Here is a 72,089-nt window from a genome sequence, read left to right on the forward strand (position 1 = left end):
CTTAAAAATTGCAGCTTTTGCAGCCGCTGTTAAACGAGGATTCAGAAAGGGAACAAATCCTCCATACATGTTCTGACGTGATTCGTCTGTGGACAAAATTATTCTTCATCTACACTGAATTTTTATTATTTGAGATTTTGTTGAAGGCATATCAAAATTAGGTGCCTCATCATTTGTGATTTATAAACAGACACCATTTTATTTCCAAATGTTTTTCTCATGTTATCTCTTTGACGGTCAGAAAGACATATGTTCGCTTTAAATTATGTCTCATTTACATCAGACGAAATTGTTACAATATTCTTTCACAAAAGTCCTCATCTCTTTTTCAAGCAACGTCACTATCTGATGTTTTTTGCATTTAAAACCATTGCAAATTTTTAAAGTTCAACCGTAAATTCTTCAGTATTATCTTTTGAATAGCTTTGAATTTTAGCTTCTTTGAAAGATCTAATTTATTGCCCAAGCTTTTAACAGTCAGAAATTTTACAGAACCTCTTATTTTGTATAATATTTCGAATACATCTTCAAACCGTTTTCTTTCTTATCATTATCCTCTGTAGTCGATCTCGTTTCTGGAATTTAAGATTCTTAAATCAAACTTAAAATGATAACATACTAAAAAACTACTTTAAATTAAAAGTTAATCAGCTACAAAAATTAAAATTAAGTACTAAATTAAATCGACTAAAACCAATAGTAAAAAGCTACCCAACACTTAGGAGTAAGCTTATATGAAAGTTCATAATGGTTATAAATTATTTGATCAAAAATGAGATTATACTTTAAATAACTGAAAAATATAATTTGAGTTTATTTTTGAAATTTTCTAGTAATGTTCCTATACCTTTGCAAGTTCAGCAAATGTTCCTTTCATTTTAACATTAAAATTGTTGTCCTGTTTCTCGTGGGTAACATCATCTTATGTCTCGTTCAAAACACTGCATCATAAAAAGTGATAATTTTTAGCTTAAATCTAGCAAAGAAAGAGGTTCTTCCCCCTTTTTTGTTCGTGCATCTTTTACTATATAACAGAAACGAAGAATCGTATCTTTCTCATAAAAGGGAAAGCGGGACTTTAGGGGGGGTGAAGTCTTCTAATTATTTGAGAATAGTTATCAAAATTGAGAATTAATGCAAAATTTGTCATGTTGTCATCTAAGCGCCTAACGATGCGCATGCCCAAAATTAGTGTCAAAATAGCCTTTCTACAATGCTTGTCTCCCTGTTTTTCTAATGAAGGTAAATTGGCACTTACCTTCAATTCGTCTGATCAGTCTTATTAAGTTGGTCGATCAGTTATTCCCATTTTGAAAGTTTAAATAGTTGGATTTATAAGATAATTTAAAATTTGGCTTACACTCTTATAACAAAATTTTATTTTCCGGCTTATAATTGGAAATATGTATGTCAATTACGCATTCAAAATCAAAGAAATTCTGCTGAGTAAGGCGCAAATTATTTCTTATCAGTTTTCCTTCCAAGAAACCTTCCTTTGGATTAAAACTTTAAGTTGATTTCATTCATCTGGGTAAGACTGGTTAATAACTCCTGCGAACCTTGCGGTATATGCAGGGATTAGTGGAACTACTCATTTATTTATTCAACCACCATCCGTCCCTGAATAAAAGATTTGCCGGCCTCGCCAGAAAATATCTTTACTGAAAAACAATATTACATAAACAAAATATTACAATGTTCTCGATTATCTTTAATAATACAAAAAAAAATCCAACTAGGACAATAATACAAAAACTTAAATACAAATTTAGTTACATAAACAAAATTTTACAATCATCTCGATTATTTTTAAGAATAGAAGAATAAATCCAATTAGGATAATAATACAAAAAACTTAGTTACAAATCTTTGTTGTAATTATATATTATTTACAATTTTCTTTTACATAATATTTTAAGAAGATTGTATTACTATTTTTAATCTATTTTACAAATAAAGTCTTTTCAATTCATTAACTTTACTGAGAACTTAAGAAGAAATCTTCTTCTGTTTCTGTAATAACTTTAATAATATCTTTTATTCCTTTTCTTGATTTTTCATTCATGCAGATTTTAACTACATCCGATTCGGATCTCAATTTTGCTACAAAACTAAACCATCTTTCCTTTAATAAAGCACAATTAAGTATATGTTCAACATCTGCTTCTTTAGATCCACATTGGCACATAATAGATTTAATATTAAATCTATTGTAATAAAACGGAACATGAGCATGATTTGTAAGAAATTGATTCAGATAACTATTTCCAAAACATCTTTTTGTTTTAATTTCTTTTATAAACTTACAAGTAAATCTGCCTTTCAATTTTTTATCCCATAATGATTGCCAAGCTTGTAAGACTTTAATTTTTAAAGAATTCTTAAACAAAACAAACGAAATTGGAAGAATGTTATCTATAACCTCTTTTTTAGAAGCCTGCTTTGCATGAAAATCTGCTAATTCATTCCCTGAATGACCAATATGTGCACGGATCCACTGAAAATAAATATTCCTTTTCTTAGAAACTTCCAAAAATAAGTTATACGTTTTAAAAACCAAATCCGTATAAATCTTAGAGGCAACAATAGCTTGAATTGCACTTTGGCTATCTGAATAAATATTCATTTCTTCTTGAGAATTCTTTCTCAAGATCCATTACAAGGACTTTAAAATAGCTTAAATTTCCGCTTGAAAAACTGAAGAATTATTACTTAAATGAAATTTTTGAACAGTACTTATTTCTTCACTTGAGAATGTAACAAAAGAGCATCCAATTTTTCTTGCTATCTTTGAACCATCAGTGAAGATTTCAAGGCCTTCACCTGAAGGAATTTTTTTATCCCATTCCAAATTTGAATATAATGCAGGATGCTTAACATTCTTTAAACTTAAAATTTCAACATTATTTATGTCTTCAGGAAAATCAAAATCAGTTTCAATTTCAAAACTTTTACCATTCTTTAAATTAAATATAGCACATTCTCTTTGTGTTATGATATAAATAGGCTCACAGCCACTTAATGTAAATAAACAAGCACTGGAAACAGTTCTAAAACATTTTGTAATGCATAGCAAGTCTTTGAATCTGTATCATCATATTGTTGATTCTCACATTATTTCTGTACCAAGCATGACATGCATACAAAATCTTTCTCTCAATTCCTCTTTTGTAGAAAATCTTCTTAATATCACTAGTAAGTCCTTTAATAGCATAAAGTTTATTCAAAATTGCAGCACATTGTAGTTTAATCATCTTTAAATGAGGCAAGAAAGAAAGTTGATCATCGATCAATACTCCAAGATATTTAATTTGCCTAACACACTTTAGCGAATGCCCATTAAGTCTTCCTCTAGGTAATGCAATCATTTTACCTTTCTTTGCAATACCCATCATTGCACATTTTCTATGATCAAATTCCAATTTAACTTTTTTGGACCATTCATTAATCAAGTCCAAAGTATGATCAATGTCTTGGTCGATTGTATGACGACCACTAGTAGAAACTATCACAATTATGTCATCTGCATAAGCTTGAATCACAACATTATCTTTAAAAAGTAATTCGAATAAAGAATCACAAAGTAGATTCCATAACAAAGGACCTGAGTTTGATCCTTGAGGACAACCTCCGCTGTACTTTCTTGAAATACGAATATTTCTTTCTTGAAAGATTACTAATCGATCACTTAGATAATTTGAAAACAATTTAAATAAATTCATTGGGCATTTAAATCTTTTTAATTGATGAAGTACATACGGCCACCATACATTATTAAAGGCCCTCCTGACATCAAGAGAAACCAATGCAGTATGAAAATTATTATTTTTATTTTCTTTTACTTCTGGGTAAGAAATACTTGGGCCTATCTGGTTATGCCTGGATATGCCACCTAGGTAAGAACACCTTGATATCTTGATATGCCTTGTACTATCACTAGTGTTGCATTATACTGTGGTCTTTCCTTAACCTTAAAACGTTCTCGTCTGAAAGAAGTCTCTTGCAGTTCTGAGATAGTGTGAAGACCTAGATTTTTGTGTTTGGTCATTTCTTTCATCTTTTAAATCTGAATATTTGTATTTTTCTTTCGTAGTAAATTTAAATTATTTCTTTTTTTCGTCGCAACGTACATGCATGTTTTTGTTTTAATATTCTTATTTCTGTTATCATAAGGACGCTTTCCTTTTGCTAAACTGTTGTATTTATTCTACTGCTTTTTGTGCATAATAGCTCTTTAGTTGTTTTGCATTATATTTCTTTATTGTACAGTTTGTTTTGCATTGTAGTCTTGTAAGGTTCTACTTGTACGGAAGTTTCAATGAATGTCTTGTCGACCCTACTAGAGTGACAAGCAAGTTATCGCTGTAGTCTGAATTGAGATGACAAAGCGTTACAAAAATAAAAATAATCTTTAAATTTGTAAAAGGAACCACTTATGCTACAGAATATAACTATTTTCAGGTATTTAAAACAACATAAAATGAAGTTAAATTCAAGTAACATAGTTTGAGATTACGCACAAAATAGCCAAGCTGAAGTAATTAACAGCGCATTTTTAACGTCAGCTAGCAAACTGTTTAAAGTTGGAGGAAACATTGGCAGAGCTAAGCGGTAGTATGTAAAGCGAGACTGCGAGAAGCTCTAACTCTAAAACAATACACAGAAGCTTATTTGCATTCTTGTGAGGACTACGGAAGGAAGAAGTTATAGTATAGTTTCAGATCCTAATATAATATCACTGAAGTAAACAAAGTAAATTTTTATTAATATCATTTGTTTAGTTTTCTTCTCGATAAATCATCAGTAACTGCCTTTTCCTCCCTGTATTACATTGAAGGCCGGTAATTTAAACTACTTCGACTTTATTTTGTCGTAAAAAAATTACTCTCCTGGAAAGCAGACCAAGATGTTAGATCTCTTAGTATATATCCACATAGCGTATAATATACTCTGCAGTTTATGAGAATATAATATGCATATTTTAAAATTTAACTTTTCATTTAAAGGCATATCAAGCAATACTGTACCACAAACCTTGCACTGTCACAGTATTGGATTGTTTATACTTCAAATCATTGTACTTGAAACAACTTAACCTGCAGCTTAAAGATCTTGCCGAGATTAAAACATTTTTTAATATATTTTATGCTTACACCTCTGAACAAACGTTTTACCTTAGATAAATCAGCATTTCGCTTAACTATAATTTTTTTGTATATTTTAAAAGGGAGATGTCAAAGGATTAATAAATACAAAAACTAATAGTTGGGATGAAGGGTTTCGATATCTTCTTTATACAGTACGAAATGTCAAGAAATTTTAAATATGCTGCTAAGACTTTGAGAGCAAATTTCCCCTTCCTCAATGTTTATTTATGTAATATCGGAATCTAACAGTGAACACTGAGTATATAAAATTACAGTTAAAATTTTATATAGCCTTTAAAATTCGAGTTAAAATTTAATGTAGACTTTATTGAAAAGGAAATTAAAAGCACATTTAAATTTATTCCATTACGAAATTCTAATTCAGAATAAATTTACTCCAGTTCAGAAAAATATAGCAAACACCGAGTTTGAAGTTCACTTAGGAAACAATCTAAATATAACCTTAAATTTAAGATATGAGCAGTAATAGAGTTATTTTCAACAGAAAAAGCCTCTAGTAAATAATTAATTAAATTGAAAATAAAAGAATTTAAATTTGTTTTAATTTGTGTTCCAGTTATAATCCATCCAATTTTAGTTAAAAATTGGTAAACTCACCCTCTCCGAATTTTAAGATGAATTACCATATTGAGAATGTCACATACGGAAAGTGAATATTTTTTTACTTAAAAATTTATGTTTGCAAATAATCCAGATTATCAAATGTTTTAAGTACACGCACTCATGCAATTATCTGCGTAACGTCAGTTCTGTGAAATCTCAGACTGTCTAATGCTTAGATTCGCTGGGTTTCCTCAAATCATATATTTTCTTCTTTAACACTCAAGATACGAAAAAAAAATATACAACTAATTGACAGAATAATTTGCTTATTTGCAGGAAAGTAACATTTGACAGAATGAGAAAGTTGTTAAATAGCAAGGAAGCAATTTTATTTGCTTAAAATTCAGGTTAATGTTTGAAAGTGCATTATTTTACTAAACAGCTGCACATATCTTAAAAAACGAAACTGTTGAAAATCTTGTAGCTTTAACATAAATTGCTAGTATTTATACATCTTAATCTTTGTCACTCATGAAACGAAAACTTTTACACAAAACAGGTAAATGGTTATTAAGGCACTATATGAAGTTATGCATTTAATAAAGTGAAATAACTCAGACAATATTCGGATATTTTGAGCAGAAGTCGGTCATTGAAAAATTAATAAAAGTCACTGATTTTTGGATAAGATCATTTATATGAACTGGGTATGACAACTGCAACGCATTCAGAAACACAGGAGCATTAAAAATTACTTTGGCTTATAAAACGTTTGAATTAACACTTTTGTTCAGTTCAAATACATTAATCATTATATTAATATTTTAACTGATGTTACCCTTTTATGCTTAACTATCACAGATTTGTTTTAAAATTTAGACTTTTATATTTTAAAGATGAGTCAATCATTGAAATGCAAAAATGATTAAAATAAAATAATACGTCAAAAGTCAAAATAAACATGATTAATCCAATACTCTGTGTATCTGCTTTCAGTGTTTATAATGGACTGCACACATCATAGCACTGCCTGATAAGATACCTGGATGGCTACGCGTGGACAGATTCAGTATTATCCATCGTAACGATACTGGTAGCTATTAATCCCGACAAATTGGTTAATGTTGATACAATCATATTCCGTATCTGCTCGCTGAGGACAAAATAGAGCAACCATGCAGGCTAGCGAAGAGTCTGTTAGTCAAAAAGAAAGTTTTCGATAGTTTGGTAACCTTTTGCTGTTGAATGATATCTTCAAAAGATTCCAAATAAAGGATAGGATTTCTGCTTCCAGGTATGGAATATGAAGAGTATGAAGAACATGAAGTCAGTGTGATACTAGTTCAAACCACACACTTGGGAGCCAATATGATATTCTTGTGGAAAAATCCCCTAAATGATTTATGTATCGCCGTTAGAGGGCGCTTCGCTTCTGAAAAAGAATGTTAGTTTTTTAGTTTGCGACGTAGTTAGTTAGCAGTGAACCTTCGATGCAATCCAAATTTTAAATAAAATGATTATTTTTGTAGATTGTTGAAGTATTTCACTTCATTTAGAATAAGAACCACCTTTCGCAATATGGCGCATCGGTGCCGAGAACCTTTGGCCAATTTAGAAATTTGTGTTTTTTAATTTTGGATATCATTTTATGCGAAGACAGCCAAGGTAAGCCTGTATTTTCTATTTTTATATAATATGGAAGATCTTATTGCTAAACTGAAATCGAAACGAAAGGTATTGAGGACCGGAGTGTCCAAGATATTAAAGAAAATTGAAACCGAACTGAATAAAGATGATAGTATTATAAATGTAAATGTATTAGAAGAAATTTTAGACCAGTTAAACGAAAAATCAAAATCCTTGAGCAATTTAGACGCTGAAATAGAACGAGAATTAAAAGTCGAAGAAGACGAATTTGAACTTGAAATCTCATTCGCTTTGGAATATGAAGAGAAAATTCAAGTGTGGCAGTTTAGAGGAAAGAAAAAGTTAAAAGAGTTGAATAAGTTGGAAAATTCGGACAATGCAAATAGAGACATTTCTAATGAAACCGTTACAGAATCCCAAAACGAAAGTAACAAATTCACTCGTCTTCCAAAATTAACGATCTCTAAATTTTATGGTGATTCTTCGGATTGGTTAGAATTCATAGGTCAGTTCGAAAATGCGATTGATAAAAATCCGAATTTATCAAAAATAGAAAAATTAATTTACTTAAAAAGCTTTCTTGGTGGCTCAGCCGCCAAAGCTATTTCTGGTTTCGCTCTCATCGAAAATAATTACGAAGCTGCTCTTGAACTGTTACGTTCCAGATTTGGTCAAAAGAACATCTTAATTAATTCGCATTTAGGACAACTCTTAAGTACTTCACCTGTTAGAAATCCTAATGATATAAACGGATTAAGAAAACTTCTAGATCACGCCGAAGTACAGATAAGAAATCTTGAAGCATTAAAAATAGACTCTGATACCTACGGAAATCTCTTAACGCCTTTAATTTTGAAATTACTTCCTAATGAATTCGTTCTTGATTATAGCCGAAAAATAAAAGACGAAAATTCGGATTTGAAAGGTCTCTTAGCCTTTTTGAGGAACGAAGTATTCAGTAGAGAACGCGCGGCTTCTGTTAATTATAATTCTAGAGAAAAATATTCACGATTGGAAAAGCATTTGCCCTTCAAACATAAACATTCTCCAGCCATAACGAGCAAGCCGTCTACAGTTGAGTTATTAGCGGCGTCATCCGAATCGCAGTGTCTGTTCTGCGGGAACACAAATCATAAATCTGCGGATTGCGAAATTTTAAGTGTAGAAAAGAAAAAAGAGATCTTAAAACGTGAATCGCGGTGTTTTTTATGTTTAGGTCGGTTTCACCGGATTCAAAATTGTAAACAAAAAATAAACTGTGCCTTCTGCTTTAATAAACACTCGAAAGCCATTTGTTATTCATTCCATCAGAAAAAAGATAATGAAAAACCTGAAAAGAAAACGTCGGATTCGAGCGTTATTTCCGCTGTTTCGTCATATAATTCCGATGAAAATAGATCTAATAAAATATTATTACAAACGGCTTCTGCATTGATCCGAAATAATGATAAATCTGAAAATGTCAGAATTCTTTTTGATAATGGCTCAATGAGATCTTTCATAACTAAAGATGTATCTACTAAAATGGAACTTCCGATTGTTAGAAAAGAATCACTTTCTGTTTATTCCTTTGGTGATAAAAGTGCGTTAGAAAAAACCTTTAATGTTGTTAGAGCAAAACTAGAAAATGTAAACGATCCTAATCTTAATATATATATTGAGCTTCTTGAAACCGAAAATATATCCAATACTGTTATCTCTCCTCCAGATTTGAACTTTGCTAAGAAAAATAAAATTTTACAAAATTTACAATTAGCAGATTGTTGTAGAAAAAGTGACAAAATTGATATTCTCATAGGGGTAGATTTCTACTATTCTATAATTACTGGTAAAATTAAAAGAATTTCAAGAAATGTAGTAGCCACAGAATCTTTATTTGGGTGGTGTTTGCAGGGTAAAGTAAATAATGATCATAGTGAATTATTAACTATGAAAGTAATTGTAAATGAAAACTTGATATCAGATCAGTTACAACAGTTTTGGAAGCTAGAAAACTTGGGTTTGGAAAGTGATACTCAAAACGACAAAACTGTTGATTTAGAAATTATGAAATCTTTCGAATCTGATATCAGGTATAACAACTGCAGATACCAAGTAAAATTACCTTGGAAACCGAATTCAAAACATTTAATGGAAGATAATAGGGATATAGCACTTGAAAGATTTAAGAAATTGAGTAACAAATTTAAAATTGATAACTCTTTGTTTGTTCAATACACAGAGGTTTTAAAGGATTACGAGTTAAAACATATTATTGAACCACTTCAAGAAGACAATCAAAATGATAAAACCCTATTTTATTTACCTCATAGAGCAGTCATCAGAAATGATAGAGCAACAAGCAAACTAAGAATAGTTTATGATGCTTCAGCCCATAAACCAAAAACACTCTCCCTAAATGACTGTTTATATACTGGTCCGAAACGATATCCTGATATTTTTGATTTATTGATAAAATTTAGACAAAATTCGATAGCCTTTACAGCGGACATTACACAAGCATTCTTACAGATAGAGTTAAATGAAGAAGACAGGGACGTTACACGATTCTTTTGGAAAGATGATCCCGGTGATAACAATGAAAGTTTGAAAATCTTTAGATTTACAAGAGTTTTGTTTGGAATAAAATCTAGTCCCTTTCTCCTAGCTGCTACTATTAAGCATCACCTTAAAAAATATTCCGAAATATATCCTGAAACACTAGAACTCTTAAACAACTACCTGTATGTTGATGACATTATTGGTGGTCACCAAAATTTAGAACAAGCCCTGAAAACAAGTTTAGAAATTGTGAACATTTTTAATGAAGCTAGCATGTCACTACATAAGTGGCATACTAATTCCAAAGAACTCAAAGATATTTGGCATCGCAAAGAATTTTCGATGCAAGAATCTCCTGAAGTTGTCCCGATCAAAGTGTTAGGAATTAACTGGGATACGGATAATGATAATTTTTATTTTGACACTCAGCACTTGACAAATTTAATTTCCTCGTCAATCAACTCAAAACGTTTTCTATTGCAAACCGCAGGCCGTATTTTTGATCCTGTCGGATTTTATGGCCCTTTCACTATAAGAATAAAGTGTCTGATTCAGGAAATCTGGTCTGCCAAAATTGATTGGGACGATGAACTGCCACCTGATCTTAGTTATAAATGGAAAGCCTGGTACGAAGAAATTGAAGAACTGAACCACCTCAGAATTCCCCGCTACTATTTAGAAGGAATATTAGATGCAGATGTGAAACAAATAGAACTCCATAGCTTTTCTGATGCTAGTTTGAAAGCTTATGGATACGTGGTATATCTGAGAATAGTTTTGAACAATGGAACTTATCAAACAGTTTTTGTTGCTTCCAAGAGTAGAGTTGCTCCTTTGAAATCCCTTACACTTCCTAGATTGGAGCTTTTAGGTGCACTTTTATCCGCTAGATTGAGTGATAAAATCGCAAAATGTTTAAAATACGAAGTAATTCCCTTCTACTGGACTGATTCTCAAATAACGTATTTTTGGATTCAGGGATCTCCCGAAAAATTTAAATCTTTCATCAAAAACAGAGTTTATGAAATTCAGAAACTAACTGAAAGCAATAATTGGCATTATTGCCGTGGGAAAGATAACCCCTCCGACCTCATATCACGAGGAACTACTGTTGCTAATTTAAGAAATTGTTCACTTTGGTGGTTTGGACCAGAATGGTTACAAAACAAACGTATAGACTGGCCAGTCCAACCGAAGTTTGACGTGGGAAACGATAAAAAACTAGAACTCCGTAGTAAAATATCTGTTTATGACATTGTTGTGAAAAGAGATGATCAACTATTGGATATAACAAAATTCAGTAATGTGCTGAAATATCTCAGAATTATGGCATGGGTTAGACGTTTCGTTGCTAAGGCAAGAAAACTGCCTGCTAATAGTGGAACACTAAGTGCTTTTGAAATTCAGGACACTGAAATTTTTTGTGTTCGTAAATCCCAGATGGATTTCTTCACACCTGAAATTAAGGCTCTTCATTCTAACAAGTCAATTTCTCCAAGCTCTGATATATTCAGCTTGGCACCGTTTCTTGATGAAAATAAAATTCTTCGAATTAAGGGAAGATTAGAAGAAACCGAATATACAGTTGACGAGAAGCATCCAGTTCTTCCTAAAGATTCCAAATTAACTGAATTAATTGTAAAAAGGGGAACATAATAACGTTCTGCATGCGGGAGTTGCAGCAACTTTAGCCAAACTAAGACAGAAATTTTGGATTCCTAAAGGCCGTCAGTTGGTGAAGAAAGTCTTAGGGAACTGTTTAATTTGTCGGAAATACGCAGTAAAACCAGCGAAACAAATGACAGTTCAGTTACCTAAAGATCGAATTGTTGAAACTTCACCTTTCTATGTTACAGGCGGGGATTTCACAGGTCCAGTTTACATCAGGTCTGGAAACGACATTCAGAAATCATACATCATATTGTTTACGTGCGCTGTTACACGAGCGTTACATCTAGAACTCATTTCCAACATGTCTGCAAACAAATTCATTTTGGCTCTCAGACGTTTCATTTCGAGAAGAGGAAACTGTCGCACCTTTTATTCAGATAACGCGAAAACTTTCAAATATGCTGCCAAAGATTTACAGTATTTTTACAGCATAATTAAAGGTACAGAGTTTCAAAATTTTCTAGCAAATGAAGGCTTGACTTGGAAATTTATCGTCGAGCTTGCTCCATGGTGGAGAGCTTTTTATGAACGCCTTATGAAAACCATAAAGGAACCGTTGAAAAAGATATTAGGCAGAGCTCAATTGAATTTTGAAGAATTTATGACTGTGTTGACAGAGGTCGAAAATATTGTGAATAGACGTACTTTGACCTACGTTTACAACGATTTACATGAACCTGAACCTCTTGCACCGGCTGATTTTCTATTTATCGGACATAAGGATGAATATCCATACAACTTTGCTGAGATCCTGAATAACTCTCCAGCAAGAAAGAGTCTAATAAAACGAAAAGAATATCAGACAACACTTATAAAACAGTTCTGGAAAAAATGGAAAAATCAGTATCTTCTTGAGTTGAGAAATGCTCACTTTTTCGGTACACCAGAAGCCAAGAAAAATCTTAAAATTGGTGATATAGTTTTACTTGAAGGAACAACTAAATCTAAGTTCCTCTGGGATTTAGGTCGAGTAATTCAAGTCTTCAAAGGACGTGATGGTCTTGTACGATCATGTGTGAAAAACTAAAAAAGGGGACCTTAAGAGACCTATACAATTGATATACCCCCTTGAACTATCAGACTGAAAATGAACTAAATTTGTAACCTTTTAATTTTACTTCTTGTATTTCATATTCACTAACATTAATTTTAGATAATTAGTTTAGTTATTACTAATAATTTACTGTTTGTAATTTGAATTAATATTTACGTATTGAGTAACATTTGAGTTGATGCAGTTAACTATATTTGTTTATTTTATAGAATTTCCTTTTGTAGTTTATATTTACATCAGTTGAATGTATTTGATATGTAAGTTGCTTTCATATATTTTATTATTTGTATGCTGAAATAGTGATAATTTTTGCAGGTGGGGAGTGTGGAAAAATCCCCTAAATGATTTATGTATCGCCGTTAGAGGGCGCTTCGCTTCTGAAAAAGAATGTTAGTTTTTTAGTTTGCGACGTAGTTAGTTAGCAGTGAACCTTCGATGCAATCCAAGTTGCTTTGTAAATAAAATGATTAGTTTTGTAGATTGTTGAAGTATTTCACTTTAGAATAAGAACCACCTTTCGCAATAATTCTACACAATACCTTCCTCTAGTACAGTGGAAAATTCGGCTGTGATAGTATAGGAGTTGTACAAAGACTCGTTGGACATAATTTTAACCACTCCGTGTTCCAGTGTCTTTGTTCTACTGGGCGATTTCAATGTCGCTAATACTTCTAGTGAAAGCTCAAAGAAATTCGCGAGCATCAGAAACCATATTATGAGACTTTAGCGCAGCAATTCTCGGCGAACAGTACCGATAGACTTCGTCTAGCATGTTTCTTTGTCCTCCGTTGCTTTAAAATCATGGCAGATTTTATGGCAATATTAATAACAGCTATGTGTATCAAGAATCTGCCTTCCCAGCCTGATATAGTAAGTCTTGTTCGAAAGTTTTCCTGTCGTTGCATGGAATTTTCTTCAATCATCTTTCTCCATGCATACAGTACTGTACTGAAAATTTTATTAATTCCTCCTCTTTCAAAATTAGCTAACAGTTTGTAATGGCTCATTTTGCATTGAGATATATTTCCTTATATTTGCAATCAAATATACAGAAGCGTTGCTTAGAATTTGACTTTTACAGCCTTCTTTTACATCCGCTTTACATTGACTTCTTATTTGCATAATCAGCTGAATTTATATGTATTTGCGAACAACTCACGAAACACTTGCCTACCGAATTTCTTGTCACTACAGTATTTCTTTCTTGGGATGCAATTTCACTGAACAGCATTGCATAAAGAATATTTGTTGTAAATTAATACATAAACAAAATAAAAGCAAAAAAACTAAGACATTGATTTTAAAGAAGAAATAAAAAAAACTAAGATACTAAGACATTGATTTTAAAGAAGAAATTAAAAAAACTAAGATACTAAGACATTGATTAGAACTAAGAAAGTAAACAAGGGAAGTAATTGTGCAAAAAATAAAACAATTATGCAAAACATTAATCTCCCTTGCCTTATATATATATATATATAATATATATTATGAGACTGTGGTTCTTTATTTTATTTTGAGTTATTTGTGATTCGTATTTTGTATTGCTGACTTGTTTTTCACATAAATGATTCACTATTTAATGTGGATTTAAAGAAAAATATTACCAGTTTTAAAATTTAGTGCAAATAGCTAAATTACTTATAACAAACTTTAATTATATAAACTTTAACAAAAGTTAAGAGTTCATACTTTAACAAAAGTTGAGGGTGTATTTAAGGAAGTATTAATACGAAATTAGGTTTTCTTTATTTAAATTTTTAAGGACTGAGGTTTATTTAAAACCGAACCATTTTATGGGATGTGGAAAAAAGGAGGATTCGTTAGTGTTAGCTTCTGGATTAGAAATTCAAGTGGATCCAAGTATGAAAATTATGGCAGTAAATGTTGAGACATACGACTCAAGTTGAGACATACGATGAAGCATTTGCTAAAGAAATATTTTTAACGATTGTTGAGGAGTGGAAACGAAAAGAAGAAACAGAAGAACAGAGAAGAAAAGAAGAGATTGAAGAACAGAGAAGTAAAGAAGATATAGAAGAAAAGCGGAAAAAAGAAGAATTAGAAGCACAGCAGAAAAAAGAGCAAATGGAATTTGAATTGAAGAAACTCGAAATTGAGTCTCGTACTCGAATAACACAAACTCCACCGAACACGGCAAAGAAATGCCTATAGCAGGTTTCAGCAAAAAATTAACTCCTTGTCAACAACGATGGTCAACCATTGAAAGATAAGCATTTTGCGTCATCGAAACCTTGAAAATATTTGACACCTGGATTTTCGGTGCAAAGAACAAATTGTGTCTGACCACAATCCCCTCAATGAATGAAATGAAGTGCCCCTCATTGTGCTAAACTGTCTCATTTGACATTAGCACTACAACGTTACAACATGACTGTGACATACCGCAAAGGCAGTTCATATGGGAATGCTGATGCTTTATCAAGATTATCAGTCAATTCGTAAGTAACATTAAACTATAAAGAAAACTTATTATCACAACACAAATTTAAAATACTTTTAATAGTATTAATTTAATATTGTAGTATTAACTTCTAATAGTGTGTTATATGATATAGATATGTATAAATTAACATTTATTTTTATGTTAGTATGTGTTCATTAAATCCTTTTTTTGGAGGAGCTGCAGATTTTGGAGCCCTCACTTATATTTATTTGATTGAATAAAAGCTGTGCTGCGGGGTTTTTTTTTTTTTTTTTTTTGGTAACTGGATTTTTAAGACTTTCTTTCTTTGAACTCTGAGCAGCATTGTCTGTAAGGTGACTAATGCGCTTCTTATGGAGGGATTTCTAAGGATCGTCAGTTATAAATAAAAGAAAAAGTTGTGATTTTCCGGAATGTCAACATCACAAAAAAGAACGATTGTGATTTAAAAATAGAGACAGGGCAGGTGCTATTAGAGAATGAAAGCAGAAGTGAGCACTGCTCAAAGTAATTGCAATAAATCTTCTATCGGTTAAATTCCTTTGTATATGTTACCGTGAAAGACCGAAATTGGAGAATGTCGACTTTCACTGGAGAATATCAACATTCACCAAATACGTAGGTGAAAGATCGAATATTGTACTACATTCTTGTATATTCGGACCCTCACCGATGTATGTCGACAATCACAGATATGCTCTAGTGAAAGTCGAAAAGAGAGGTCATAAAGTGCCATAATAGTTTAAGTTGTTGCAATAAATGAGATTTGAATCATATAATTTAGTAAGTTTTTTATTACTGTTATTTTATTTTCTCATTTAGAACGTACTGTATAATTAAGTAAGTCTTTAATTTCTATTATTTTCCTTTCTCATTTTGAATGTATTGTGTGTTTTAGGTTCTCATGTTCTTAAGTTCTTATTTCAAGTCTCAAGTACGTTTATTCGCTACTGAATTACGGAGAAGAAAATATAATATTGTTATATGTTCAACATTCATCATTAGTACATGGTGAATGTCGACATTGACCGGTGTAAGTCAGAAATAAGAGTATTTGGAAAATATTTCGGACATACACCAAAAGACTATGTGAATGTTGACATTCACCGGTGAAAGTTGATATTCTCCAGATTTCGGTGTTTCACCGTAACATATATATTAATAAAATACGTTGTTTGTTTTGTAAGAAAGTCCGAATTAAAGGCTGTTGTCATTTGGAGTATCTACGATCTCTTCGTTGGGCCATCATAAAGAAGAAATAAGACTATATCTGTTAGCCGTTGTCCACAACAAAGAAGAAAGTTCTACTCTGTATGAATGCCATTTTATTAAAATATTTCTTTGAATATGTCTCTCGGTATCATGTGTATTTTTGTGTAGTTTCCGTTTTTCCTCGTTAATCTAATGACTATTCTTAGTGAATAATAATACAATTAATGTCATCTAAGAAAATTTAGACTATAATTCTATATTTGTTTAAGGTGAGAGTTCAGGATTCACTACAGATTCACAAAGTTTTCCTCAAATTGTGAGTACAGAAAGAGATCATCAGCCGCCCAACTTGGATAGTGCTTCGCGACATTGACTGTCGTAACGACTGGGCGGCATGGAGGCATCCTAAATATGCGGCAAGCCAAAAGTTCTCTCGAGAAGTTTCTGGTAGAAGAAGTGGTGTGGGAGACCCTCGGACCCATTTTCCCAGGGTGCTGTCCATCAAAATTGGGGACAGAACTGAGCAAAGCCGTACTGTCACCTATGTGGCTCTCAATGGCAGGAGCAATTTTAGCGACAGGCGCGATCTTAACCCTTTCCCACGATAAATTTCGTGAGCTTGATCTGAGATAAGAGGCCTGAGCTGATGTTACTATGGATCGGGTGGGAAAAGCCACAAACAAACAACAAACAAACACAATTCATCAAAAGCCGTCTCTCACTAAACCATTAAACACAGCATTTTTTTACTTCTTTTGTAAAGGCTAACTCTTAAGAGCTAACCTATCTAAAAAAGGAACACCTGGAGCAGCAGATAAACTTACATAAACGAGTTATAATTTTTCTGTCGTTTTTCACTGCTTTCTGCAGTAGTTAAAATATTTACGTTACCCTCTCGATTGGTCTCATTCTCATTTTTCTTAAATTTTTTTCACAAAATAAAAAAGAAAGTTAATTTATTCTTTAACAGAAATCAAATTAAACCATCCATTAAATTATGTCGCTGTTTTCTTGGGAAAGTAATCTTAATTCCGTTAAAGTGCAATACTGTTTTAAGACGCTTTTGTTTCTTTCAATTTCTAATTCTATCAGAAACTTTTACAAAAGTCTGGACTTTGCTTGAGATTTGAATCCTGGACCTTTCTTCGTGGAGAGATGACGCTTATTGATTTAGTCATCCGAAACCATAAACAAACTTCTACTTAAGGATGAAACTGAAAACTGAACCTTGATGATGTGATCATTGACTCAAAACTCAATCTCGATGGTAAGAGTTTTATAAGCGTAATATGGTTGACTGAGCGCACATTTCTCATCGTGATTCTTTTAAGAAAAGCTGTAAAGCTAAGCGCAGGCATTGCATTAGAATACACGTTTTATTACGTATTGCAACAAAACACATTCTTCACAATTAACAAATTAACTCAAATAGAATTTCCACTGACGTTGTAAATCCATAAAAATTCATAAAAAAAGGAACAAAATTTTTTACTTTCCTATGTAATTCACAAAAGGAAGAAGGTGGCATTTTTCTGTTGCTTTCCAAATTCATAGCACGTTCGCAGATAAGTGTGAAGGAACAAAACTAAGGTTCTGAAGTTAACTGCTTTTGAACCCTGAAGCTACATATACTGCCGGCCTTGGATAATTCATTTATATCCTATTTCGCTTTTTAAGCTGATCGCAACGGATTTTGTTGAAAGATAAACTTGTGCGTTGACTGACTTGTAGCCAGTACGTAATCCATAAAACTGCGAAGGAAATGTTGATGATCTTCAGACTGATAAGCTTTAAATATATTGTCAGCGAAAATATTGACTGTTGTGTGCAAATGAAATTTCCCTAAATGTACACAGAACTTTTTCGATGAAGTGTGAATTTTACATTTAATTTTTATTTTATCGACTAGAAATCTTTCTCCAGATAATAGTTGATTTAGATGATAATGTGTGTTTAAAACTGACATTAACTAAAGTAACAAAAGTAATCAATAGTATTTAAAATTGGTACGATATATCTTTAAATTTGACAGTTTAAAATTCGTATAATGTCGTGCAAACTTTGAGGAATTTTCGACGTTCTACTCGGAATTTACTTAATCGTGCACTGTTTGATAGCACGTCATTCACTTGCAGCAATGAAATATATAAGTTACATTATTTGCATTCGTTAATACCGTATATTCTAACATATAACGCGCACTTTTCCAAAACAAATGATCGAAATTTACGGGTGCGTTATACGCTGGATATAAAAACGATAGATGTGAAAATAAGGAAAAGATTATCATACAAAAATTAGATTTCTACATGCACTTAAATACTGTTTCTTTAAGAGAAATGATATAGCTTATGAACTTAAAAATTTTCATTATTGGAATACATGAAGTCTTCGTCATATTCATCGTCATTCTTTATGCACATTATCAAATTCTCTTTCATCTTCACTGTCAATATTGCGCTGATCCATAAATAAATAATCATCTTCCGTTTCAGCTAGATTATTAGCTTACTACACTTTTTAAATAGATTATTAGCTTACTACACTTTTTAATTATGTCGGGATTAATTTTCATTTCATGCTTTTATGTTCTTGCTGCCATTCACACACTATTTCTAGATTGGCAAGATGCATTTGGCTTCTTTTTGTAAATGTTTTTTCACTTTCTAATATGTACTCCATTGACATGTGAAACTGTCCTTTGAAATTTTCTTTGAATTCTTTATTGATACATACATCTAAAGGCTGATTAAATGGCAGTAATCCTACACGAATAACAGCCATTGCCTGTACCACACTCTTTCAACAATTTCTTCGTATTATCCGTTTGATGGGATCTGAGCATGCACTAATATAAAACACTTTCTGCATTCCTTAAGGCAACAGGAAGCCTTCACCAAACATTTTTTATTCGCAAATTCACATTGTTTACGTCTATCCATCCTTTTTCATAAACGTGAACGGAAACATCATCCGGGATATTACATTTCGGCATTGTCTCTCTTTAAAAAATAACCATTGCTTTTAATTTTGCACTGTCCGCTAAGCAGAAAACATTACGGTGAGGTGACATGTTTTGTGACCTGTCGTTGTTATATGAACCGGTTTTGTTCCTTTCACATCAATTATTTTATTTTATTAAGTATTACTGGAGTTTCATCCAGATTTCCAATATGTGACAAAAGAATATGTTTTAAAATCATTATGGTCATTAAAATCATAATAATTAACGCAATTCTGGAAACTTATCAATATGTTGTCCAATTCTCTCGAAAGCCTCTACGAAACTTTTGTATTTTCTTGTAGAACTAAATTATTCCGTGCTATAAATCGACTACATCTACTCAAAGTTGCTGTGAAGTTTTCCCTTTCATTTGCATTCTTTTGCTCACTTTAAGGAAAATAAACGAACCTTGTTTCTTGATGCAATTGTCATTCTGGAAATTTTCTAAGACCCATTTCGTAATACGTAGGATAGGCCATTTTATTACCACTTTACGCAAAGCATACTTATTCTTTGGCCTATTAATTATTGTAATTTCATTTTCTTTTTACGAACGTATGGAGCTTTCCCATCAACACCAAAAATCCTTGCAGCGGCACAATCCTTTGTTTCGCAAACTGCAAGACTTTGCATTTGAAAGTAGAACTGTATCTAGTTTGTCTGGGAGGAGTCATATTTCCGAATGATATGTTTGGAATTGATTTTAAGAGAGTTTTTCTTGTAACTCGTAAGAAGAATAAGAATTTTATTTTGTTTGAGAATTGAACCCGAAATTAAACTGAAAGTCTTCAAATACTTTACCATTTTTAAAACTTATGGAGGCACTAATGAAAAGCTTTTTAATTAATTAGTATTAAATTAAAGAAAATTCTCATTGCTTCAGTTTTATTGCAAAAGCGAAAATTACTGTTTTATAAACCTTAGTAAAATTTCGATTAATTTAAAGCGGAAATTCTCTAGCACTAAAATTCACGATTAAAATAAGTATGCAATATAAGATTTAAAAAAGATTCAGTTTTCGAAACTGCTCATAGCACCAACGCGTAGTGTACGAGAAAGTTACAATTTAATAACACGGTAAAATATTTAGAAATTACTGTTAATATAACGTATAAAATGCTGAATAACTCTATTTGTTTCCATATTATTACATTCTGGAGGAAGCGTTTGCTGTTCACTACCTTTGTGTCTTTCAATGCTTATAGTATGGACAGTACGACTATAAGAAACACGCGCCAGATTTCTGTAGGAGATGCAAGAGATTGCTGACATCAATGGACAAGCCTCACATTGCAGGATGAATCTGTATTACTTCACGATTTATGGTATCTTTCAATTCTGACAAATCTCGTGAATTTTAAGTGTACACCTTACATTTCAATTAAACCCAGAACCGGGAATCCTTGGGAGGGAATTTGGGAATCATAGTGAACACGAAACTCATACTCCGATAGATTTCCGGTCCGAGGCTTAATTAAGAATTCCTTTAATTTTCCGTTAATTTAATAATTTTTATTTTTATCTAACTTAATTATCGAGCTAATATTTTACAATTTTAGTCCTTGAATTGTTGGACAGATCAGAAAATAATCTAGATGAAGCTTATTCCTGAAACAATTCCACAGGTAAAAAATATGGGGGCCGCCAGGGATATACCATGGGTCAACTGGTAGTGTCTTCCCACATTAATTTTTTAAATAATAAAAAAAAGGAAGCTTTATAAAAATTTACAAATAAAAGTTGAGGAAATGGGCAATTGAAGCTTTCATCTAGAGTTTACTTAAGGTATCATTATGGTATTATTATGGTACATCATGCAAACGCACCTTACACTCCACATCCAGTATTTGTTAAAAATAACGATTTAGGACATAAAAAGATTACAATATAGTCTCAATACAATTTAAAATATGCACATGAACAGAATGAGGTAAATTTAATAAGTACTGAGAACACAGTGTTATAATGAACTGTAATAATAATGCCAAAGAGATAGGTGTGGATGGGTTATTTCAGTTATAAAAGTTATTACAGTTTATAAAGTTCACAAGTGGAGTCCTTTTGTACACATTCATAGCATGTAAAATTTCAATAAATTTATGCAGTATGAGAACTTGGCAAAGATCTAGGCCGTATTAAAAGAGTCGTTTCATAATTTTTTGAAACTTCAGATACTGATGTTTATCTTTAATTAGAAATTTTTGGAATGCCAGGAATTTAGTTTGTGGGGATTTTATGCGAATATTCTCAGTTAAGGGGCATGAGAGAATGTAATGATCAGGAATTCCCTGTTCCTCACATGTCGGAGTCCGCCATATTTCTTGCGCAGAAATATGTGGGGAAGGGTCTATGTTTCGCCATTTTTCCAAAATTTGTCATAATTTTTTATCATTATATCTCTGAATTCTTACATGAAAATCTGTGGCTCATAAAGCATTCTCATTTTTACACGTTATATAAAAGCGGCCCTTCTTCTTCTTTTAAATTAGAAATGATTTTAAATTGTCTTATTAATAAAATAAATTTCTAGTTTTGTTCAAAAATCGTATTTGGTATATAGTTGCGGAAGAAGGTGTTCTTTTCTTCGCCTGTCATAGAAGCTTTCTTGGCAACGGTAGGATATTAATACTTCATTGCTATGCTGCGTACAAGAACTTCCCTTTCATCGGTAATAAAGATTTTCATAAGCCTTCTTGAGCAACGGATACACCTCGATATTTTATTAGAAAATCTATTCATTGTTGCTGTAAGTAATTAATCCTTATATGTCCAAGTATTCTAAAATTATTTTAACTCTGTCTAAATTATAAGAACTTATATAATAATCTCATTATTTTTAGGAGTAATTATTTTAGCTGCTTTAGACAATCTAAAGTAAACATCTGAAAACGATTCCTTTCGTATGCTTTTGAGAATTGCTAATATCTGCTTCATTCTTCATTTCAAAACATGTTAAAGTGCGCTGGAAACATAAACACAGTATTATTCATGTCTTTATGGACATATATGGAATTTTCCTCCACTCGGAATAGAAAGTACTTTTGCGAATAGTAAAAAAATTGACTTTCTTTATACATTACTGACTTTTTCATCATTTCTAAAAATTTAACATAAAAGCTCGACCGTAGAGGCGTCAGATAAAATATACTGCCTAGGGAAAAAAGACACGAAATCTATAATTTGAATTAATTTATTGTTAAATAACATACAGTTCACTTTACATGACAAGAAGTCTTATGACTGTACTTCCCATAATACTCTGAGAAAAATGTTAAGGCTGAAATGAGATGATTCCCCTATATCCTTTCAGTATCATCAGTATCACAGGCAAAGAGATCCTTCGAAGAAGTTGTGCAGAGATGAAGCTGAAATGGAAAAATATTTGTTTTAGAATATATACATTGAATAATAAAAACAACAGCTAATCTACAGATTCATGTTTAAAACTTATTTATACAACCTACAATACTGAATTAAGTTAATAAATAAGAACTGTACGAATAAGTAATGTGCGTACGAAGCAAAATGAATTTCCTGTAAACTTGCTATCCATGTACTATACAGAATTACCCTTTAGTGATAAAAGTTATGCTGAAATTAAGAAAAATAATTTTTCTGGTAAAATTAGTAAAAACTGGTTAACTATAAGATACGAGATGTGAAAATAAAAATATTCCACAATTAAAAAGAAAACTTAAAAATAGCCCATATTTTCATTTTTATATTAAAATTTGAAGAATAATTTTTAAAAATCGGCAAAAAGTTATAATCTAGAGTTGTCATTCTTTTTTACTTTCGCGAAATATTGTGGTGCGTTTACATATTGTGGTGCGTTTTTAACTTTCAGATAAATAAACTTTTGCTGCACAAACATTAAAAGACAGAAATGAAACTGTTATTGAGAAAAGATTTTGTATACTTAAGACACAACATAAAAATGATGAATGGAGTTCCACTTGCATATATGTTTGTGCATGTAAATAAATAAGGAATAAAATAAATAAATAAGGAATAAAATAAATAAATAAGGAATAAAATAAATAAATAAGGAATAAAATAAAATAAATCTTGATACACTAAAGGCTCTGCTTAATACAAGAGAAAGAAAACTAATGACAATGAAACGAATATATCAACAATCATGTTATGTATCAATGAAGAATCAATCTTCGAAAGATATATTTAAAAAAGTAGAAAAATGTTGGCTTTTTAAAAGGAAGTATATTGCCATCTTTTTTAACTTATGTTGCTTTTTGTGCATCTTTCAAAGTTCGTCTTTAGTCACAAACTTTATTGGTCGTTATATGAGCCATGGTAAGAGCAAACAATTTTATTTGATAGTGTTGCTGTTGTTAATAGTATGTTGAATGATTTGAACAAATTGTAGAGTAAATAGTTCTCAAATAGTCGTAGATATGTGGTTTCATTTTCATAAATGAATAACAAGAGTTAGTCCTTCATAACGATTAGGTATTAAGAGTTTAAATTTCCTGATTTTGACTAGTCATACTGTACTTGATGATTTTTACGCTTCTACTCTCTATGACGAAAGATTGAAAGTCGTGGAATTTCAACTACAGATTAAGACACGCTGATATAAGATAATGATAAAATCCAGTACAAGGTTATGATGTCTAATATCAGAAAAGATAAATGCTGTCAGTTTTAAAACTTTTCAACCAGTGGGTATATTTATGTTTATAGGATATAGCCTGACAATCCTAAAGTGGATAAAGCTCACTAAAATAAACATTTTTTGTATGGGAATGTATGAGCGAAAATGATGCGTTGAGGTATGAAAACAGTGAGACATGAACGGAAACAAATCATTTACTTGCAGCATTGCTGAAAAGTGCTTATGGAGCAATGTTTACAATAATTGCTCACAATTACGTCATCCCACAGTAATCATATTTGGCAGCATCGAAGGCCCTGTTGGTGCACAGTTTCAGAGACGCCAGGTACTTCCACAGTGCGAGCAAATAATTTAGTACTTTCTACAATGATTAGCACCATTTACAGTGCAATTAAATTACTTATGTTTCCCTTCAGGTTTTATTTCCTGTATTTATCCTTCAAATCGCTCATTAAGTTCCTATACAAGAGATGTTTGCTGTTGCTCTCACCATCCCTTAAAAGCTGTAATTATTCATTTTCTTATATACACAACTCATGCAGTTTTGCATCGATAAGTATTGTATATTTATTAAATATTGGTCATTTGAATGTTAGTTCATTTATTTATTAATTTAACTATGTAGATTTCTAGTACTTTATTTTGCATTACTTGGTATTTATCATATATATATACAGAGAGAGTGAGAGAGAGATAAATTCAAAGAACTAATTAAAATAGGTAATTTTTTGTACTGACAAAGCCTAATATTTGCGCTAAAGCTGCTAAGTAAGAAAATAAAAATTTATTTGTTGGAACAGATTTGGCCTATCTCCTAGGAAAAGAAGGAAAATTAGAAAACTTTATAAATTAATAAAAAAGTAAACGTAACAGCCTTGCGTAGAAAACATTGTATTAGTATGTTAGTAAATAATTAGATAATATTAAACAATGTTTAATTTATATATATATATATATATATGTAGCATTATTTAATATTTGGAAATAGTCAAATATTTGGAGTTATGAAGTATCGAGATATTTTCATCCAAGCTTCGCTCTTTAGTACATGCATATATATATATTATATATATGCTTGCATACGAAAAATAAGTGTTTAATGAATTAGGTAAAATAGTTTGATGAAAAACGCTTCCTATTAGTATCGACTCCATAAAAGACAATTTGACCGAATATCAGACAGTATAAAAAGTTACCAGTTTCGTATGTGTGTAAATAATTTTAGTGAAATATTGCGTAGTTATTTTTTGCATGATGTAACATTAAACGCTTGAAAGAGACGAAGCTCTGCAGCAAGTTACGATCACAAGTCTTTTTAACTTTGAGGTAATTGGCTATCTCACTAAATAGGCGAATTATTGCCAAGCTGGCGATTAACTTTCGTTGCCAAATTTAGCTAGATATTGCAAAACATCGATACAATGGGCGACCGTTTGGCAAAAGTTTAGTCTTGTCCCTGTATAATTGTAATTGAATAAATGTAATTGATTCTTATATGTAACTGTAACCGTATTTAACCCTCATATACTTTAAAGTAATTTCGAGAAAGATACTAGAGATTTCTCGGCGGTCGGGGGAAGACTATATAAGATCGCGGAGAGCATCAGTTTCTCAGGTCAGACTCAAGTACAGAGTATTGAGATATCTCCGTGTGAGCTTCGCAGTTTAGATGAGCGTTGCATTGCGTTATGCTTAATTCTCTTAGTAGTTAGCTAACATAACTAATGATTGTGTTCTCTGGTACTGTACAAAGTTGTGCGAGTATTTCAGAAATGTAAAGTGCTCCTTTTGGCAAAATAAATTTTATCAAGCTATCATTTCTTATGTGCGCAATTAATCCATTACGAACCCCTACGCACGCAACAATATAATTGAATGGGTTTTAAGGTACTCCACTCACCATGCAATCCATTGTCAAAATATTTCGAGGTACTAATCTAAAATTGATGGGGAAGATATTACATTTGTTAAAAGTTTGATTGATATTCTCCAGTTTCTCAGGGGTTCAATTATCAGGCCAAATGTTATAGTTATAAAGAATGGTAAACAGAAATTAATTTACTCGAGGTTTAATTTTCTAGTGTAGTAGTTTGTATTTATGACTTTTAGGTGCTATGTTTCGCGAGAGAGTGTTTTTCATAGCGAAATGAAACTGTTAATTTATTTTATAAATGCCGATAACTTCTGGTAAGCGTACTTCTAATAAGATTCATTTTTACTGCACGTTTGTTTATTCAGTCACAGATCATTTGTTTTTCAATTCAGAAATGTTTATTAGAAAAGCAATGCTTTCGTTGCTTACATTCTTTATTTCTTACAAATAAGCATAGGATACATTTGCGTATTTAAATAATACGTTTTATGCTTTCGTTGCTTACATTCTTTATTTCTTACAAATAAGCATAGGATACATTTGCGTATTTAAATAATACGTTTTATATAATACAATAACAATGTTAATTTCCTTAGTCTTCATTTAAAAACTCCGTCAAAAAATAGTGTTGCTAAAGAAAATTTAAATTTTAGTTACAATGTAAGTTTTAAAATAATAAGTTATAGCTAATCTACTAATTAGATATTAAAGTACTAATATGTATTATTTTTATTACTGGAATATAATCCTCTTTAGCTCACTAAAGGCAAATATTAAGTATAACGCAGCCTTTCTTACATATTTCGCTTAATGTGCTTGATACATAAAAAAAACAATAGTCCAACCATCATTTAAAAAACTGCAAATTTTGACCTTACACTTGAATCAAAGTGAGTACAGTTAAGAGTAACACTTCCTGCCGCAGATTCCAAGGTTCTGTAGAAAGAAAGCTAATTATACTCCTTGCTCAAGTAAAATTGAATAATAATACCTCTGTTTGCTATTACGATAAATTAAAAGCCAGTTTTCGTCTCACACACATTATTTTCATATTCTGCTGTTGTCACAGTTAATGGTGATGTATGTCAACAATGGTCGATAACTTGGGAGAAGAAATGGGGGAAATTGCTTTGTCAGCACCGCAAAGCATTCACAAAAATGCATCAGCTTCCGGATCGCTTGAGCGTCAAAGCGGAACAAAGAGCTAAAAAACTACAGCTAACAGCTTACAAGATTAAACTTCACGCTTGATAACAATAAGATTATAAGAAATTATGATTTGTGTAAATAATATGCATATCGATCTTGTTAATGTATGCAAATAAGTAGAAAATTAAGAAGTATTCAAAATTACTGATCAAATTAACATACTACGTGTATTTAAAAAGTGTAATAAACTTTGATGATTTTAAAATGATTTTAAAGCCGACTTGACACAAAACAGATTTGGGGAAAAATAAAAGAAGAAAGAAAAAACTTGAAAAGAGAAAATGTTTCAGCTTCATAGAAATTATTTGTGATATTTTATCTCGTTTTATGAACAATTTATTATTTAAGATTAACGGTTTAATGCATGATATGCATGAAATAAAATTATCCATACATTTTGCTTTTGACTTATTAAATTTAAGTAAACTTGAAATTAAACAAATGTCAGTTTCTGATAGAGGTTGTATATGGAAAAAAAACTCTGTGATTTTGAATAAGATTGACGTTATGATCTTTTTTTTAATAAAGCGCAATTATTTTATACCGTAAGCTGGACTAGAGATTCAATTGAAATTTCAGAGTTTGTAAATATCCTGTAAAATGTTTTGAATCTTTATAAATTTCGAACATCTCCAAATATTTATAATTGTATTTACAGTATTTTTCTTTTTATCTAGGGCAATATAAATTCATTACGTGCTATTTAACTCAAAATAATTTCCACTATTCATTGAAGTGAAGTTCTAATAGTATAAATTATTAGGTAGATTCCAGCTTGAAGACGTTCTGTTTGTTTATAATTTTTTGTTATAGAGAAAAATTTTGGGATTTACACAATTTCAAATATGGCATAAAATGTAAATATGTTTGATGAAAAAAATGTATTTACATTTTATTCCAACAATCTCAGAAAAATGAAAAATATATTACTATATTAGTAACATGGAAAAAATCTATGATTTTTAGACACTATAGTTTTTAAGGTCCACATCGTTACCAACTAGATTTTGTAAGGAAAAAGAGTGCATGTTTGATTTAACAAATGTAGTATACTTCAGAATAAGTAAAATCGTTTTAATCACTCACACTCTCTTAAAAATTAAATATTCACTATTTTTTTTTCAAATTAGTTGCAACATATTTGGAGGTTGATTCCACAATGTATATCAACTTTTACGGTAGTGCTTATCTAAATGTTTACAAATGGTGACCCAATTTTTAAAACAACTAACTTTGACGACCCATCTAACCATAATGAATGTGTGTGTGCGCGCATGGAGAAAGTTGTTTTGAATTTAATTATTTTAATTCTGCGATTTCGCAAATTTGTTATTGAAGATAATATGAGAGACTGTTGTGACCCATTAACCTGGCTTACGATCTAAGACTTTGACATGCCAGGGTGCGATATCTGGCATGAGCAAGATATCTAAAAATTTCAAGGTTGCTTTTTTCAGTTTTTCAGGAGCACACAAATAAAGTAAGGGCAATCAAATTACACCAGAGAAAATATAAGTTCAGGAAATTCCATATGCATGAGAAAGACTATTTTTGAAGTAAATTCATTTAAGTAAAATTAAAATTTTAATTAAATTATTTGGATTTTAAAGTTCTTAGTAAATATCATTTTCGTACAGTATATATATACCAATCTGCATCATAACTGTACTGATATATCAGACCCAGTCATCTGAATAAGAAAGATAAGATTCGAAAAGCTTTAAACATTGTACAAAATTTAAACTAATAAAAAACTGAATAATGCTTTTAAATATTCAGTTTATTTAAAAACTGTATCAGGAATGCAGTCTTAAGCTTGTTGCAAATGTAAATACTGATGTATCGCAAAAACATTAGACAAAATTTAAACTAATAAATAACTGAATAATGCTTTTAAATATTTATTTTATTTCAAAAGTATATCAGGAATTCAATCCTAAGCTTGTTGCAATTCATCACTGATGGGTCATAAAAGCATTTTTAAACGTTGTTTAGCTATTAAATGGAGAAACATAATAATTAATGGATATATGAGCCATAATACTGTAAAAATACATACAAATTTAAAATAAATGTACAGTCTCTTAAAAAGTTACTGGAAAAAGTGAAACTTTCTGATTTTAGCTTTTGCTCAAACTAGAAAACTACTATTTAAGTCGAATATCTAGAACATGAATGTTCCTTAGAGCATTTAACAACGAATGTTCGATATTTAAATTAAAATGGGGAAATCGTAGTTTATCGGAAACATCATCATTTTACTTTTGATTTGTTGAAAATTAATAGATGCAGATTTACACATTACTTTAGCTCGATTTAAAATAGTTTTATCTTTTTTAACTGAAAATTGAGCTAAATTGTTTATTGTAAAAGGCTAAATTGTTTAACTATTATAAATGATTCAAGCTGTTAAATAAGTGATAGCCCATGAGAGCTATATACTTGTTAATATCTATAATGAAAGCGTAATCTGCTAAAAAAGAACACACGATTATTTATAAAAAATTCTTGAATGCAGGAAAAGTCATTGGTTTGTTAAGCTAGGTAAATAAAATTCGTTTCAAAAATCTTTATTTCACAATTTGTTGCAGTTTTTGATAACTCTAAAAAATCGATTATACAGTGGTGGCCAAAATTGTGGACACTTTTGGAAACTTTTATGTTTTTGAACTTTGTAATCGTTTAGAAAATGTTACGTTTCGCAAAATGCAAACTTGTATATATTATTTTAAAGAGAATTTATTACTGAATTCAATACAAAACACAAAATTCAATTATTTGCAGTACAAAGAAAGTTATATGTACTTTATATAAATAAAAAACACAGTTATGAAGTGGTTTGTAATGTCTAGCTTTCCTGGCCAATCACTGTTCTTGTTCTGAGAACCAATCAAATGTTAGTGACTGCCAGTAGAAGCTGACATCATGTTTACACTTGAACCAATTCATTATTTTGCTTTGTTCTGTAGAAGGACGACCTGTTTCTAATACACTGCAATTACAAGTAGGAATTTTTGTAAAAATTTTTAATATTTAGTCAAGAAGCAATGATATCAAATAAAACAGTAGATTGGACACCTAGAAAGAGATGTAATATTATTGTGTTACGATAAAGTGGTCTTTCCTATGCTGAAATTGCAAGACAGGTGGGTGGTTCAGTGACTACATCTGGAGTCCGAAAGTTTTGTTTACGATATCAGGAGACAAATTCAATAAAAAAAAGAAGGAAAAGGCCGAAAAAGGTGCACGACATCTATTGATGACAGAAGAATAAAAAGACTATGTCTCCAAGATAAAAAAATGTCATCAGCGGCCATCAGAAGTGATCTGAATGATGCTGGTGTTTCTGTCAGTTCAAGAACAATCAGGAGAAGATTAACAGATGTTGGACTGAGAGGTAGAATTCCACGAAAAAAGCCTTATCTTAATTTTCAGCAACGAAAAAAAATACTGTCGGCAAAGGAACACATTAATTGGACAGATGATCAGTAGTCATAAGTTATATGGAGTGATGAAACTAAGATATCGTTATTCGGTAGTGATGGGCGAAAATATGCAAGACGTAGAATAGGAGAAGAGCTACATCCTGACTGCATTCAAGCAACTGTGAAGAACCCAGTTAGTGTTATGATTTGGTCATGCATGTCAGTAGATGGTATTGGTCGCCTTCATGTCATCGATGGGACACTGAATTCCAGAAAATACATTAATACTATTCTAGAACCAAAACTTCTACCTTCCATCAGAGATCTCTTTTCCAACAATGCTTCGTTTATTTTTCAGCAGGATTCTGCTCCTTGCCACACGGCCAAAATATCGGAAGAGTGGTTTCGTACAAAGAGCATTAAATTGTTGTCATGGCCAGGAAACAGTCCTGACCTCAATCCTATCGAAAATTTGTGGCACCGTTTGAAAACTCTCGTCCGAATGAGGCGCCCATCAAATAAAAGGGAACTAATTGAGGCTATAATTGTTTCCTGGCATCATGTAATAACGAAAGAAGAGTTTAAAACTCTTGTCAGCTCAATGTGAAGCTGTAATCAAAAATAAAGGATACCCTACTAAGTACTGATAACTCACTGCAATCATCACTATCTAATGTATATCGATAACTATTATCGTTTAACTTTTTTGCATTGCAAATAATTGAATTTTGTATTGAATTCAGTAATAAATTCTCTTTAAAATGATATATATAAGTTTGCATTTTGTGAAACGTAACGTTTTCTATAAGCATACAAAGTTCAAAAACATAAAAATTTCCAAATGTGTCCACAATTTTGGCCATCACTGTATATTGCTAAATGAAATTCTTCACAAAATCATGCATTTCGTGCTAAGACATTATACAGACAAAAATTAGAACATGAAGAATGTAAAAAATTTCAAAACTTAAGAACTATCCTTCCCCTCGCATATCCAAATAATCCGCTTAGATCAAAGTGCCTTTAAATAAAAACGCAAGCTTAAGTTCTAGTAAGCAACTCAGTGACAGTGGAAACATTTCTACTTTCACTGCGTAAGTAAAATATTTATAAATGATTTTTTTAAATTATATAATATGACTAGCTAATAACGACAGTTATAAATGTTTTTATTTTTTGTACATTTAAGAGAAATGATATTATGTAATGTAAGTGATGTAATACTGTATGTTTGGTTTTAAATTGACACTTTTCAGAGCCATCTGTAGCTTGATCTTAACAGCTGGAATGTTAGCAAATTTGGTAGGGAACTAATGACAGCATAGAAAAAAGAATTGGTTCCAAAAGTTGCCGATAAGGGAATATGTGACTTTATTCTAGTTTACAAAGCTCAGAATTAGACAAATGAATAACAAAATATTTCAGTGCAACATCGCTTTCATGCAGTAAATGAACTGCCCTAGAGGTTTACAGGATGATATTTCTGTGCGCGATAGCACTTTATTCAGTAATATTCTCAATGAAGGCATAGGCCTCTTACAAATGTGATCACTTTATTGTAGATTACACATTGCATCCTATATACAGTATTCTCAACGGCCGTGCCTAATATCACCAGGGCTGATCAGGACAGCCCGTGATGTGCTCTCCCTTAAGGTTGTCTAGGTCGAGACCCTACTAAGACCTTCAAAAAAATTCCGCAGGAAAAATAACTCATGGGATTCGATCCAGGGAGCGAGGCGGTGATGCAAGTGGAAAAAACGGACTTATGGATCTTTCTTATGTAAAATGATGGCGCAACAGCCTTTGTACTGAAAGATCAACGTGCGTCCATTTTATCCATCCTGCATAAAAATTATCTGATACAGCAGCTGTCTCATCTGAAGTTGAGGAATGATAAAATGAGTCTACACATCATTATATCTTTGCATGTTAAAAGCACAGGTTTGTGGTCCTGTTAGTGTAATTTTTCTCAAAAAAGAATAGTCTGCTGATGAAATCTGCTGTAAAGTTACACCATACAGTGACTTTTCGTAAATTCAGTGGGATTGTTCGTATGCCTAAATTTGAGAACTGTAAGGGTTAACAGTCCTATTCAGGCAAAACTTAGCCTCATCTTCCCATAGAATTCTTCACGGTCAAGCATCATTCACCTCTACCCGGCAAGAAATGTCAGAGAAAATGCCACATGTTAATTATTATTAACTATAAATTAGTCGCACAGCACTCTGAAACTACGAAATATATATGAAATGGAACATATTGTCCAAAGTAACGTGATTACTCTGAAGAATCGCTTTCGACTATCGGAAATATTTAATGTTACATATATATGCATATATTTAATAAAAGGGAGCTAAATGGTCTGTACTAATTATCTTGATTTCACTGCAAAATGTCATAAAAAACTAAGCGCTTAAAATTTTATAACAAAAATGAATACAAAATAAAGTTGGATGAAAATTTTTGTTACAATTCTAAGTTATATTTATTATATTTTAAAACTAAACGGTTACATAGTTTCGTATTCTTGTCTGACATGAACTCACGAGTTCTAGAAATACTGTAGAGTAATTATCTTCGTGTCTTTAACCAGTAGGCAAACAAAGCCAGATGAAGAGTGTAGCGCTATTATTCAATAACAAACAATTAACAGTCGACCCTACTTGGGTTTACATAAGCCAACACTTCTGGCTTAACTTAAACAGGTAATGTTCAACTTGTAAGAATTATGTTAATTTTATTATTAGCAGTTAAATTTTGAGTTAAACTTCCTTTACTACCGATTCTTAATTTCAACTTACTACTTCCGGCCAGAACGTAGTTTTAGAATCACGTCTGAATGCTAATGAGCAAGAGCGGTATATAACCTCGAAGTTCTGTCTTAGTGAGAGAGATATCAGATATTCTGACTGCACGCGTCTGCCTTTTTAGGCTACTCTCTCGTAAGCTTCACTTTCAACGGCAACTTAGAATTACACAGTGAGGAATCCTACAAACTTAAAATGTAATTAGACTAGCCTAACGGTTCACAAAATAGAGTAAAGGAGCAGGAAGGCTGTGGCTCGTAGAAACCCACAAGACAAGCCTTATGGCTAGAAGAATTCAACGCTACAGAATCAAATCGCTCATAAGTAACGGTAACAACGTAGGCTCAATCAGGAAGAACATGCTCTAAAATCAATTGTGAAAATTTCACTTAAATAGCACTTCTTTCTTAATTTGAATAAACGCGCGCTATCTAATTTACATTCTGGCATGAAAAGTATGGGTGAAAAGGAGAGGGATAGAAAAGTTGGTTTAACTCAAAATTAACTATTAGTCAAAATTAATAAATAAATCCTCACAGAATTTTATATTGCAAATTACGCTACAGTGAAGTACAAGCTAATAATGCAGAGCTGAATTTTTTCAGATGCAATGATTGGGCTATGATTCACCTATGAATCACCTGGGCTATGAATGAATTCACCTAATCAGATGCAATGATTCACCTATGAAACTATACGCAGAATAAAGCTACGTAAATTATTTTATGATATAAAAAGAAAAATGTGTACTTAACTCATATGCCCAAACGTACTACAATTTAAACTGGGAATATAGGTAGGAAAAATAATTTGATTCTACTGCATTTCCTGCATTGGACGTTATAATTTTCGAAATGAGCAAGTGAAAAATGCTTGTCTACTGCAGCGGAACAACAAACAAAATAAACTGTGTTACTTTCTATGTGTTTAAAGGGTATTATAATACCTTCAAAACGCCGATTCATTCCAAAGAAGCTATTAAGATGTTTCATTGAGCATGTAGTTAGGGTTTCAGTTTTCACAAATTAGGAAAATTGCATTTTAAAAGGTGCTGGTAACATGCACGGTTTAAGGTAATGTGTGGTTGATGACACATTTCAAAATAATCATACTGTAGCTCAAATCATGCATGAATTGCTACACTATTTAACCAGCTATAAATCATTACATCAAGCAGCTCACGTAACACAAGCATTAAGAAAATATGTCTGTTTGCGAAAGTAAAATTTTGATTTAAAAAATATTTTTAGAGTAAAAAATGTGTAACTCAATGAACTAATGTGAAACTCAGATTCTTGATTTTTTCTGAGTTAATCTTTAGCAAAGTAAAAATGTATAGCATACAGAACTCCCAATGGGACAGTGTACCTGCCATTTAGGACTATAAGATAATTAATTTAATTAGATTTTTTAGGTTTTAAACAGTTATTTACAGACTTCTGAAGGAAAAAATACATTTTATATAAATAGCACCATTGAAATAATCCTAAGTGGGAGAATATATTATAATACTAACAAGTTACTTAATGTGTGACAAGAATATTAAAAGTAGCCTAACATGAACAACCATCTTAGTACGTTTGAAAATGTTACGTTTTATAAATTGTACATGTTTTATAAATTGTACATCTTATGCACATGGATAACTTTACATCTAGTGATTTTTGATTACACTATCAATTTATTTCTGTATTCCTGATTTTCCAAGTATTCAAAACGTTCTTTTTGAATTAACAGCAGATTTTCATTCCTGACTCAATTTCAAAAATCTTTATAAATATGTTTCAAAATCTTTTCTTTTTACAACTGATATAAAATTTCACATTCGATTCCAAAAGAACTTTCATCAGTAACATAACGCGAGTTGAAAAATTATGTATAAGGATTTTATTAAGATAAACTTCGGAAAGAAAACTTTCTTAAATTTTTTTTTTACATAAAGTACTTTTGAATTATATCTGAGAAACATTTTACAAGTTGTTCTATGTTTTACAACTGTTCTATCGCACTATATTTTGCTTAATAATAAAGTTTTCATCAAGTTAGTTCGATGATGTTTAAAAGTCGTGTTAGAATTTCTTGAAAATCTTTTCCTTGGATATGAAGAAAACGGAAACAAAAGTTAGTATCTAAATGAAATTTTTCCCTCAAAGAGCATTCAATCATATGCAAACAAAAGTATCAAAATCGTAAAAAACAACCTTATATTTAGCGTAGGTATAATGAAACACTCAATCGATTTCGAGGGCAGCTAAAGGTCCCTCCTCATCAGGAGAAAGAAATACATAGAAAGAAGAAAATAGGAATCACAGAAACACGTGGTGCTTATCAGCACTGCACGTGGTTATAACTAGATTTTTAATCAGAGTTGCACTGGCCGCCTACTTTTACTGAGCCAGGCTGTCTGATCAAGCATAAAGAAATATTAGCGAAGTTAAAATAGGGAGCGAGGGGCAAATGCACATTACGCTCAAAATCTGAACTTCAAATAATGGAAAGCAACCACTGAACGGATTTTTATACCCTCTGGTAGTACCAAGTGCGAGGAGGTAACGCCATCTATCGGCAAAAATAATTGAATTAAGACAGTAGAATTTTAAAGGCATTAGGAAGGACTGGATTGGACTTCAAATCATTAACTAAACTTCATCCAAAAGGCTTCTTCCATAGGCGAATTGGATTTTCTTGAGGCTTTTCACATTCACAAAGATTTAGAAAGTTTAGTTAATGATTTGAAGTCCAATCCAGTCCTTCCTAATGCCTTTAAAATTCTACTGTCTTAATTCAATTATTTTTGCCGATAGATGGCGTTACCTCCTCGCACTTGGTACTACCAGAGGGTATAAAAATCCGTTCAGTGGTTGCTTTCCATTATTTGAAGTTCAGGTTTTGAGCGTAATGTGCATTTGCCCCTCGCTCCCTATTTTAACTTCGCTAATATTTCTTTATGCTTGATCAGACAGCCTGGCTCAGTAAAAGTAGGCGGCCAGTGCAACTCTGATTAAAAATCTAGTTATAACCACGTGCAGTGCTGATAAGCACCACGTGTTTCTGTGATTCCTATTTTCTTCTTTCTATGTATTTCTTTCTCCTGATGAGGAGGGACCTTTAGCTGCCCTCGAAATCGATTGAGTGTTTCATTATACCTACGCTAAATATAAGGTTGTTTTTTACGATTTTGATTGTCACATTAGCGTGTTTCTCTTCTAGTCTAAACAAAAGTATAATTTTTATAAAATTAAATTTTATTTTGTGTGAGAAGATAATGACCGATTTCAGGATTTCTCTTTTAGAATTTGTTTGTTTTCATATCTTTATTACCGATTTAAAGATAGAGATAGAGTTCACGTGTAACAATAAGTTTGCATTTTAAATAAGCGACGAATAAGAAATGCTTTTTTTATTTAGTTTTTAATTATTTGCTTTTATCTTTGACATTTTACGTTTTGCAGCTTTGATTATTCTTTTCTATTAAAAGGAATGAAATATAACGATGATTGAATAGTGGCTCAGGATAATTAAGCAGTGAATTGTAGCAATGCAATCTGGCTAAAATTATTAAGCATGTAAATAATTTTTCTTTTCGTTTTGGAAGCCCACCCAAAAAATTTTTCATTTCGGCAAAAAGTCTATCTTTCATTTCTACACTTGAAGCAATAAAATTCTTAAACTCAGTTAGGAAAAAATGTAAAATTTTATGCTTAAATAATTAGAGAAAAATAAAAATTGACACAATTTTTCAGCTGATTAAATGTTTAAGCAAAATATTACATAGGAAATTTAAAAACATCTGCATTTAACTTATTGCGAAGACAATTTTTAAAGAATATAATAAATATGCGAATTATGCGTATAAAATGCTAAACATTTATTTTTAAATAGCTGTAATTTCTTAAATCTATTTAAATAGTACATAAAATGTATTTAAATAAAGTATACACAAAATTTAACTACTCACTAACTTAATGATTATAATACTATTTCGAAATTAAATTTCCAAAGTAAAAAGAAAATTTTCTCATTTCCTTGCACGTAATTTAAATTTGAATGAATTCAAACAATTATTTAATACTCAAATTTAAGCTAGCTTATATTAAATTGAATATTGTGGAAGCTGAATATTTCATTCAAAAGGATAATGCTTAAAAACGTACTTACTTATCTCGAATTTTCTTTCATCCATGTGTTGATTCCATTATGACTCCAGCTGGATTCTGATTCGCTGTTCCAGGTTCGTTAGTAATGATTTTTGCTCGGAAACCTAAGTGATCAGCGATGTAGTGAACTATACGATGGATTCCATGCTCATCCACAAAACCATAGCTTCCAGTTACTCTTCCAGCTCCATTACTGCTTTCGTGCCTGTGCTGTTCGCCATGAGCATTCTTCATAGAATATCCGAAACTGTATGGTTGGGCCTCAAATGGCTATAAGATACGTAATTGGAATTCAAAATTGCATAGTTTTGTATTCATATTTAAATAGATGTTTATTTACGTTGAATATGCTATTTACGAGCAGAATTACCCTTGAAGTGGCTAAGGGTTTCTCGTAATCAAAATAATCTAAGACTCTTTTATTATCTTTCTTTCGTATATGTTAAAATTATATTCCGAAGATAGTTTTACAATGAAGTAAATCTGTATATTGTCACTTGTATTTATAATTATTCCTCGAAGGTAGTCGCAAATGATTTCATGGCTGAATGGTTCGAAACTTTCTTTGTAGAAATATGTATTTAATGCTGTTATTTTTATGATATACGTGAACTTGTATATCTCTGTATTGCTGTGTATACTGAAATAAGTTTCTACTACTAGTGATTTTTTTTACTTTAAAAATTAAAATTTTATGCAATTCGAAGTAACCTACTTAAAAGCTTACTACCATTCTAGAATTATAAATTCATAAAACAACAACTGACAAATTCTGTTTCTTAACAAGTTAGTGTTATTTAAAAACGTTTCAAGTTGAGATTATATAAAAGAACAGGATCTTTTTATGCCATTCAAATAGTGTCTTCATTCACATTTAATTTTACCCATGGTCGTTTCAGTGAGCTATTTTGTACGCTTGTTTACAAGGATCCCAACACTGAGTTTCTTTCAAGCAAAAGATTATAGAGTGCTTTTGAAAACATTGCAGGAATAACTACCAACACGAAGGAGCTTAAAATAGCCTTTGATGAATATAATTTTTGTATGTCACACACAACACTATTCTTATGCGTTTTGGATTGAAGCTATTACAACTTCATAAATTTTGTAAATATTAGTTGTGTGAAATTATGATTGCCCTTAAATGTGGCTTATTTTAAAATATGCATGCAGTTTTAAAATGACATTAATATTCGCCTGCTTACCCCTTCGAACTGCTCTGCTTCTTCAAATCCATATTCCGCTGAAGCCAGTGCAGCTAATGAGGCGAGAAGCAACACCTGAAAAGAAACAGAAATTGAAGAGTTTCATGAAATTGGACATGTTGTTTGTACGTAACACATTGTATCATTGAAAAAAGGCAAAATTTGTTTTATACTGTGTTAACAAATAAATATTAATTTGACAGTGTTTTATTTACCTGAGAGAAGTGTTCACTATGGTAATCACCGTTCTGCTTATACACTGACAGAAGTATAATGCAGCAAACAATATTATTTTTATATTCTGTTGAAAGATTCTTCCTTGACCTAAATGTACTCCTGCCGTCTATTCTCTTAGGCAGAATGTGTTTGAAATTTCAGTTCGGAAATCATCCATTACAGAATTTCTCAAGTGTGAAACTGATGGCACTGGAGGACATGAAGTTACATATTTACTGCAAGTGATAGGTAACAGTAATAATCGCTTCAAGTATGGCGAATATAGAGGGTTTCCGATCATTTGAGTGCTAAGATCTTCGTTAACTAGTTAGCTAAATAAGTCACTGTACGCTAATGGAATCTGATGTAAAATGCCTTACATCAACCGATTACTCGCCGCAGGGGCAACAGCTATTTTACTAACAACCTTTTAAATTAACATTTCAATATCTTCGTACAGTATTCCCTCTACGATTGATATTAAAAGCCAAAAGCCTTCTAAGGTTTATCCTAAGTTTTAAACAGTTATATTTAATTAAAGCTACTTTCCTATCCCTCTTAATTTCAGTTTACAATTTCCTGTCAGAATGTGTGTTTAGAATCGCGGTTAATGCAAATGAGTAAGAGCGGTATTTAAGTCGAAGTTCCACTGACTTCGTTAGAGAGCCAGAGATTCTGGCTAGGGCGCGTTTGCCTTGTGGCTACACTCTCTTTAAGCTATTGCTACGCTAGTCCGTATTTCAGACCCTTGGTAGCTTCGCCAGTTTAGTTGATATTTAGGGGCCAACTACTTAAAATTTTGATAGCTTCGGCTATATCCTTTTAGTTAAGCATTAGTTAAGTTTTATTTTTATTATTTAAGTTCAAGCCCAAATGGAGGCTTTGTTGTACGCTCTGAGAATGGAGCCAACTGTTTAGTCCTCATTTTGAGAAATAAAGGTAATTGACCCTTCTTAAGTTTACGTCTCTGTTCTTGAACTAAAGGGATTATTAGCTTACCAGTTCACGAGGTTCCTGCACACTTAATTGTTACAAAAAAGTTGGAACTCCACAGCCGTTTACGAAAAGGTTTGGCTTTACACATAGGTGACATAGGCAGCCACCTAGAGTGCAAATTTACGGAGGGCATCAGCAATTTCCTCTAATGAGCGACAATATTTTTGTAGATCAATAACGATAAAATTTTGTATTGCATCGTTACGCTTGCTTCCAAAACCGAATGCTGAAACTATTTATTTTCTTTATAAATTAATTGTTTCTCGCATTTTATCTTTATACATTTACCTATGTAAATTTAGCTTTAAAACGAGCGTGTTATTCGCTTCACTTGGGATTGTTTTTAATTTGAAGATGAAATTATCATTTTTCCATCTAGAAATCGTATCTGTGCTTTTAGTTTTAATTTGCATCTATGCTATTACAGTTATTTTGCTTTGTAGTTTAACCGCATTCAAAACGACTAGTTTCCATGAACGCGTCAATCTCCTTGGGCAGATAACCTTAATGTGCTTTGCTATCACATAATAAATTAAATCATGTCCTAAAACACTGCGACAAAAGGCATACCCCTTCAGTTATAAACGTTCCGACGAAGCTTTATTTGTTCCAGTAAAACAATTTCCCCAAATACCTTCAATCCAGTTATAGATTAGGAATTTTCTTCTTCGGTGAAGCAACTATTTGAGCAGCTCAATGTAATGAACGTATACTATACACTCACTTCTTAACGGTCTTGAAAAATGAACAGATGCTTATTGGTGGAAAATCTTGCCTTATGGTTTAATACAAACGACAATTCAAGGTACAATAAGTAGCAGTCGGTCTGATATTTACACTATAGGAGTGAGCGCGCTCTTTACATTCACATGTACATTTGTTTCAACGATTACAGTAATAGTTAAAGTACAGAGGAGTTTTTACAAACTGAAATTGATAAAAACGTAATTGGCAGTCATGTTTAAATTAAGAAAACCTGAATTTATTGCATTTCTGTCGAAATAAAACAATATTGCTTAAAATATTACAGTACAATAATATCATCGAAGACTTCAGCTTACGAATAGGACGTAGACTTCATTTGTAACAAGTAAAAAATGTTGAGAGTTTTTCATTAATTAACTAAAGGTATATTTTAGTTTGAGATACTAATGTGTTTAATTGGTGCATAGTGTTAACACACTGCTTGCCTAAAGCATCGAAGAGGCTGCAGAAGGGCTGCTCAGGCTCATGAAGTATAAACTTTACTCTCGTGATGATTCACGATTACCTAGGACTACTCAGTACCTCGGCACTGGACAGAAACATTTTTAAAGACTTCTTACAGTTAATGTTTAGTCAAATGAACTTTTAGTTTGTTCTGTTCTTAACTTTAATCCAAAATCACTATGGATTACTGAAAACATGCATGAGATCCACTCCTTTCGTAACGTCACGTCGTAACGTAATTGTGTATGCAATTAAGAAAGAGAGCTGTGCTATTTTTAAACAGTTTTATTACTGATATATCATTGCTGTTTTTTGAATAAACTTTAGCATACAAATATTTCGGAACCTATTTACGTTTATCATTACCTAGTGATATGCCAACATTTTAGACGTAGAACACTATACACATTGACTGAGTAACCTTTATAGAGCAGAAACTAAGAAACAGAGTGGTTAAATTCGTTGAATACTGTCAACACGGATTCGAACGTAGAGGAACGGGCTAGGTGCATAGTTGGCTTTTGTGGTTTTATCCATGTGTAACGTGAACATGCTGGAGTTTCCTTAGAAAGATCTTCTCGAAGTCATCCCTTCTCCAAGGTCTCTTGTAAAATATATTTGCATATTTTAGTATATTGCATAAATGCTGATAATTAACGAAGAGTGAAAACTGATGAAATTTAACAAAACTGTACAAACGCAGTTATTTCAGTCTGTTACTGCTATATAATAGATTTGTTTCTTTCAGTTTTACAAAATATTAAGATCTTATTATCTGGGATGCGCATAATAGGCTATAATAGGCTAATGGAGATAGCGGAGCTCGATCTCTGGCGTGGAACAGCACAGCTTAACAACAAATTTACGACGTGGAACAACGTACGGAAAGATGGCTAGTAAGCGGGAATAATATCTGGTGATTTATATCATGACGGTCTGGTATTTTTCTTACTTTTATCTCTACATCTCTTCCCTTACGCAGATAGGCCTCACTCATGTTTTTTTTTATCTTAATCTAATAACCTAGCCAAGGAGTATGGTTTTCAGAGAACTCTTTTTTGGAAGGTGACGAATACAATTAAAACAAATTTCATTTATGCTTCTAAAAACGGAATATGGATTAGAAAGAAGTTCCTTGTTAGCCGAATTCCAAATGTAAAATATTAATGTTCTTCATGGGTAATTTCTAATCATATTACTTAATGTCTTATTCCATAACAAACATACACACCTGAACCCCTTTAGAGCGTCTTAATAAAGCGCCCCTATAAAGCGCCAATTTAAGAATGATTTATGCCGGACATCACTTGGTTTTTTTTTAAAAAACTAAAGCTGTTTCATTGTTTCGAAAACTATAAAAAAATATTTTTGTTTTAAAAAAATCAGTGAAGATTATATTTGGACAGATTTTCAAGCTCAGCATAGCCTTTGGAATAAAGACAGTAATCTGCATGAAAGAGAAGTAGTTCTATGCAAAATGTGAAACTAGGCGAAAACCCAACTTTGACTGGCTTACGTTATAAACAAACCTTCGTTCATTTCGAGAGAGGTTGACATATGTCCTCTCTCGAAATGACATATGTCTTAAGAAGCAAGAATGTTTGAAAACTACAATTTGTTTGTTTATATTCCGGCTGAAATCAAACAACCTATGCATTACATTATTACATTATTTTTACTGAAGCATTATAACAAAGGTTACTGCTTATTCAGAGCTACAAGACATTCTTCTTTCAGTGGATGTTTCAGTGGATTCTTCTTTCAGTGGATGCTTACCCAGCTCTGTACGGAGCATTTAAAATCCCACGCGATAAAGGACAAATGAATGATGACGTTGAAGACGCAGATAAAATAAGGAAAAGTATTTGTTTAAAAACACATCGAACCCAGGGAAACAATTAATTATAAGAAACCATTACGTATCAAGACGAATAGACTCTGAATACAAATAAAATTTTTGATTTCCATTTTATGAATGTAATAGATATCCGCATTAGAAATAACCATTCAAGAAAAACGAAATCAATCCTAGCGAAAACAAAGAAAGAAAGATTTATTATTCTTTATGACGTATGCAGGTTTTAGCATAATGTTTTCATAGCATAATTAGATTGCATTTTATGCAAGAAAAATCATGAAAATTGCATGCAGGCCAATCAAGAACATAACCCGAGGCAAATTATTAGTATTCTGGGGTTTCACATACTCTGCCATTAGTGGTCTTTTCTTAATACAGGTTTAAATGTTGGAATGCAAAATCGGCTAAATATATATCGCTCAAATGTCAAGTGATTATTCATAGAATTAAATTAAAATGCTTTTAATTCGTCATTTTAGAAACTTATAACTGCGTGACGAATTTTTGAAAAATGCATTTATCGAGCAATGAGAAACAGTAATAATTAATATGCCAGTAGTATTTAGAACAACAAGTTTCAAACTACTGCGTAAATTTGATTTGTGGTTTCCTATTTAAGGAATTAATCGCAGTTGAAAAGAAAATACGATCATCTTACATTAGGTTAAACTAAATAGAAATAAAACTTCAAAAAAAAAAAAAAACCTAATTTTTTCTTGACTGCGTATATTGTCAGTGCAGAAACATATAAATCAGATAAAAGTATCAAATTTTATCTTACAATTCTACAGTTGTAAATTTCTTATTTATTACAATTTTCTATTAAAAATGTCATAAATTAAGATAAAACGAAAAATTTAAGATATTCCTAATGATGAGAAAATCCTATAGCTTTGATTTTTCTCGAAGACTGAAGTGAAAGTTATTCTTACCTTGCACAGCATTTTTTTCCAATAAAATAATCCCCTTGCAGAAGTTGTTTTTCCTTTCGGTTCACCTATATTAAGAATATCTGAAAGGAAATTTCTCTTATATACAATAAGTGGAAAAACAAGGTGACCATGAATTTGAAAGATATATCGGAATAACACATTTTTCTGGTTCCCACCCTTTCTGCGAAATTGTAAATACATCTAAAAATGGGTTAAAGTCGATAAATTTCGACCTTACAGTCTGAAAATCATTATGAAATACCTTTTCGGAAATTTACTGAGAAAATATTTGAAATCAAGATGGTGTTACGGTTCGTTGAATAGTAGCAAGTGCAGCAATTTTTAACTCTCGAAAACATGTTTAATGGTAAAGTCATTCTTACTTTCCAAAACAACTGTTCAGATGGTCATATGTACGGCACTTCCAGGTAGAAACATAAAGGATGAATAGCAGTTGCCATTCACAGCTTAAAAAATAGGTGCGAAGTCATTTGTGATATGCAGTATCATTTGTAGTTATGCGGCTATTTGTTTAGTTAGAGCATATCGTGGAAAGTTTCAGAAAACAAATTGCGTTAGCCATTATGCACTGATAACTTGAACTTACAAGATTTGAATTGCTAGGAAATGTATCACACAGCTTTTATGTTTGTGTCCAAATTTAAGTAACAAATATATAAATAATGAAGTAAAGTGTAGTATTGAATGTATGATGATTACAGTAAGATATAAATTACAGTTTTAAGTAATATTTGAACAAATTGTTTGAATTGTTTTTCCAATATCTAGTTAAATAATATAATAATGATAAGCAGATACAAAGTTTTTTCCAGTCATAAAATAAAAACAGAAAGTTATTCCAGCCGTGGAAAGAAAAAGAATTAGAATAAAAATCGCAGAGCTACTATAATGAACTAATGTGTTTTCTATGATTCTTATGCATACCCCATACGAGTCTCTATTAATCACATGATGAGAAATGTCTCTGAAGGGCAGTTCCAGTTTCTCAGTAAGTATAAGTTCGAGTTATTGAGCCAAAAAAATGTGGAATAGTTTTATATCTTCTATAATTATACGTGGTAGGTTTGTTGGTAAAAAATTGGAGTGTGTTTGTGGGATAATGACAGCGGATGATATAACCTGAAACTAACTGCACATTAGTCAGAATTTTTTGTTGAGATTAGACATTGTCATCCATTATGAAGTAATTCTACTCTCATCATTTTAGCTCTCATCTTCGTATCGGGGAGCAGTTCAACCTGGCAATACTCATCTGGCAATAAAATATTGGGAATATGGATATTGATGCGAGTCAGAAATATCACTTCCCTGGTATTAGAAATTCATTAATTTGGTATCTTGTCACTTGCCCTCTTCGCTTGAAGCAGAATTTAAATTCTTTCGTTAATAAACGCAACATATCAGAAAATTCTAATTTCATTATTCAGTTCAAATTCCAAATTACTTTTATCGTGAATGACTAAGAAAGTGTATATAAGTGACTAAGGAAGATATAAGATATATATCTTCATGTCGATTACTGGTAATCATATTTGTATTAAGACTGGAAAAGTTAATTTATAGCGAGTGAAAAGCGTTAATGTTCCATTGGTTTGCTTACATATACATCTAAAGGTTTACCTTAGAAATTATACACATAGATTGGCATTTTCGCTTGAAATTGCTTAAATACTAGCACGCAAACTCAAGCTCAAGTTAAAAATCTAACATAAACTTTACCAGCCAAGACTTGTACAATAATTCAACTAAAAATAGAAGTAAACATTCTTTTTGATGCATTTTTGATGTGCTAAGCTGTGATTACAACTACAAAAATCATCACAAATCTGCAACGCACTTTGGAACGGCAATGGAAACTAGCTAACCTTCAGATATTTACAGAGCTTCTAATACTTATAAAGTTGCATTAAGCCAAATCTTTTGTAGGTGGTAATTCATTTTCTTCACCAGTTTCAGCAGCAAGATGGCAGAACTCCGTAATGATTTCCACTGAGTTCACGGATAGGATTACACCCTGGTTTTAAATTACTCCGCTAGCCTTAAAAGTTGTACAAGCAGCTAGTCTGTGCAAGTATCGTGACGACACAAGAAGCATAGGAAAGAAAAAACATATAAAGGTAACAGTGGCGTAGCTAAGATTCCAGCGCCCGGGGACAACTGAAGAATTTGCGCCCCTTTCTGTGTACCAAGAATGGAAAAAATTTCATTCAAAAATTTCATAGCATCAATTTGGCGCCGCCTGGATGCTGCGCACGGGGACATATGTCCCCCCTTGCCCCACCCTAGCTACGCCACTGTAATTAACAGTCCGCAAAATCATACATGTCACAAAATTAATCTGGACTTTCAGGAAAAACGGATCATGCTCAGCTCTCTCTGTGATGTTTAAGTACAATAACATAAAGCTATATGTTTACGTTTTGCAGATCTGAATCGTTTCATTGCGATTATCCAAAAGATATTTATCAAATTGCTGTGAAAGGTTTTTGAGTTTTTACTATTAGAACAATTGTATTTCTCTTTGTATTATTATAGGTGTCGTCAGAAATGTAACGTCACCGTCTATGAATATCTGCAACATTCAGTTAAGAGGCAACTTCCATTAACGTGTGAATTTAACAAAGTCGAGCAGATGTTCTCAGTATAAGAAGCGCTACGAAGCTAAAAATTTGGACATATGTTAATTATAAAAACAAGTGCTAGGCTGAATATGCTAAGTTTAAAAAATGTATTTAATGTGTTGAAACGCTATATCGAAACCAAGCGGCTTTTGGCGTTTCATAATTGTCGAATGTAGACAAGCATTTTAATGGAGCTGGTGGATGTTAAGAATACTAGTGCCTGAATTCCGCATTAACCAAACTAAATTCATCTTAACAGATGCAGTTAAACAGTAGTATTTAATGGACGCATTACTATCAGTATAGCATTCGAAGTATCTTAACAAGGCTTTAATTATTTTTGTTAGTGTAATTCACATGATGTGTCAAATGGATTACCACTTTTGTTTAACCCTTAATGCTTAGTAGACATTATATTTACATACAGCATTAATTTTTCATTTGTGTGTTTCAACGAACACATTTGTTCAGTGAAGTGTTAGTACAACAAGAAAATTCGGCAGATTTTATTCTGGTTACTCGCAGTGGTTCATGGACAGCATCTTGAGACTGCATTTTAATGTAAAATATGAAGATAATATGAAAGAAAAGTAAACATTCTATCATATGATCATCGTTCTTATATTTCAATACCTCTGTTATAATCTGGAATCTGAAGTTTAATATCAGTTGCTGAGCAGGGTATCTGTCGTATGAATATCGTTATTCTGAAATGCACAGTCATCACAGTTTCCTTATCTGGAATACATAAATCATAATATTCAGTGAAGGTTATCTTGTTATCCCTATATGTTATTATTGTGAGAAAAAGTTGATGTTCTAAAATTTTTTAGGAACTTTCAAAGTAATACAATGATAAATTTTTTTAAAATTAGAAACGGAAGAGTACCAAGGCTTAAATTTGCATTTTTATGTTACTATCTATAAAGTAGAGAAGAGCTTCAAGAGCAGGAGCAAGAGAAAAACACTATGATGTTTCATACTTTGAAAGTACCAATAGAGTATAGGAAAAAAATGAAAATAGTGAAACCGTCTCCTGATATTTCTATTCTTTATCCTGACTTGCTATTCTTCATAAAATGTAAACCACTGTGGATATTAGTTTTAAATAACAGATAATCAGCTGATGTGCAAAAATAAAACAAAATAAATGGATTTTTATTTAAAACTCACAAAAATTTTAGCTGAAAAGAATGATTTAATTGGATAAATGTGATAAAAATCCGCTTAGGCTTAATTACGAGACAGATCTCACAGTATAGTCTACAATCTTTTCTATCGCTCCGTAGAAACGTTTGGAAAGTCAATGAACTTTCTAAGCAGGACTTACTGAGAAACTCTTATCCACCTCCCTAGAGCGATTTATGAATATGTAACAGAACTGAAGATTTGTATGCTTATTAGATGACAAAGATTTTGAAATTTTCTTTCTCCCAAACTGCAACAATAGCAGCATCAAAGCGTATTAAAATAAATACTTTACTTGCTAAAAATATAGTAAGTCGAAGGTATTAAATTCAACTCTGATATTATTGAGTCCACTAATGATTTGAAAATCTGTCCTTTTTCAATTTAAAATTCTTACGTTTTCCTCCTAAAACACGCTTTTTGCGGACCTTATAGTTAAAACTTAAATGAAAGGTATTATAAACCCAGTACCCTCATCTAAATTATATTTATATTAGAATAGAGACTAATTTATGTATAAAGAAAATATTCGTGCATTTATCACCTATTCTACAATTAAAAAATGGCATTTTCATTTTGCACCAAATTTTGATGCTAGAGCTTTGGGAAGGAACATCACTAAAAAATCCTTTCAAAAGTTTCAATGTGGTGTGAGAAAAAATTCTTTTTATTTAGCAATTAGAAAAATAATTAATATCTATTAACAATGTCAACAATTACTTGCTTCTGGTAAATAACATACGGAGGGTACATAAATGCAAATTTTAGGAAGAGATGTAAAAGATATATGATATTAATGAGAAAATGTTTTGAAGTGTTTTTCAGTTGTATAGCTTCCTAATCAATGACAAGCATGAAAAAAGAAATTATTGAAGAGGTATGAGATATATTCATAACAATTGAATGAGAGTCTGCAATTGGCGAACTAGTAAAAGAATCTTGAAATAGTTAATGTATTTCTAAATCAAATAAAAAATATTTGCTAATGACACGAAAGGGGGCGTTTGGTAAAAGTGTAGTTCAATATTAAAGACTTCTTAGAAAAATGCTGTACTATTTCTAAAATATACTAGAATAAAATAACTGAGTTTCATTTTAGCATTTTGTGTGTACAAATAATTCCTACTTTTCTTAACTTTCTAATTCTTAAACGTTCGACTGCATAAAGCTACTTATGCATTATAAATCCTCAGGAATTTAAAAAAGAAAAATTTTACTTTTTTCTGCACTGGGTATAAAATACCAGTAATCGAATTATTTAGCTTCCAACAGAAAAGGGTTGTCTTATATTCATTATTCGTAACAAACACTAAATATATTAAATACAAATATATTAAATATACAAATATATTATTAAACCAAAATTATTTTGGAAAAATTAGATTCAAATTTAAAACAAATTGTCTTTCTGTAATATCTGGCTTAATTAACTGATCTAAAAATAGAAAGAAATTTTTACCCGAGAATGGCAATTACCAAGATAAATCACAAAAGAGGAAACAAGGAAAAAACGGCAAGAATTTGAACTAATAACAAGTACTAAAATTTTAAGGGTATTATTACCCCTCGAAGGAGTAAAATCCCTCTCAGATTCCATTAGTACTAAAAATTTTAAGAATTAAATTTAAGGAATAAAAATTTTGACTATGCCTTTCATTCAAATTCTGTTAAACAACATATCAGCAGACGCGCTGTTGAATAAAGAGGTGTAAATCAGTTTCTTGGCAGAAAATGTTTTTCCCAAGAATATTAAACGATACTGAGTACTTGCTGTTGAATGGACAAGAATTATTTCCGTCCAAGGCAAAGAGTGTCATTGTACACATTACATGTTTAGATGGAAAATGTAAACCACAAGATGCTGAAAAATTTTAACGCGCAGGTAATTCTGAGGATGGATTTTTTTTTTTAAAGATGACGGAAGCGAAAATTGATTTTCAGGAAGCCATAGTACAGCTGGATGTGAATCCACTGAAAGAAAAGTACCACAGCCTCGGCTTTGGATCTTATAAAGTTGAAATTGGAAGAAAAGCTGAAGCTGCATAAGTTGGTAACAGAATTTTCAACTATATTCGATCAGGCCCCTGGGTTAATTCAAGTGGTAAAATAGCCTCCCGTACGGAGCAAAGCTCTACCCTTATGATAAGCTAAAAAAGAAATAACTCAGAAGCATATTGAGTAATGTTAAAAATAAAGTTATTATTCGCATAAGTATCTCTTACACTAAAACAAGGTAGTACTATGCAGAAGGAAAAATAATTTCCCACCGAAGAATTTTTCGCAGTTGAATCAGCAGAATTTTCCGCAGAACGTTTCGCAGTTGATTATAAACAAGTAAGTAGCATAATAAAATATCCAGTTTAAACCAGTGTTAATCATTGAAGAAATTATTAAAAGATTACAGCCCCAAAATATAGGACGTCTCTATATCTCACCTCTGTATATTTTCAGATATATGCAAAACCAGAGGATGAGCCAAAAACGCGTATTAGAAAATCAGGCATTAATACCTGTCAGAGAATGTCGTTTGGTTTATGCGGAGCACTCGCCACATTTCAAAGGGACATGGATATTATTTAAGACCTGTCATCGTAAAAAGCACATTTATTGCAAGAAGAACATATTCAAGATTTATACGAAGTATTTTAGCTTCTAAGAGAAGCATAGTTCGAAATAAATGTGGTTAAGGGACTTCGTTACGTGGGCTATAGAATATCTCAGTAGAGGATCAAGACGGCAGATTAAGAACATATTGCAATAAAAAATTACTCTCCACCAAATGCAGCAGAAAATTTGGCCACAATTTGGGACTTGCGTTCCTAAAAAATCCTTTATAAAAGTCCTATAAAGAACTTTTATAAAAGATTTTCTCCGTGTAGCTGAACCTCTATTAAACTTAAAAAGAAAGAAAGCCAGGTTTACGTGGTCTGCCAAAGTAGCGTTCAACGTTCAAAAGGTTATAAGGTATTTATCCCGCCTTCCTAGCGTGCTTTCGAGGTGTAGTGGTCTGCATACTGGGCCGGTATTCCAGAGGCCCGTGGTTCGATTCCCGGCGAAGGCGATTGCATATTTTTCATCTCTCCTGCTTCCAAAAAATCCTAATGTCTCTACAGGTTATGAACGGTTTTAATTTAAGTGCTAGTATTGAAGTTCTCTCATGCAAATGAAAAATTAGAAATATCTGCAGGTGCATCAGATTTTGCGGTAGGAGCTGTGCTTATACAAGACTGTTGCCTATTTTAAACATTTAATCCAACTCAGAGAAATTATACCGCTACAGAAGTGGAAAAGTTAGCAATTCTTTTGGCGGTTTAGAAATTTTGAAATTATTTGGGAAGTCACCCATAAATATTTTTACGGATCATGTGGTCGTAGTTGGTTTTTATTTCGGGAAGAAATTTTCACCAAAGCTCGTAAGATAGACCCTTCAAGAATACAACTTAAACATATGCCCGGTAAAAAAGTATTGTTGTGGACGCTCTATCGAAAATATAATTAAATGACGAGGGAGAATGAAGTCAAATGTGCAATATTAATTTAAAGAATTTTGGATTCGCACGAAACAGTTATTACAGAGTTACGAACAAACCCGAAATTTAAAAGTGTTTATGCATATTTAAAAGGTCCTGGTCATTTCGAACACTAGGATATGACGGCCATTAGAAACATAGCTGAGGATTATGAGATTATTGACAATCTTTTGTGTTACTCCAAAATAACAAATTATAGTATTGAATTAAAACCGGTTATCCCAGCGAGTATTTAAAGATCATAGAAGCTACTCTATCCAAAGAATTAATAGAATAGCTCTAACAAACCCTTACACAAGTAGTGAAATAAATAAAAATATATATTTGCTCGCAATGGCGGATCAGTTTTCAAAGTGGGTAGAAATAAATCTCCTCGAAAGAGCTTCTGATAGAATTGTTGCAGGTTCGTTCCTAAATAAATTTATTTTAAAATATGTCCCTTAAAAGTAATTTGAGATAACAGACGTCAATTTGTTAGTCCATTCTTCGAGAACTTATGTTCAGTACTTTGCATACAGAATTTTAAGATGGTTTCTTATGGTACGTAATCTGACACTGCAGAAAGGGTAAATAGAAACATAGTTGAATTATAAGGTATTTCTCCCGCCTTCTGCAGTACTGGTCTGCAGGCTGGGCGCGTATTCCAGAGGTCCGTGGTTCGATTCCCGTCGAAGGCGTGCTCATATGTCATCTCTCCTGCTTTAAAAATAATCTAATGTCTCTACAGTGGCGCCGAACTAAAAATGGTGGTAGATGATGATTCTCTACCATCTGGATTTGGCGATTGGGCCCCCTAAAACCCCATTCGCCCTTTGAAAAGGGGAATATATAAGGTATTTATCCCGCCTTCTTAGCGTGCCTTCGTGTTATAGTGGTCTGCATGCTGGGCATGTATTCCAGAGGTCCGTGGTTCGATTCCTGGCGAAGACGTGCTCATATTTCAGCTCTCCTGCTTTAAAAATAACTTATGTCTCTACAAAATGAACTTCTATTTGCTTTGATAACGGCTAAACATGATATTACCGGGAAGACACCAGCTGAATTATTTCATGGCAGAAAGTTAATTATTTCCTTAGACAAGCTACTTTTTGTTAAATAGAAATTTGCGAAATTTAAGATATCAAACATCCGAAAACTAGTGGATGAAGCTGTAAAAAATGCAGTATGGCTAGAACAAATCAGAAATTTTATTATGACAAGTAAAATGGGAGATAAAGTTTTGAAAACAAATCATTTTCTTTCACGCACCTAGAAAGCAAAGCGGAGAAGTTTTGCAGTAAGTTCAAAGGACCACTTGCAAATGAGCGTATAAGGAAAACTGCGGTTTATTTAAAAGAACTAAATGTAGAAAGTTTTAAAACCAACGAATACAAGATAAAGTGCTATTACGAATGCACTGATATGCCCCCGCTTAAAGATGTTTTGCAGGAATCACGTAGCATGACCAACGGAGGGCCAGTCAGAAAGACCGCAGAATTACCTTCAACATCGGGAATGCAAGTTCTGCAAGGAAAAAGGAAGACGGTTGTAAATGGTGCATGAGACAGGAGAAGACCAAAAAGCGATAAGGTAAAAGGAAGCAAAGTCATTTATGAAGGGGTCCCAGACAACTGAAAAGAAAAGTCTCCAGGTTTCGGGAAGAAAGAAAATGATCCCGCAGACGCAGCGATCAACCAAGTAATCAGCAGTGCGCACGAGAAATCAGGGGCCGATAGAGGTTTTCGTGCCGATAAAGAAATCATGTGTCAATAGAAATGGGAAAATGTGAGGTTACTTAAAGCAGATTTGACGCGCCAAACGAGCGATGAAGAAAGAGTTACCACAGCAGTGTGTGTGTGTGTGTGTATTTAATTATGGCAAAGCACACTAGGGCTATCTGCCTAAGAGGAGGGATGCCTTCGTGGAGGACTTTCTAAGGGAAACTGGCTCGTATACACGTTACACATGGGGAAAACCACAAAAACACCCATGCAGCCAGCCCGTTCGCGGGATTCGAACCTCTGACCGAACTACCAGTGTTCAGCGACTTTACCGCTCGGCCGCTGGTGGGCAGTTACCACAGCAGAGAAGTTCCAAAAGACTCAGAGGCTGTTTCCGACAGCACAGTAACAGCCAGCTCAAGTGAAAATGTCCAAGGAAAATCATCGACCGCGAATTCAGGAGCAAGGTAGTTGCCGATGTTATAACACCATTCTATATGTTAGAACATATTATACATTGTACTAACATCTAGTCCAGGCATTCTATATGTTAGAACATATTATACATTGTACTAACATCTAGTCTAGGCATTTCAACACTTCAAACAAAATACATGATAAACTACAGAACAAGGGTGTATTATAAGATATTAGAAAGAATATTGAGTTCTGTTTAAAAATAATGCATAACTCTCCAAATAGTACAATGGGTGTAAACTAACTATTAAGAGAACAAGCTGATATAGTTAAGATAAAGATCAAACATGTATTTAGTAAGGAAACATAAATATCATTCTTGTCTCTTTCAAGCCAGGAATAAAATTTGAATTGGTTACACAATTCCTTCAAGAGTTGACGTTCAATTTTTACCAGATAAAGTGACGTACTTGTGTAAATGGAACCGTCAGTATAAAACACGATAGATGCTATGGATTCTGGAGACTCAGAAACAATCTAAAAATAATGAAAAAGCTTTTTAATAAGAAGAACAAATTCGAGATGATACTCTTCCATGGTCTGTTCTCAGACCGTCAATCGCTGCCATGGTTTCTCTTCGCTTTCTCATCTGGCTCAAAACACGAGTTATTAACACAATTACCAGAATTTCTTCTCTTTTTCTCGCTCTTCCTAACTTGCACACTTGGTCTTTGAATATTCAATACACACAAGAGCTGAAATACAATTATTAATTATAAACCATTTCCTAATGGAACCACACATGCTCATCTATATTTTGCTCATCTGCACGGTGTGGGAAGTTTCTGACAAAATTTCTGTCAAGAAAATAATTAATGTACCGTCTGTCTTCTTATTCTTTCCTTTACAGGTCAAGGGCCATAAGCAATAAAAAGGCTCCATTCTCAAAGCTAAGATTTTTTCTCAAAGCTATCGCTGTCGCTGAGCTCCTACCTAGAATTTGTTTACAATATTTTCTGCTTTCTCTAATTTTAGTTCCTCTGGCAAATTTAGTTCCTCTGGCTTTTCTCTTTAATTCGTAAAGACGAATAACTTCCTTAAAATCAGCCGCCTTCTGTTCGTGTCTTTAAGTGTCCACATAATTTAAAATTCTCTGGTATAAACTCTGAAGACCTTCTTGGCCATTTGCGAGGGAAAGAGCGACTAAGGACACTGTTGCAGACGGTGCTAGGTACGCCATGAAATACTATCTGTCTTGCAAGAAAGGAATGAAGTTCTTGGAAGCACTGACTGTAACAGAGCCTTCTTCAAATATACCACTCCGGACTTCTACAAACAAAAAAGCGCCTTTGATAAATGATGCACTCAGCCTGCACCAGATTGTCATATTTGGCTGATGGAATGGACTTTTAAATCGCATAGGTGCATCAAAGAGGCTTTCGAAAATACTAATAAAATTTATTTACAAGAATATGTAAGAAACTGAAATAAACTGAAGATACAGATACAGTATTAGGCATCTCTACTTTCCACGTACTACACCCTTAGAATCCAGCCTGCCACTAACTATTGAAACATACACGTACCCGCCTACCACTGGCTACTGGAACGTCACAGTACCCTCTAGCCGAATAGAGCGGGAAATACCTAACAAAGCGAAACATGCGCCTCGTCAGTTCACAGAAGGTTTGACAGCCTATAAGGTATTTTCCCCGCCTTCTTAGCATGCCTTCGTATTGTAGCGGTTAGCACGCTCGGCTCGTATTCGAGAGGTCCGTGGTTCGAGTCCCCGCGAGGGCACTGCTCATTTTTCAAGCCTCCTGCTTCGAAATAACATAATCTCTCTCAAAGCCTAATCGCATTTTTTTCCACCTGCTGGGAAATATAGATTGGAAATTCCTGACATCTCTCAAAATCTGTTTTGTTTTAGTTCTTGTATGTGCTGGGTGTTGTAAAGATTTATCTTAAGGATGATCCTGTGTTAATATCATACAATCCTATTCAAAATGTCAGTTCTCAGAAATCGTTAAAACGCCACTAGTCGGTGAAAAATATAGCTATTCTAACTATGAAATCTTTTGCTATTAAAAAATATCCCATCTCTTTCAAGTTTGTCAAAATCACATTTCGCTATTTGTTTACTTTTTTTAATTATTGAATTTTACTTTTCATTACTGTTTTTAAATTTGAGAAAAATATGTGTTCATTCAGATTAGGAGATTTTGTTGCAAAGTGTTATTTTGAAAATGCATAGTTTACATTTAAATTTTGATTTTGCGTGTTCATACCAATATGCGTTGCGTGTTCATATCACTTAAATGTGTAAGTGTATGAAATAATAAGTAAAGTAATGAAAAGATCTCGTCAGTAATTTCTATTTACATTTAAATTTTCGCCGACTATTTCAATATGTTTAAAAAATAAAATGGACTGATATCTGAGGGATACACCGAAGGTATTGAAGGATTAAACGACAAAAAGTTTCGTTTTCATTTAAAACGCATATTTAAAAAGGATACACGGTGGCTTTGCTTTCGAAAGCATTTTCAAAGCTTTGGTTTCAAAACTAAAGGAGATCTAATTCTACCTGTTATTTAACCAAAACATAGTTACAAAAATATAACTCATACTTTAATAGTAAAATTAATTTAAATAAATAATCAATACGAATTAATTACTAACATACTGTTACAAATAAGCTATCTGGTAAATACTATGCATACGAATGGTAGTTTATGACGTACATATCATTGAACAACTTGTCCCTTCCGATTTAGTTTTTCATTCTTCAAGATAGACAGGAAAAACATTAATCTGTAGAGACATTAGATACTTTTTCTGGAAGCAGGTACTATGCAGAAGGAAAAATAATTTCCCACCGACGAATTTTTCGCAGTTGAATCAGCAGAATTTTTCGCAGAACGTTTCGCAATTGATTATAAACAAGTAAATAACATAATAAAATATCCAGTTTAACCTTTTAAATTTTACTATAACTTCATAGATAATCGTCTTTATAGAAAAATATATTTATTTTTTTTTAAATAAAGAATATATTTTTCAAAGAGTCAACAATTTCCAGGCTCCGCTTTGAGAAACATTTCCTTTTTAAAAACTTAAAAGCTTCTCAGCTGTCAGAATTGTTGAAGGAATCTCGAAAGTCGTCTGGCAGACAGAAAGCAGACATCCGGCATAGGCTTACTTAAAAACCATCAATTAATGAATACCTTGATTACAGACCAACAAACATTTTCTAGAGTCGTTCTTAGAATAAAACTGTCTTGCAGAAATGATTAGCTTCCTTAAAGATGACAGATGAGAAATATTAAAGAAGACCTGCAAGTGATATAGACATAAATGTTAAAACAGTGATAAGCAGTTTGCAAGTAGTGTCGCTCTTGACTGCTACATTGCGATAACTTGCAGTGCTGTCACAGCGCAAGTTATAATTTAAAAAAATCATTAGTTAGATTGTTATTAAAAGAATGTCGAGGTTTGATAATGTGTCTACAGGTAACAAATTAAGCTTATTACGGTTATAGCTTCAATCAGAAAATATGAAATATCTTAATGTTTTGTGTTGAAACTCTTATAATGAATATTTTTCGTATGCACTCTCTAAGAAATTGTCCATCGGTGGGAAGTCAAAAGCTGAACAGAAGATCTTTCTCATGGCCTCAGTCTTCTACACAGCCAGTATGATGCGATGTATTTTAAAGATTTCAAACCTTTTTAAAACGTACCGAAATATTTAATTTCTATAATAGGCAGTAGTGACAACTGATATAAACTGGGCTACATGATGGATTCATAAGTTTTATTTCTCCTTGATTAATCCCAAGTCTATAAAAGGGTTGTTACCAGCATTCAAATTCATGTTAACTTTTATATAGAAAAATAAAACAACAGAAAATGTAATGTACTTATTTCGAGCTTCTCTTCAGATGGATGGAAACGACAAGTGTATATCTCGTAAGAAAAATTTACAAAAACGTTTCTCAATAGTTGGATAACCAAGTAGTTAAAGAAAATTATATGATAATCAACACAGTTTAAAAGAAAGCGTGTTGTTATATTAAGGATAATAGGTAACTCGTAGTGTCTAGAAACACTACATCAAATCAAAAGCAAAATAACGTTATAAAAACATTATTCAGTAAATGGTGCACAGCTAATCATTTAAAAGTATATTAATAAAATTTATTCCTTATCTCTTAAATTTTACATTGAACGAAAATGTTTCTTTACTATAACTGAAGATATGGCATTGATATCACAAATTATTATTACACACAACAGTTTTATTATTATTATTATTATTATTATTTGTGCTTCCTTTTTATGTATATCTTATTTTGAAATTAGATTTTTTACTGCACTACGCCAGCAAGTACTTATTATTCAAAACCTTCCTAGAATTAAGAAGAATATGACAAAATTTATGAAAAGTAAAATTCAAGCTTTTTGAATTCTATTATCTACAAAACATAATTAATGCACTTTAAATTTTTTTTAAAGATGACGAAAGATTATATTTCTCATCTGCAAGTCTTCTCGGCCATAACTAAATATCGAGTTGATTTCTTCTTCCATAAAAACTTCAAGATCACACACACACACACACACACACACACACACACATATATATATATATATATATGTACACTTTTCTACATGCTTACAGAATATTGTTATACACATATATACAGAGAGAATATTACAGAATATTATTATACACATATATATTTTTCTATATTCTTATAGAATATTGTTTGGTACAGCAATTCAGCTGCACATCATTGAATGAATTTAATGTAATTAGTAATTACATTCTTTAAAAGGCAGACTGCTTCGAATATTCAACTACTTACTGAGTCTTCGTGTATAATTTGTTTGGAATACAGGAGTTAAAAACTTTTGTACTAAATCCATCAGCTCGCGAAACACAACACGTGGAAAAATCTCAGAAACAGGTCATGATATTTTTATTGCTCGGTAACGGTTTTAAAATGACGCTTACTACACTATAATGACAGCTACTATATTATGCTAATTGATTTCTTAAGCAGCAAAGTTTAGAAATTTGAAAAAAAAAAAAATGAAAAACTTGGCTTTCTTAAGAAAAGGACGAATAATCTATGGATTAGTTTCAGAATTACAAAAATCTTTATACTGAGTGATCAATCATCTAATAATTTACACCAGTTTTTCTCAAAATGGAATAGAATGACTCCCTTCTGCCCGAAGGCAAAGCCGTCCTGAACTACTTTCGCGGAGGTGGACTATGCTAGCGGTCAACTATGTCATGTTCGAACCGTGATTAGCCTTATTAGACCACTACTTTCTCCCAGCGTTCCATACATCCCCCCTTCCACTTATTCCTACATAATACCAGGCGTCACTTTGAACAGAGGTTTACATTTTACGGTGAAGGTTTTCATTTGTCTTCGTCGATATTCTTCCCAGTTGTCCTGAATTACGACATGCTGTTTGACAATAGCTGATAAGCAAAGCTTGAATAGAATATGTAGGAATTTAATTTTTAGCTTTATATAGATTTCTCAAAAAAATGCTTATTAAGGTTTTTCAAAGAAGATTGTAACTGTTTCAGTCTTATTCAAAAAACTTTTGGGAACAGAGTTAAATTAGTGTATTTTTTAAATTTATTAATAAGAATTTATGTATAATAATGCCTATGCAAATATACCTGTTCTTTTCAATCTGTGTATTCGATTATAAATTCAAAGAATTATATATCATGATAACACTGCTTTTTTCACAAAACGTTTAACAACATTCATAGTAACTAATTCAATACAACATTGAACAACTTGATTGTTAATGGAAGTCTGGGAAAGCTTAACCCATTTTCGCTTCTTGCTATTTATAATTGACGGATCTTTGCGATAACTCATAATGTATATGTCAGCTATCTTCGTCTCCTCTTCTAATATTTTTAGAGAATATTTTCAGGGCTGTAAGGTTCGTGACTATAAATACAGATTTAAAGTATTCTGAAGTTCGTCTGATGCATAATATATGAATCGAAGCGAAAAGGTTTTCCAGATTTTTACTAAGATTGATGTGTCTGACTGGGCCGCTTGACAGATTATGTGGATGTGGAATTTGTTGTCAAATTACATAAAGTGCCTTGTTATTAGCCCAAGTAGGCTGTTTCTCTAGAAACGGGATTCTCTAGAAACGGGATCTCTAGAAACAGGTTGAATAAATATAAAACTATGATTATAACACCAAATAAAGGGCTGTATCACTTTTCAAATTGTTGCCACCAAATATTATCGCCTTGTATTATTTCTTAAGAAACTGAAAAAAAAAATAAAGAATCTCCATGTCTGTATGCGTGCTCCTCATATTGCAAAAAATATAATGGTACCTAGAGTCTTCAAATTTTGAGCAATGTAGTCATCAACCTGAACATGTGCACCTGGAGTACCAAATTTTGAATTTCGAAAATTATATTTCACATTTTGCAAAACCTTAATGAATTTTTGATTACCAAAGTCAGCGATTTGAAAGCGAGTAATGGCAACACTGTACAGAATAAAAATTTTTATCTCCAGCCCACGAGACTATGTATCGGAAGTTCTAAAGATATGCTATTTTGTGATTATGATTTTGAATTGAATTTTATATGCCGTAATTGCGAAGAAAGTGATATTTAATAAATAAAGTTATCAGACAAAACGTTAATAATAACAAGAGAGAAAAAAGTACAAACAAAAGAAAACTGGACATTGATATGAGGAACTTAGAAAAGATTGAAGAAAACATAAAAATGTATGCCGACACTTAACACCGCTTCAGATATGCCATAATTCTAAACATAAGCTACTATACTGCTTTTAAAACTTTTGTAATTTTGCACTTATATTGAATATGGCGTAAGTTCAGAGAAAGTGATGCTTAATAATAAGGCTAAAAAGACAAAAATAAATGATTTAGCAGGAGTGAGTGCAACAGCAGACTGGTAGATTGCGTAAAATACCTTAAGAAATCCCTTTGAACTATCATGGAACTAAACTAGAAGAGAAACATGCTAATGTGACAATCAAAATCGTAAAAACAACCTTGTATTTAGCGTAAGTATATTGAAACACTCAATCGATTTCGAGGGCAGCTAAAGGTCCCTCCTCATCAGGAGAAAGAAATACCTAGAAAGAAGAAAATAAAGGGGAAGGAGTCTCAGAAACACGTGGTCCTTATCAGCACTGCACGTGGTTATAACTGGATTTTTAGTCAGAGTTGCACTGGCCGCCTACTTTTACTGAGCCAGGCTATCTGATCAAGCATAAAGGACAAGAAAAATTAGCGAAGTTAAAAATAGGAAGCTAGGGGCAAATGCACCTTCACGCTCAAAATCTGATTATTGAAGTTCAGATTGAAGTTCATTGAATCTGATTATTGAAATCATTATTATTTGAAGTTCAGATTTTGAGCGTGAAGGTGCATTTGCCCCTCGATCCCTATTTTTAACTTCGCTAATTTTTCTTGTCCTTTATGCTTGATCAGATAGCCTGGCTCAGTAAAAGTAGGCGGCCAGTGCAACTCTGGTTAACCACGTGCAGTGCTGATAAGGACCACGTGTTTCTGAGACTCCTTCCCCTTTATTTTCTTCTTTCTAGGTATTTCTTTCTCCTGATGAGGAGGGACCTTTAGCTGCCCTCGAAATCGATTGAGTGTTTCAATATACTTACGCTAAATACAAGGTTGTTTTTACGATTTTGATTATCATGGAACTATCGTATCCTTTAGGGTATTTTTAATATAGTATTACTCTGTTATGTTTTTCGATGATTTGAATGTCATCATAATCGAAAAAATTTAAAACAGTGATGAAAATTTAAGTTAGTATGAAATTATTGGGAAATTTACATTCCTACTTTGTAGCTGTTCTTAGCAAGAAAAGGTAAAGTATATAATCCACCAGTAGAATCCACAAGAGGCGAAGGTCCTTCTGGGTGTGGGTAAGACTATGCATCCTCCCGACAAGTGAAGACTGTGTGTCCTCCCGATGTGCCTAGCCGTGAATTATTCCAGCATCGTGTCGCGAATTCAAGGCATGGAAACTTGCAGTGGAATACAGCTAAGGATTGTAACAGAAATCTAGCACAGTTATCCCGGATAATTTACTACGCCGCCAAGTACTTGCCTAACTGATTTGGTTTGGTTTATTTAATTACGGCAAAGCACACTAGGGCTATCTGCTTAGGGGAAGGGATGCCTTCGTGGAGGACGTTCTAAGGGAAACTGGCTCGTATACACGTTACACATGGGTAAAGCCACGAAAACGCCCATGCAGCCAGCCCGTTCGCGGGATTCGAACCTCGGACTGAACAACCAGTGTTCAGCGACTTTACCGCTCGGCCGCTGGTGGGCGCCTAACTAAATGAACTGTCAAATGGACTGGATTCATTTTGTGCAAGTCAAGTACACTCATCTTTTATTTATCACATAGGTTTACTAACGTGTCATAGTCTGACATGATATGTTCAACTATTTTGTTAAACTCAAAGAAAGCACCCATTAAATCTTATGTTTTCAACTTACAGCAAGTGTACTTTCTCCTTTCGTAGCGAATCACTTTTTACACGCATTGGAACCTCTCATTCTCAAGAACTTTCAAAAATTCAAAACAACAGGAATAAACTAAGTAGTTTTTCAGATTTGGCTAATAAGGTTGTGCAAAAACACCTTTTATGAGAGAGTTTCTAAAGACTTTTATTTATTGGGGTATTTCCGGCATGCTTTTGATAATGAGGTCCGTGAAAATCTAAGATTTATCTTTAGATCGGTGACTTAGTACTTAAGTCATTTGGCACATGCAGGTTTTCAATATTCAATGGATGCACATGATCCACAACTATCAAACCTCCAATGAAGAATAGTTGCGCAAGTCTTAATCATCCTTCATCTGCAAACAATTTAACTTCTATAGAAACATGAAACAAAACTGAACCTAATGTTTGGCGTTTTAATTGAAATTAAATCATACGCAAGCTGAAATAATTACACTAAAAATTTTATTAAATTTTATTCGCGTTACATTTACGTTAGTGTTTATTCTTAATTATTTATAATTACTGCAATTTCTCACAAAAACATAAAAACAAATGTCGTTCTGATTTTTGTCTACCATGTTGAAAATAAACTAAAATTTTATTGCATTTTTGTAAATTAATAATAGAAGACTGGTTGCTATGTGATATAACTCACAATTATAGCTTACCAACTATTAGGCCGAAAGAGAATTCAAATCGAAAGCAAGTGAAATTATAAAAAAGAACTTGCAATATAAAGGAACTCGTTTTAATTCCCTATAAAATGTATATTATTCCAAAACACAATCCATATCAATCCCAAATATCACCTTCATTTTATTTGTTTCTTGATAGTCTATATAAAAAAGAGTAAGAGCAGTACCGTTTGAAAGCAACAAGAGAAACTTCGAAGAAATTGAGTGCAAAATCGGGCAAGAACAAGCCGTGTCAGTAATTTCGGTTTCTATGAAAGAAAATGACAATGCTTTGCTATTTTAATGGTTATTAATCATCGCTGAGAGATGAATATCCTGAGGCTATGGTTACTGATTCGTCAGATAACAATAAGCTTGAACAGGTTCTTACGAATTCTTTATTCCAAACTTGATCAAAGACTTGTTTTTTGTTGTAAATTTTCAACTTTTGAATATATTTTTTCAACTTTTGATTGACTTAAGATTAACTTCCCATTGTTAAATTTATGTTACTTCAGAAAATGAACATTATAAAAGGAATGTTTTTTCTGCACATGTGCACAGCTCTGAAAAACAATTTGGAAGCTGTTATTATCAGTCAGTGGATTCCATGGCGTAACTGACTGACAGCAACGAATTTAATTCAAACAATCCGTTCAAATACATTTACCATAAATGTAGTATGATGAAGTATTTTTAATATATTTAAGAAAGAATATGCTAATGTGCTAATCCATAAGAAAAAATATCCTGAGGCAAAGTGAGTTCTTCGCTTTAGTGAGTTTATCCATACATATATTTAAACTTTGTAAAACTTTTTGTTAAATGTAGATCAAAGAATTGCAAATTAAATATACGAGAAAAATCATAAATTTTGAAAACATTATGAGAATTATGTAGAAAATTGTTATAATGGCCTGAAAGGGAAACGCGTATTTCCCTCCAAATTCTTTGTTGACCACAGAGTAGGTTAGATTAATTGATTTAGATTAATTGATTATTAACATGATTAATAAAGCACATGTGGACAATCTGCCTCACCGAAGGAATGATTTCTTTTCGCGAGAATGATTTAAAGCTTTAAGTATATTTTAAAGTTTTAAGGAGGGATAAATGTTTTAACGTAAACTGCTCGCGTTCATGTTTCATGTGAGAAAAACCACGAAAACTGCCATCCATCCAGCCTTTTGGTCGGGATTGGAACACAGGATAATTCGCCAGTGTTCAATGATCTTAAAGTTCAGCGGCCTGTGAGGTGCCTACATAACAACTAAATACATTTTTAAACTGTTAAGATATCTTATTAATTGATTTTTTAACATATTTTAATTTACTTTTAAAGAAAAATTTTAAAAGAAACTCTATATTTGATACTGTTAGTCACAAGAGGATGGTGATCTGAAGATGAAAAAATACGTCATAACGCCAGACAACTGCATTGTGAAGTTTTTACTTGGGGTAAGAGAAAGAAAATAAAATGACTCAAAATTGAAGAAATATTGGCAGATGAAATTCAGCAAGAAGAAATAAACATATTTATAATGACAATAGAGGACAATTTATAGAAGAAGGAAATCGCTAATAGATTAATTTAAACTTGCTTTAAAAGATATGCGTTATATAAATGAAGTCGTTATATAAAAGAAGCGTGAAGAGAAATGTAGCTAGAAGTTTGTATAGGTCAGCTTAGTCATGAAAGGTAAAAGAGATGAAGTTTGGTAGCTGTAAATGCCGTAGCGACGTCGAGAATTTCATTACGTCTTAATTTCAAAATTCAAAAGATCACGCATGTATTGATTAGCAGAAGCATATATATCAAAGAGCCAAGTTGCGGCACTTATTTGTCGTAATACACGGACTGGTAGATGACGTTGAAGAGGACGGAAATCATTAAATTAGATTTGGGCAGTATTATAGAAGGACGTCTCGAAGAAAAACTAATTATTGTTCCAATTTTATCTCCTGTAACTGTTTATAACCAGGCACACGAGACAGAGTTACAACTACCTAAGAGAAATTGATCGCATCACTATTCAATGTTAACTATTGGAAAACAGCTTGAATGTTTAGTTTCTTATAACTGGTTTTCTTCTGATTGCATGGCATCATCGAGAATACTGGAGTGACGCGCAGGAAGAATCTTTGCCCAGCAAAAGGGCACCATGTCGCCATCATTGACAAATAATGTTTCCGTTTGCCAGTGAAATATCTAATTTCACGTATAAGACCAAAGGAATAGTAACAGAAAATTAGTATGAACCATAAAATATTACATGGAATGAATTTCGAGTATGGGAAATGTCGCGGTATAGGAAGCTGTTAATTTCGAAATTTTGTTAACTTAATTGAATAGTGACTGTAATAAAAGATGATCAAAACGTAGTATGGGTTGTCTGGAAATGCTGCAATGTTTGGTTTCTCAAGCACTGCAAGACTGTTTCAATCAATATGCTGTCTTTTTTTACTATTACTTTGATTAGATCATTGCAAAGAGAACGTGTGCAGAATACCAAGAAGAGAAATCTAATGTCCCTCAGTCATCAACCGACAAAAGTTGATAAACTGATAAAAAAGGCGCCTGAAGCATGGCTTCATATATATCAAAATGACATCTGCAACTTAATTGTTTCCCTTCATCATCGTCATTTTTATTCGCTCATCGATTATTTTATTAAATATACATTAATCAGTGCAATTAATTTTTGAAATGAAGAGTATTTGTATGCATAACTTACAATAATACAAATAACTCTTCCTTTTCTCTTTCCATTCAAATACCTTTCACTTCTATTATTAACTTGGATAAAATTACAATATATATACTTCATTCTGTCTAAAATTATAGCTTCTTTAATTTTAAAAATGTTGCTAAAAATGAAGTTTTTTAAAATATGTTATAGTTTTTTTTGCTTCCTTTTCTTTTAATACTTTGCCCGAAAAATTGAATCTATAGTAAAAACAAATTTCAATAGTAAATAATTGATGTGTGCAATTTGAATTATATGTTATGTGTTCTGTACAAATACGTTTGCTAGTCCTAGTCTAAAAGGGATATGTTATATTCATTAAAATAAATGTTAAAATAGAAAGTTTTATGTTTCTTGCTAAGGAATGTTAAATCTAATATACAGGGTGTATCCGTACAGCGGTAACAAACTTTAAGGAGAGACAGAGTACATCTAGACGATCAGAAATCACATAGCTATACATGGTCGGAAACGCTTTCCTGACGCAGTAGAGACGACACAAAAGTCAAGAAACAAAGGACACGAACCGGGTGAGAAAACATATTTATTATTTCAAGTACAACAAAAACAAAGAAAAAGCAACATAAAGAGACAGCGATCATCATCAAAGGTGTTCGAAATTATGACCCGGACCCTGATGAAGGAACTGTGCTTCATGCATCTTCCATGCCATCTTCCATTCGTGATGCAGGTTTTCATGCGCCAGAGACGTGAGGCCTGCATCACGGTCCGGGATCATAATTTCAAACACCTTCTTTTATGACGATCGTTATTTGTTTTTGTTCTTATTTGTAAGTTTCTGCTGTACTAAATATAATAAAATATGGTTTGTGTCGCTGTTTGTGTCCTTCCTTTTTTTAGGTTTTGTGTCATCAATATCGCGCCAGGAAATCGTTTACGACCATGCATTGCTATGTGATTTTCCATCGTCTATGTGTACTCTATTTCTCCTGAAAGTTTGTCACCGCTGTACAGATACGCCCTGTAGATTTTAAAAATGTCTTATAAATAATAAGCATTTAAATTCTTAAGGTACGTATTTAAAAATATTTTTGCGTGCGTACGGGTTCGTCATAAATTGAATGGACAGTCCGTTGAAAAGTGAATAAAATTTATTCTTATCGCAACAAATAAAACAAAATGCTGAAATTTCTTCAGGGATATTCGTACAATATCGCAATATCTCACAGTAGTTTTAAACTACTGAAGTGTTTTACAGAAAACAATTCAAAACGGAGAAATCTAATGTGATCTGAATTGAGAATGCTTTCTCCAGCTTTCATAAGCCTTTTAATCATGCACGAGGATATTCTCGTATTTTCTGAATAGCAATTACGAGATATCTATTTATTGAAATGTTAAATGCGCGTGTATTGTAATTTTTCCGGCGTAGCTTTCTCTTCAAATAAGTCTCGTGCTGCATTGCATGGGAATACAAAACAATTTTAATTACAAATTCTACTAAAAATAAATAAATAAATACAAAAACCGTAACAATATGCTTTAGATAATTTTGTATTTATATTTCCAAATGAAAGTTATCAGAGGTTGCTATATATGAAATAACTCTTTTTTAAGACAGGAAAAAACACTACTATATTTACATTATTTATAACTATTCTTTACTTTATTAAGGGTAAGAGAGATAACATTTTCTGCTGTGTTATTGAGATCATCAAGGATGATAGCTTTTGCACTGTAAATGGGGAAGGAGACATATATTTTTCTTTATGCCTCAAGTGTAGTGTTCTTTGCCTACCCACAGCTTTGTGTCGGTATACTTTTAATTAAAACCAGGATGAAGTTGGGAAAAGTCATATTGCTGCAATTGGTGTTTAAGGTCTTGTGAACAATACGTGCTTACTGTCAAACTCATGATTATTCATGAGTCTGCTCGCATTTAAAGATTTGAAATAAATAGCAGCAGCATAATAGTACTTAGAAAGTATTTATAAAGTGTGGATAATCTTTGTAAAGCTTTAGATGAATTTTGGAGAGTATGACAGAGATATGGGGATAAAATTTAAGCCTTCAGTAAGAATCAAAGTTAATGGAGCTCAGGTAATATTTAAAACGATCTCTTCATATAATAACTTTGCAATGTTCCTCACTACTTTGCCTATGATCAAAAGTCGAGGAACCTAGTGAACTAAGTAGCGACTCATCGCTGAGTTCAAGTACTTACAAAGTAGCATCTAGAAGGGTTAAAATACCCTTTCATTGACTCAAATAGTAACAGTTGGCCCCTTCTCGTGCTTACAGAAAAGCCTCCACTCGGGCTTTTAAATCAGGATAAGAAAATAAGAAACTAATCTAATATTAAATTAAAATAGACTTAACCGATTCTAGACAAAAATATGTAACGTAGTTGGCCCTTAATTTAAACTAGCCGATGAATGTCACACGTACAATACGGCCGAGATTCAAGAGCTAAGTAGCCAGAAGGCAAACACGCGCCACTAAGGACTCCTAAGCACTCTCTTTTGAAATAAGCTGAATTTCCTTTAAATATACTTCTAAGTCATTTGGATTCTAAAAACTCATTCTGGTAGGGAGTTGTAGGTGGGAAACAAGAATTGAAAGGAAAGGGTTTCAAAATTAAAAATAACTGTTATTAAGTTAACATACACTTTACAACTCTATAAGATGAATCTAAAAGTATTATTGTATGTTAGTTAAATATGATATGTATTACAGGAGGTATGGAGGATTGTCTCTTTTACGTTCAAAGAGAAGCAATTAGTTTAATACCATGCCGCTTGATCTATAGAGATGTTATCATAAGGAAGTTTTGAAAAAAAAAATTATTTCTCACAGAAACTAAACAAATGAAGAAGTTTGAATTTTAAAGTTTGAAAATTCATGGATATTGAGAATTATATCATGTTAATAGGGAATATATCATAACTCAAAAGAGTTCAAGTTGGCGTTCATTTGGCTGATGCAAATCCTGCCAAATCGAGAGGCGTTTATATATAGATAGCCAGAGTATCCTAGTTCGTATTTATATACCTAGAAAAGGGAAGAATTTTGTCCAGTCCGAGTAATTGCACAGGCAAAATAAAATAATTTGAAAAAGTTGCAAGAGTATTAAAATAAATTTTATTCAAAAAAGGAAACAACAACCGCTTTAATTATGGGAGCACTTAAATTTTTCTATACTCATTCATTACTGTAACATTTACTTATGGGAGTTTCACAAGGTTAATATTCACTGTCAGTAAACCATTCCATGCTTAATGCTGGTAGTAGGAGCTTATAACATGGACAGTATGCAATCACCATGTTATTTGTTCTGCTAAGAGTCCATCTTTACAGTCTTTCTCATTTCTAGGACAGTTTACTCGTGGAGAGCGTTTTTAGACGTAAATGAAGTGGACTGTTTTGTGCTCGCAGTAAAGCACAGAGGAGGACTGTTATAGTTCGGGTAGCAGTATCCTAGAAATATCTCGAGATGTTGATTACTCGTGACGGTCATATCATTTTCTTGGATTATCAATACAACAAATCCACCAGTTACTAGAATTTGGATCTCGAAGGATGTGCAATGGATCAGAATGATACTGCATCAGTTCACATCGCAAAGCTGCAGGCAGGATTTAAGAAATAAATAATTTCTTACACTGTCAATTTGAACTAATTAATGGTTTATATATATATCTATATATATACTATATATAGATATATATACTAGCGGAAGTACCCGATGCCAGTTAAGTTAGATTGAGGGTAATGCATCTAAAAACAGAGAGAACGATACTGCTGTAATCCTTCTTTAACGATGCAAAAAATACCATTCATAGACAAAACTTTTTCAGACTGATACGATATGGAACCCATATAAATTATTTCGATCGAAAAATAAGCTAATTCTCTCTCATTATAGCAGCAACAATGGCACGCAGTTTCTAATAATTTTCGTCTTTCTAATCAAACGGTCGTAAAAGCTCATGTTCCACCTATATTTCCCCTATTCAATTTTAGTCGATTAAATGTGGCAAACAATTCATCCTAATTGATCCGAAATCAATAACGCAAACAAACAAACAAACACACATCTTCTTTATATGTACAGATTTTGTAAAACTTGCAAATTTTTCATTAACAAACTCTATGATTTGAAAGCGAGCAGTAGCAACACTTTTCGAAGTAAAGCATTTTTATGTCAAACGCGCGAGACTGTTGCCACTCTGGAAAATGAGTGCGAAAATTAGCGCTTTTAGGGTTTTTAATTAATATTCCGGCTGACTAAAGTCGCACGAAGATGGAAATTGTCGAAATGGCTTCCCACGAATTTTTCGGAATTGGGAATAACATATTTAATATTTGGCAATGGTATTTTTACTTCATCGTAAAACTCAGAAATTTTTTATTAACAAACCTAGAATTTGAAAGCGAGCAGAGGTAACAACTTTCGAAATAAAGCAGATTTTCATCTCCAGCTTTCGAGACTGTTGCCATTCGGAAAAATGAGGGCAAAAAATTATCGTTTTTCGAATTTTTAGCTAATATCTCTGATTTTAGCAATTTTCTTTGGGAAAAAACAGGACGTCGACCTTTTCCAGGCCCCAGAAAAGAATTGTAAAAAGTTTGGTGACGATAGCTATAGCAGTAACTTGTTGTTAGCGAACAAACACACAAACTTTCTTCTTTTTTATGTATAGATATATTTGTATACATGTTGCATAAAACTAAAGTTACTAGATTTAAAAACGAGTTGAAATTAGTTATGTATATATATAGGATCTAGTTCCATTGCTAACATGCATTGCAACTTGATGCTCTACTTAAAATTCTACGTTGTGACTGCTCGCAAAGATTCGAAGAAGAATACAACAGGGGAAGGGTGTAAAAGACCCTTTTGTTGAACACAATAGTTTATAGGGGGCATGTTCTTACAAATCACCAAGTATTTGCGGTGAGGAACATAAAAGATAATGCAGTAACTAAATTTGAAGGTAAATAGTAGTGCGAGACTACACAATTCGATTTAACCTAGCGTGTTGACACACAAGCCTACACGAGCAAGATAATCATTTCACTGCAAGAATGCGAAGTCGAGTTTCAAAGTTCAAGTGCTGGTAGAATTAACAGTGTGCACTCACAATAGCGAAACCACGCTCTAACTAAACGTTTCGCTACCTCAGCTTAAATACTATCTCGTACACCTTACTGATTTACATATTGGGGAGGAAATAAGAGGGAAATAAGAAAAGACTGAAAAGACTGACAGATTAAAATAAATAACTGGTAAAAATGATAGAACCCTGCATATATAGGGTTGAATGACAGAATGCAGATTATTTTCCGGATTTAAGAAAATGCATGAACTTCCAACATTCATCGTAATACGAGTAAAATCACCATGGCTACTTTTATAGTAAACTTCAGTTTCATATATCTGCAGAATGTGCGAAGAATTGGTGCACTTTATAAAGTAAAATAAGCAATTATCTTCATAAGCCGAAATTAAATGTCACATTCTGTAATAGAGTTTTTATGCATTATGCTAAACACGCCCAACAGCAAGAAATAAACCAACAAACAGACATTAAAAATCTCGAATGTCATTTCAGACAATAATAAAGTACCTTCATAAGTAAAAAGTGTTAATCAATTCTGAAAAGGTATCAATGAAGTAAATAGCTGCCCTACTCTTCTGAATAAAGATTCAGGACTCGTACTATTTTATTTTTTGTTGTTGTTGTATAATTTATGAGTGTTGACGTAAATGTCTAACAAAATTAATGAGACAACTTAATGTTTGTATTATCATGTACCCTAAAGACGGACAGAAATCATAAACTACTTTAAAGCTTCTGAATAGTTAAGATACTTATCATCATGCCTATTAGGGTTCACAAGTGATTATAAATATTGCAGAATTGTAGGTAAGCGTATATGGTCGTTTTAATTAAATGAAGAAAGTGCTAGTGAAATTATTTTAATGGGTGAAATTATTTTATGGGGTGAGATTTACTGATGGGACTTATAAGTGAAAAATTACAAAACACTATGTTATTAAATGATACCATTTGCAATTGCTTCTCTGCATCATAATCACTTGAAGATTTGTTTAATTCAAAACATATGGCGACCCGGACTTACATTTTAAATAGTATATGACTCTGGATAATTTCTTTTTGCATCGAGAACCATGTACACAAATAAGATCATATCAAACTCTAACAAACAAAACTTATTAATAATACAGATAACGACGAAAAAATTCTTTGTATAGCAGCGATTATATAATGGACATAACTGATGTATGCAATAAGTAAGCATTCTGTTATTCCGCAAGAAATATTAAATTGCAATAATTATGAAATATATTTTGGACGGAGGAATTCAGTTTCATTCTTCCTCATCAGACAGCAAAATTGCTTATTCCAATGGGCCTTTCATGATTTTTTCCAAAGAGCACTATTTATATGCACCCATTGTCGGAAGTATAATTACGTTAACGTGTTTCAATTTTTCCGAGAATTTCACATAACAAGTTAAAGATCTTGTTATGTGAAACAAGAAACATATAAGAAGTTAACAAGAAACATATATCTCTTATAAAATTTCACAAACATATGTCAGTTATGATAGGAATTTTTGACTCACTTAAGCAAGCTCATAAAGCAAATATATTAAAAAATCTAAAACATATAAATATTTCTTTGCGGAGATAATTTACTTAACAGTTTATTTTATTTTGAAGCAAGCTTTCCTGTCAATTTTGATTTTAACTTACGCTTTCTCGCCAGAATGTAAATGGTCTAGCGTGCGTGTATTCAAATGAGGTAGAT

At 32.3% G+C, this 72,089-nt stretch overlaps 1 protein-coding gene across 2 annotated transcripts; it reads right to left on the reverse strand.

Moving 5' to 3' along the window:
• Positions 1-22,460: 22,460 nt before the first annotated feature.
• On the reverse strand, positions 22,461-43,893 carry LOC118193002 (cuticle protein 10.9-like). Of its 2 annotated transcripts, none has more exons than XM_035364032.2 (4): positions 43,813-43,893; positions 38,602-38,676; positions 37,398-37,666; positions 22,461-22,651 (listed from the first exon to the last, which is right to left on the reverse strand). In XM_035364032.2, exons 1-3 carry the CDS (start codon positions 43,822-43,824, stop codon positions 37,415-37,417), a joined length of 339 nt encoding a protein of 112 aa, XP_035219923.2. In that variant the 5' UTR covers positions 43,825-43,893; the 3' UTR covers positions 22,461-22,651; positions 37,398-37,414. The 2 variants fall into 2 exon arrangements, with proteins under 2 accessions (XP_035219923.2, XP_035219924.2); XM_035364033.2 differs by having other exon boundaries at positions 37,394-37,666.
• Positions 43,894-72,089: the final 28,196 nt, after the last annotated feature.

The sequence above is a fragment of the Stegodyphus dumicola genome, chromosome 3 (assembly GCF_044657685.1).
Source record: "Stegodyphus dumicola isolate Sdum_Otavi_A_Nest chromosome 3, ASM4465768v1".
In the NCBI taxonomy this organism is placed as follows: domain Eukaryota; kingdom Metazoa; phylum Arthropoda; class Arachnida; order Araneae; family Eresidae; genus Stegodyphus; species Stegodyphus dumicola.

Coding starts and splice junctions, on each gene's coding strand:
- LOC118193002 (XM_035364032.2), bottom strand. Junction 37,667..38,601: donor AAGCAGAGCAGTTCGAAGGG/GTAAGCAGGCGA, acceptor CGTATCTTATAG/CCATTTGAGGCCCAACCATA.